A 60,948-nucleotide genomic window follows, 5' to 3' on the forward strand; every position below is an offset into this window, starting at 1 on the left:
TTAGACAAAACCATATTCTAGATACTGAAGATATAGAATGCTGAGCACACACTGAGCTGATTCAGCCATAGAACCCAACAGAGATTGCCTGTGCATTACAGACGCATGCACTCATTTAAAAATTCATACACACTTTAAAGTCACTTACTGCATGCTTCTGGGCTATTAAGACTCAGAGTGAAATAGTGCACTGAAAGGGCTTAAAAGCCCTCTCAAGTTTGCGGTTCCACTAAGGTTGGATTTCATGAAATCATGAGTCATGTCAAGTCCACATTAGCACGTTGTATAACCTTTATAATGTCTGAGCACTTAACTGGCATGTTGCATTTTTTATTTCATAGCGAACATGGTCATCTAATTCAAAGGGCATTTTCTTGTTTTGTTTGGAAGCCAACACATGTCTATACTCTATACTGTGGTTATTGTCCATCTGTTTGTTTTATAATCAATACAAATTATGGGTATGTAAAAGAATCAAAGGTTTGGCCACATTGTCTGCAGCAGCCACAGCCAATATCTCCTAAATCTGAGGTGGCAGGTGAAGTGAACAACATTATCTCATTACCTTGATATCTGTCAAGGGGTGGAATATCTTAGACAGTAATTGAAGAGACAGTTCTTGAAAGTGATGTGTTAGAAGGAAGAGATCTGGGCAAGTGTAAAGATGCGAGCGACTCTGACAAGGACCATATTGTGATAGATGGCCAGATGACTTGGTCAGTGCATCTCTAAAACTTGTGGAGTGTTCTTGCTATGCAGTGGTTATTATCTAAAAAGAAAAAAGATTCAAGGAAAGACATACAGTGAACTGGTAAAAGGGTCAGCAGGCCAAGGCTTATTGATGTGAAAGCTAACCCGTCTGGTCCAATCCCACAGAAGAGCTACTATAGCACAAATTCCTGAAAATGTTAATGCTGGGTATGACAGAATGATATTACATTACGCAGTTCATCATGGCATGGAGAGGCGTAGCTGCAGACCAGTCACATTGCTCATGCGGATCCCTGTTTACCACCAAAAGCTCCAACAATGGGCATATGAGTTCTGATACTGGACCATGGAGTAATAGAAGAAGGTGGCCTGGTCTGATGAATTTACTTTACATTATGTGAACAGACAGGTATTACTTATCTGGGAATAAGATGGCACCAGGATGCACTATGCAAAGAAAGCCAGCAAGCAAGTTTGACAACAAAGAGTGAGGAAAATATTGCCAGGACACCATACAAACCTTGAAGTAGATGAACTACAACAACAAAAGACCATGTCGCTTCTGTCAGCCAATAACAGAAAAATGAGAGCTAATCTGATGAATCTCAAGTCAAAGGAAACAGAAAAGCTATGGTTCTTATTGCAATTTGGTTTTATTCACAGTTTTGGTTGAGTTAGAATTTATTTACTTTTCTATCCTGATTTAATAACATTTAATACATACTGTAAATATATAGTATAGTATACAAAGACTTGAATTTATGTAAGTTGATGGTGCTAGCAGCTTGAGGGCGAAGTGTTTTCAGTAAATGTTTGTGACAAAAACAAAACACTTTAATAAAACTTTATATAACTTCCAAACAGTGTATCACATAATTAAAATTTTCTATGCATATTCATCATATTTTAATTTAAATTGTGTTTATTCACTGTTTGATAAATTGACTAGTAGTCCTAAAAAGTGTTAAAAATATTGATGTTCCTAAGGTGACAAAAATGATTGCATTCGTAAGTTCAGTTTAACTCAAAATTCCTATTTGCGAACTTATGGTAATCTCAATTATGTGTTAATACAAGTTCAGGAATTGATGTCAAATTAACCTGGCAGCACACAGTAAATAGAGCAATAATTAAACATTTAACATTGACAACATTGAAGGCTATCCAGATTTTAGCACTCTTAATATAGCCTGGCTTATTTTATTACTTTTTTGTTAGCTGATATATGACTACAGGTTTATTACTGCAGTTAAATTACATAAACGGTAGCAATAGGCAAGGTCAGTGGGAAGAGCAGAGTTAAAATACCAATAATCAAAATCCAGCAAAGATCAGAGGGCTAGGCAAGGAGCAAAGCTGAGAAGAGTCCATGTCAGACAGTGATGTACAGCATGTAGTGTACCAATGTGAACTTGTGTTTTAGTTTTAATTAATTCTAGCACTAATATTGTCTGTGCAGACAAATCTACAATATATAAATACACTAATAAAACTGTCTGACATGACTCATCTCTAATGTAAGCACTTGGAGAGAAGTGCTTGGCACAAACTCAGTATAGTAGGAGAATGATGTAAAGTGCTTGGAGAGGTGTACAAAAAATTTAGCATTTGTGTCGTCCTGTCTTCCCACTAGCTTTTCTAAGAATAGTGATTAGAGAGAGCAAATTCATAGTGCTGTTACAGCACTGGAAAAACAGACTTAAGGGGGTGTAAATAATACATTTTTACTAAGTAAACTAACTATGGTTTTGAATTTTGTACAATTTAAAACAAATGTTTCAGCTTTCTGCACTATTTTTATAGTACACCATGTATGTATATTAAGGCTCATATCTAGATAAATATATGAAGAAAAGGGAGGATTTTCACACAGTTTGTCATGATGTTAATAGTGAGTCACCTGGGTTCATCATACACAAAATAAATCTTGTAATTTTGTCAATACTGTGAATTATTTTGGTTGATCTGACCTCACAGATTTTGACACAGAATGCATTAAATGTTGTAGTTTAAGTACATACTCGTTTGGAAACTCGGTTTTGCACTTTTTCCATTATAAGGACTATGTAAAAATGTCCTTCTGTGATATCTGAGTATTTTGAAAGATTGACAACAAATGTGACTCGATATTTTTCTCTACATATAAATGTTATTATTACAAAGACTAATTCCGAAACATTAGATTTGTTATTTGGAGTTCTTTCTCCAGCTTAGATTCAGGCACTTAAAAATATTGGGTCCTTGCAAATAATCACAAAGAATTTAATCAAGAACTAATTTCTGACTTGTCTTTTGTGTGGGCTTTGCCAAAAGTCACACTAATGGTACATAGATGTTACTTGCGAGAAATGGAACACCACACATATCTAGTGGGCAGGCACAAATGAGGGTCTAACCATGACTTATCACTTATGAAGAGAGAATGCTTAAAAAAAACAAAAGAGAGATTTTTCAGTTAACTCTCTGCTTTTCCCTGTCATGGAGCTTACTAAACAAATACAATATCTCACCTTCCTGCTCTGCAGAGCTCACCAGATAACTCTCCTTACTTACTCAAACAGAATTGCAACTGGTTATCAGAACAATAAAAGCTAAGGACCAAGGAGCCATGGTAAGCTGTGTTTTTCTATAAAGAAGTGCTATTTGTCCCATTAACTTATCTTTTCATAACATTCACCCATGAACATACCTGCCACTGACAGGTATATAAGATGGAGTGAACAGGTCTGTTAAAGCATTTTTCAGCTCCTGGAGAAAGTGGTACTGTAGTGGTCCCCACTTATGAACAGGGAGTGTACAAAATGTTTAATTACAAAAGAGCATTTCTAAGCTAAACTGCTTTTTCTCTCTCTTCACATAGGGTATTCAAGAAGGCAAGTCCAAATGGAAAGGTACTTTAAAGCTTGTTATTCCTATTCCTTTACATGCAAAATCTCATACGAATAAATGAAACTTATAAAATAAGTGATTATATTGATTAGCTACTGTTATTTTGGTTGAAATAGGACTTGAAACATAATGGCATAATTAACCACATATAAATTAACTTACGTTTTATTTTCCATATTTCTTACAAAAAAGTCTAAAAAATTAAATAAGGGCAGTTTTGTATTTCTCTGTATGTTGTTAGTATTATGTTCAATATAATTTGAAATGGAATATTTTGTTGAACACCAATTTTATCTTTTTAAGCTAACTGTGTATCTTGGCAAGAGGGACTTTGTTGACCATGTGGACATTGTAGAGCCTGTTGGTATGTCTTTTATTTAATTCCATTTTTTTTTGGTTAATTGTAACCTTTTAATCAGTGTTGTGCATGTTATGGTAAATCTGGAATAATAACTTATAACTTATTTCCCGCCTTCATTTTATAGATGGTGTGGTTTTAATTGATCCAGAGTACTTAAAGGAGAGGAAAGGTAAGAAAATGGTCTTATGAAACCTTGTGGCTGATATTTTTTATCTCAGGATGTTCTATTACTGAATATGAGATTTATTCATTTTATGTTAGTGATTGAGCAGATTCAGTACTTAGTGTTTCTGATTCCTTGTCATTCATTTACAGTGTTTATAACACTGACATGTGCTTTCCGCTATGGGCGAGAGGACTTGGATGTTCTTGGGTTGACATTTCGAAAGGACCTCTTTGTGTCAAATGTACAGGCATTTCCTCCTGTGCCTGAGGAGAAGAAAAGCCTGACACGTCTACAGGAGCGGCTGATTAAAAAGCTGGGAGAGCATGCCTATCCCTTCACCTTTGAGGTTAATTCCTTGCTGCTGTGCCAATAACTAAAGATACTAATTATGATAGTATACATTTACAATGCTGAAGATTACTTTTGTAACCCACTATAGCACTATATTTTGAATAGATACCTCCCAATTTACCCTGCTCAGTCACACTGCAACCTGGACCAGAAGATACTGGCAAGGTATATTTTTTGCATCACAAACCAAAATTATAATCCAAAAGTTATAATAAATACAAAAGAATATAAATTTATTTTCTTCTGGTTCTCTCACCTCTGAAAAAGGCCTGTGGGGTTGACTTTGAAGTGAAGGCTTTCTGTGCTGAAAACGTTGAAGAGAAAATTCACAAAAGGTAGAGCAATTCTATTCAGTCCACACCATTAGCAAAAAATTAATCATGAATTTGTTTTAGCAGGCAATAGCTTGGTAAACATGTGACACTAAAATATATTCTGCCAAGTTATCATGAAAATAATCCCCATTTGGTATGGTATTCCACTTCTCATCAGGCCAAATCATACCAGCCTGGCTTGGATTATTTTTTTTTACAACCACACTATCACGTGTTATACAGTAGTGCATTTGATCTTTCTCATATTTTGAGCCATGCAGACAACAAAAAACATTTTTACGTATATTAAACCACTGTGTTACCTAACTAGTAATTTATTGTTATTGTTTTATTTCTCTAAACAGTATGGGATTATGTACTAAATACTCTTTTTTGGCCTAGGAACTCAGTGCGGCTTATCATTAGAAAAGTCCAGTATGCCCCAGAGAAGCCGGGTCCACAACCAATGGCAGAGACAACAAGACAGTTTCTCATGTCAGATAAACCCTTACACCTAGAGGCCTCGCTTGACAAAGAGGTCAGTAAGTTCTTTAAGAAGAGAACTACAAACAACAGTATTCCTAAAGTTGTAGATAAATCTGAGAGGGATACTCTTGCTTTTCAATGAAGGTTTTTTAGTTTAAGCAGAATATTTCAGATCTAGTAGCTGAAATAAAAAGGACAAACCAGCAATGTTTTTCTTCCCTGAACAAATAAAGTGACACTGTTACAAATTAAGTAGAGATAGGCAGAAACACAGGTTTTATGGCAGTAATTTCAGACCTACTCCTAGAGTTTTCTCTCCTGTGGTGCACCAGATTCAAAACCTTGGGATGTTCCATAAGGTGGGTACATCAGGGAAATCACAAATCTGTGAAGGAATGAGCAGTTCTCTAATTGGACTCTATGGCAAACAATCATGAATAGGAAAGTGGATTTTAGTTCTGCAGTGTATGAGCTCCATCTAGTGGTTAAAGTAGTGTGCTACAAAATACTACAGATATATGGACTGGTAGAGCACCCAAGTTAAACTTGCATTTCAGCAGCTTAGACCGTGTAGAAACGGGTTAGAATAGATTTATTTCAGTTTACTGAAATTAAGAAACATATTTACAGAAACATATCTTACATTACAATTAACGGTAATTAACTTATTTTTTCTTCTGGTTCTTCAGATCTACTACCATGGTGAACCAATTAGTGTAAATGTTCATGTCACAAACAACACAAACAAGACTGTGAAGAAAATGAAGATCTCAGGTTTTTATAAATATACCTTAGAATTTTATACACACTATTCATTAAAAAAAAACCTTGCATGTAATGACCCACCAGCTCTTCTTTTAAACTATTATAGTGCGTCAATATGCTGATATTTGCCTCTTCAACACTGCCCAGTACAAATGTCCAGTTGCAATGGAGGAATCAGAGTATGTATGCAGCACACATATGATGAAGCAATGCAACAACAGAAGTAGAGATCTATATAAATCTACATGTCTTTTTGTGTGTCTAATTTCATATTACTCTGTTTAGTGACATTGTGGCTCCAAGTGCAACATTCTGTAAGGTATATACTCTCACCCCCTTTCTTGCCAACAACCGAGAGAAGCGTGGCTTAGCTTTAGATGGAAAGCTCAAACATGAAGACACAAATTTAGCCTCAAGTACACTGTGAGTACTCTTAATATAAGCAGACAATATTTATAACAATAATATTCTAACTTTTTTTAGTAAGTGGCAACAGTTGCAATGCTATATTTTAATATCGGCTTTATTGTTTTATCCCAAAGGTTACGAGAAGGAGCCAGTAAAGAAATTCTGGGTATCATTGTGTCTTATAAAGTCAAAGTGAAATTGGTAGTGTCTCGTGGTGGGTAAGTTTGAATATTTTTTGTTTGATCATTCAGTTTAGTTATTGCTTGCGAGTGACTTAACTTTTCTTTTGATATGTCTTCTTATAATAATAAATGAATCCTAAAAATAAAAAAAAAGGTTTAATAGCCATATAATTAACATTTCTAAATTGTTTAATTTTCTAATTAGATTGGAATGAATCCAGCAAGTTTTACTTTAAAATGGAATAATTCAAATCAGTTACTAGTTTGTGAGCAATGTGAGCATATTTATACACTTTGTGGACATCTTTAAAGATAATACAAATTAACATGCAACAAAAATTAGAGTAACATTTGTGGCATCTGGATTTCAGGAAAAGGCTAAGTTTGTTTTATTCTTCACAGGCTCTTGGGAGATCTTGCCTCCAGGTAAAACAAACTTAATCCAACACACTTTTTCTCTGTGTTCTCTGAGGAGAGAGAGAGAGAGAGAGAGAGAGAGAGAGAGAGAGAGAGAGAGAGAGAGAGAGAGAGAGAAAATGCTCTTTGTGTATTTGTGGAAGTAAAGAAGCTACATTATAGTAGATGATAAATAGTAGGTTTTATTAAAAAACAATTTTATTCTTCAAATTATGATTTTATACTGGACATTAAATACATTTAATGCATTCATTTTATTATTTGATTCTGTAACCAAAGCTGAATATATAACTGTCATGACGCGGGGCAGGAAGCGGACCCAAACGCAGGATAGTAACACAAAACAGGGTTTAATAAAGGGGACCACGAGACAAGACAAAGACAACAGTAGATTCCGCGCTGCCATCGGCAACGCGGCTCACATTTATACACAAGACAATCAGATACAATTAGGAGCAGGCGTGGAAACAGGGCAGGGCAGACAAGGACAGGGCAAACACGTGACGAGGAACAATAACAAACATGCATGTGGCCAAAGTCCGGGCTGAATCATAACAATAACAGAGATATTTTAATTTTAACATGCAAAAAACAGCAAGTCTGCTGAAGCATCTGTACTTTCATAGATTATCTATCTTTTGCTGAACATCTTGTATTTTGTTTCTGTTTTTTTTCCCTCTAGTGATGTTGCAGTAGAGCTGCCCTTCACATTAATGCATCCTAAACCTGATGAGGAATCCATCTTCAAAGATGGTGCATGTTTAATCTAATTCTTTTAAATTAGCTGTCTAAAAAAGCTTGTTTATTGAAGTAATAAAGAAAGTGCTAGCTCAATAAATATACTTTAGTTTAGACCTTGATTATGTTTAAAACCATCATGTGAATTTTCATGTTGATATTCCTTAGTAATCAGAGGCTCTGGGAAACCCAAGAGGAAAGCATGTAGGGTAGAAGGACAAGAATGTACAGAGGGTACTTCTGTTTTTGTTTGTCAGTTCATTGTCAGTAATTGTTGGCTTTCTTGGTGTTTTAATTTTTGTAGCTATGCTTGAGAAGTACAACTGCCAAGTGAACCTGATTAACTTCATCTCAATAATCACTTTATTCTATATCAATTCCAAGTTTGTTTGTTTTTATTTTAACACCGGTATAATCCCCACAATTTTCAGGTAGTTTTGCTGTTTTCTGCTACTTTAAGTCATAATTAGTCTGATATGCAGTTAGAATGATCAAAACTTTGTCTTCATCTAGGGAATTTGTTCTCCTGGTGAAATATTAGTTAAACAGATTATTGTATGGATTATCACCTGCATTTTATTGCTTAAGATGCATATGTAGTGGGATGAGAAGACTCTCATATAATGCCTATGATACCATAAATTGCCTCTAACCAGGCCCAATCAATAATCTTTGTTTAATAGTTAATAGTTTATTAGTTAGCTGTTAAACAGATTAGTGGTTGCATGCTCTCCTGTTGTGCTTCACTTTGCCAAGCTGAAGTAATCTTATTTAATACAAATATTTACCTACTTGTACAATTCTGTAGTATTTGAAAATTTCCCTTCCATAAATGAACCCTTTGTTCTTTTTCTGTGTAAGCACTAGAAAACGATGCACCCATTGACACAAACCTGATCGAGTTTGACACAAAGTGAGTAATTTTTTGCCATTTTATTTGTTCACATTTTCTGATTGTCCAGTTATACAAATTGTACAGTTATTACACAAAACTCCAAAGTCTAAATTTATACTGCAGTTTTTAGTTATATTAAATCTTTCTTCATTGTGTATTCTATTTGTCCTTTTTATATCATTACAGTATTACACCATAGTTCTGGAAATGTTCTTTAGACAACACAAAATTATTTTTAGATAGATGTGCCATAACACATACTAACATAAGCACACAAACACAGCCTTTTCTTGTAATAAATAAAAGTGTGATACCAAGCAGATGAGTTCCATTAATAACCTGGTGACCTCTGAGAAAGTATACATGCTTGACTGGAGATCAAGTGAGAAACTGTTGGTTGGGGAATGAATGATGTAGTAAGCATCTTTGTGAGTTGTTGTATGACACCAATAACTGTGGAAATGACCTTTTAGTGAATGAATGCAGCACATCAAAGATGATCTGTCAACATTCTCCTAATTTCTCCATTTCTGACTAGTGATGATGATATCATTTTTGAAGATTTCGCAAGGCAGCGACTTATTGGAGCAAAGGATGAAAAAGAAGAGGAGGAGGAAGGTATAGACTCACCTAAGCTGAATGACAGATAGATGAAGTCAATAAATGGTTTACTTTATCACAACCTAAGGGAGCCACGGAAAAACCCTGTAGAGACAAACCAGAAGTTTGTAACACCCTTTAACACACATCACTGTGGTGCAGTTGTTGTGCTCCTGTTTGCGTATGTTTTCTCCATCTTGACTGGGTGTAAAAATTGTGTTGAAAAAGTGTTGAAAAATGTTACCTCCTTAGATAAGCATTTAGCAGATGAGAAGAATTCACTGGCTTTCTACAGGGTGTCTACGTGGTATTTATAGTAAGACACATTAAGGAATACCATTGGATTATGGTGAAAATGACTTTCAACTATAGCATGCCTTTGTTATCATTTTGCTTTCTTGTTCTTTTTTCTATTAAAAAATGAAAAATTAGAGACAGTAAATTTGTGATTAAACCTGTTTAATTTATTTCTGTCCAAAACACTCTGTAAAGGAGAGCAAATGTTATTACTATTACTACTGTCTGGTTGTTTTGTTTTAATGTCCTGCATTAATTAACAAACAAAGTCAACTATTAAACAAAGTCAAGTATAAAAATGTTAATGTAGGTTAAAAATGTTAAAAGATTTTAGTGTAAGTTGTCTTTATTGAGTAATGACACAATGGCACTTTTGCTATGGGAAGTCATCTTGTCTGATTTACAGGATACTTGTAGACACTAGGGATGTGTAACAAAAAAAATAATCACATGTTTTTGGGGGTTGGGGGGAAATTACTATTTTTTCAAAAGTTAATTTAATTACAACTATGGATATAAATAAACAAATTTAATAATGAACTAAATAACATTACTGTGCATCAGAAGCAGCCTTATAATTAAAAGCATTTTTAATTATTTAGTGTATAACGTAAGCCCAATTATGTGTGCTATGCTAAAAAACTAAATGAGAAAATGACAAACAAACAAACACAACAAAAATGCTACTGTAGAAATGACAATGCAGGAGCAACTAAAAAGGAATCCAAAACTAACAGTCACTAATTTTGAGATATGTAGAAATGGGATTTGCATCGATCTATATGCCTCAATCTCTATCATTTAATATGAATTTTTGTAAAATACTAAGAAAATATAAGTTTTCTAGCTGATACAGTATATAAGTGTATTGTGCAATATATACAGTGGATATAAAAATTCTACACACCCCTGTTTTAACCAGGCTTCCACATTTTGGTGAAGTTAGATCTTAAGTGTCTGAAAACACTTATGACTTCCCACCCTACCCCATACCTCAGACATGACATATTCCTTTAATGTTTCTTTAGGTCTCTCTCTCTTTTTTTTTTTTTAGCTTTTTCTTTTTTATAAATCTTGCCCTGTTTTTGGTGATGTCACTGTAGTACTCCATATACTATATTTCTTTATGACAGCCTTTATGGTGTTCCATAGTGAAATCCTTGCATGCTTTATAAGCTCTTTGTGGACCGTTGGATGAAACCAAGATGTGAAGAAAATTCATTAAAAAAAACAGCTGATCTTTATTTATGCCTAATCATAATCATTTCATTGTGGATAGCTTGATACCTTCAGAACGCAGCCATATTGCATCCATGTTATTGTAACTTTTTTTAATTACAATTTATAAATATTATAACATTTTTTCTGATGTTAGTGGGCACGGTGGCTTAGTGGTTAACACGTTCGCCTCACACCTCCAGGGTTGGGGTTCGATTCCCGCCTCCGCCTTGTGTGTGCGGAGTTTGCATGTTCTCCCCGTGCCTCGGGGGTTTCCTCCCCCCATACAAAGACATGCATGGTAGGTTGATTGGCATCTCTGGAAAATTGTCCGTAGTATGTGAGTGAATGACAGCGTGTGTGCCCTGCGATGGGTTGGCACTCCATCCAGGGTTCCTGCCTTGATGCCCGATGACGCCTGAGATACTGTAGGCACAGGCTCCCCGTGACCCAAGAAGTTCGGATAAGCGGTAGAAAATGAGTGAGTGAGAGTGTTTCTGATGTTCACCAGTTAAACAGGGGCATGTAGACCTTTTTATATTCAATGTATATAACTATTGAATTGAATGCTGCTTCATGCTTTGTGTTTATTCCCTTATATACTTATTTTCTAAAGAAAAAGTGTTTTTTTTTTTTTTTACAAAAAAATGAAAAAACCACTGCTCTACATATGCACATGAATAAAGAGTAAGCCCTATAGACATCCTTGCAAGTTGTACACTGTGAACTATATTTCAAGTTATTTGTATTCAATTAACCCTGATTTGGATCTCTCTCTTTTTCTTTGATTTTATATATATATATATATATATATATATATATATATATATATATATATATATATATATATATATATATATATATATATATATATATATACACTCTGTGGCAATGGTAATGGGAATATAAAAAACTTATTTTAGTGTCTGGGGAATGGTTTTGGAAATTAAAGCCAAAATGTTTCAAACTAACACATTATTAAGTTGGTTTTCCACATTTTGGTTATTTTATTTTATTTTTTAAATATTTTTGAGTGTTTTATTTGAATTCCATGTCCAATAAATTGATTCCACTTAAAATAGTTGTATTGTTAAAGGTTATTGCAGTTCTAATTAGAATATTATTACTGTACTACTATACATTCATTTTGTTTTAAAAGTTCAATAAAGAGAGGAGTTTAACTTTCTGATTCACAACATGGTTGGACTTAATGACAGCTATACTTCATTTTGGAGCTCTATAGTAGCAATGTCAAATACTGACCTACCTATTATAATAAATCTTGGGTAGTATCCTGGAAAATTTTACAACCTTACAAAAATGTTTCAAAACAAGCCCGGTTTTTAATAAATAGTGTTTAAATCTATTTAAAATCTTTTACATCAAAATCAAACTATTTAAGATCATATTATTTGCTTGAGATATACATGTGAAATTCTTTATAGATAATTTAATGAAAGACTATGCTTAATTGTCTGTTGGTAATCCAGAGCTCATGTGGAGTTAAGCATGTTTTGGTTTCCTCCCACTTCTCAAGCAGTTGTTTATATGATAAAAATGTTATGATAAATTGCCCATAGGTAAATGTGTAGACACGGTGCCCAGCACTGGATTGGCGTCCCATCCCAGGGTGTATGGGAGCCACAGACAGTTTTCCTGGGAAAGTTTTATCATGACTGTGACTAGGATCGATGATAACTGACAAACACATTGCATTTTTGCCAAACCTACATCTTATAATCCACTCATACTTACAGTTATGACATTGGACATGTGGCAGATGCCCATATCCATAGCAACTTATAGAAATGCTTTGAAGACTATTGAAGACTTTTAATAAATCAATACTGATAAAGTATTTTATGAAAGAAGAATAATATCAGTTTAAACACTCTGTTGGTAGGTAATATAGCAAGAAAATCACACAAACAACAAACGTTTTTACCTACATTTTTAAGCACTACTTTACTTCATAAAACGGTAAATCTTTAGATGCCTTAGGGGGACTGCTAGTAACAAACTTTTTAACATTTAGGGGAATGTCATTCCACCACCTGGGAAGTAGAACAAGGATAAACCTTAATGCATGCCTTTCTTGTATAATGAGAGATGGTGGACTACAAATTGGAAATGTCTGGTGCAGATCTGTGTGTGAAAAGTGCTTTAAGGTAGGTGGGTATTGGTCAGTTTTTACCTCTATAGGCAAGCTTTAGTATTTGTTATTGGATGTGGGCAGCTACAGGTCACCAGTGGAGGGGGCATAGAAATGGGGTGGTGTCACAGAACATGATTAAAAACAAGCCAAACAGCTATATTCTGGATTAGTTGGAGGTTAAATGGTGCTCAGAGGCAGAACTGCCACTGGGTGTCTGACTGACATGTAAAGCAACCAATCACTGTTCATTTTGTTCAGCATCATGTTTAAGGGTGTGAAAATGTAACGTCAGTGTCCCTGCAAAAGCAGACTGCCATGTAACTGTAGATCATTCATTTAAGAAACTTGTGTGAATGAACAAATATATACTGTGAACTTTGCATCATTTGGAAAATCTAGTGTTTATTGATCCTCATAAGTGTTTTGTTTCCAGGTGTAATATCAAAAAAGTGACACTCACATCTCCAGGTAATCCTGTAAAGTCCAACAAATCAAGTGACGATTTTGAAACAGTTTGAAGCCTTTCCAGTTCTTGGACATGATGTCTGAGGTCGAGGGTAAACTTGAGGAGATAGGAAGCAGGCATGAGACAACTCACATGTGGGGTCAATCCATTTATAGTAATTTTCAATCACTGTGGAGTAATACACACACTGCACTGTGCTGCTCGTCTCTCACTCTCTTTTGTGGCCCTTACCATACTCCCTACTCCACAACTATTATATTAATACTGTAGCAAGTTAGTATTTAATTGTTTCTTATTTGCAGAAAATACAATTACAGTGGTGTCTGTATTTGTCTGTAAAATAGTTTTGTCTGCATCTCACATGCAGTAGTTATAGAAGAATGCTGAAAAGTGGAAGAGAAACTTGCATGCTGGATAAGGCCTCGGTGAGGATCCCAGAGGGAGGTTCCCAATCATGGTGACAGCAGAGTCCCAGTGATGGCGCAGGGAGAGCTGTGGACCCAGGAGCTTGGCACAGGCTCAGCAGACATCAGCAAATTTTGTTATACAGAGGACTCTGAAAAAGAGGGATACAAAACATTAGCTCCTTCCCATAACCATGGTTACCTGCCGCTGGCTGCTGAGCATGGCTTTCCGCTGTGGTGTTCTGCTGGAGGGTGAGTGCCACATCTGTGCTCCTGATTAGTCCTCTCTCTATTGTCAGGTGTTTTTCTGACCCACCCAGCAGCTTTATTCAACGGTGCTGACTGTGATGCTGAAAAGAGTGTTGTCAGTGGTACTGTCCATGTTGCTGCACTGCCGCTGCTTTTGTTTAGCCGCCGATTTTCTGGGGCGAAGAGCGGTTTTTGGATCAGTCGTCACAGTAATTTCACAGTGCCTTTAACTAGGAAGGGATTCTGCACTGTTTTCCATTTTAAACCCTGCTATTGAAGACTGGCCTAACACAGTGACGTTCATGTTAAAATGGACACGACGTCGAGATGCAGGAGGCATAGATGGGGATGGGTGGCTGGCCTCTTCAAAGGGGCTCGACGTCTTGAAGGGGGTGGGCTCCTTAAAGGTGATGAGCCCCATATAGGGGATAGGCCTCTCATAGGTGGGGATGGGCTTCTGGCAGGGGAAGGTCTCCTCATATATATCACACTCATCACCTCCATCTTGGGCTGTCTCCTGTTGACCAGACCCACTGTCTTCATCCTCATAATCACTGAGCTCTGTGCTGTAGTAGAGCTCGCTCTGAAGAAAAAAATCAAATGAAGTTTGCTTCCTCCATCTCCCTGTGTCAATAGATAAGAACAGACAATGAGACATCTGCACGTCATAAAAGAAAGCTGAAACTTTTATTTTAATAGCACAACGTCTGTTTTATACAGCAGAAAATCCTCACTCTAAACATTACATTACACAAAAAAGTATTTTAGTTATATGAATGTATTTTTCCTTTAACACTGCATAATACTTCATCAGTATTTAGCTGCATTAGATAACACATAGGTTTATTTTATCCCAAAACACAGATTAAAATCATTTTCTATCAATCTGTGCCTCACACTAATAATCCACCACTTTCTCCTAAATAACACTACTTATAACTTTACTATAAATGAGTGCTATGAACAAAGAATTTAACCAAATAACAATATATTTTTTTTGCTTAGCTGCACTGTACATTGCCACACTAGCTTGCCACACACGATTTTCAAAATAATATCAAGCAGATTTCTTTTCCCTAAATTACCTACTGTAAACATATAGAACTATATTCCTGATTTGGTTTCTGCCTGTTTGAGGATATTTTGAAGGCTTTTTATTTACAAAAGCTCTTGTAACTTTATAAATAGCTTTTCCATCTCGGTAACTCACCGTCGGACAGTCCGCTCCATCCGGGCTCGGGGTCCACGAACAGCACCGCGTTTCCGTCACAGACGTTCATCATGGGAGGTAATGCAGAGTCGGTGAACGATAAAATCCAAGCATTGGAATGTAAAATCCAAATCTTGCGACGTTCACAACCGAAACAATTTTGTTTTTAAATTTTTAACTCTGGAGTGTTTGTGACGTTACAAGTTGATTCGACAGGATTCTGTTATTCGGTCATTCTGTAAACATTTATTGTCAGAGTGGTTGTTCTGTTCATATATATGGATATTTCAATAGTTTTTACGTGTTAATAAACTATATGATCTCTGCGACATTTTCCAATGTGCCTCTCTGGATTCGACAGGAATCTGTTATTCGGAAATATATTTTATATATTATACTGTTATTACACAGTCTCTATCTATCTATCTATCTATCTATCTATCTATCTATCTATCTATCTATCTATCTATCTATCTATCTATCTATCTATCTATCTATCTATCTATCTATCTATCTATCTATCTATCTATCTATCTATCTATCTATCTATCTACAGTAGTGAATCATGTAGTTGTAGTAGAGCTCCACCTACATGAGTCACTATAGACAATATTGAATCGAATCCAGAGAGACAGTGGTAAATAATCTCATTAGAAAGCACACAGAAAAATGACGCACATGGAGAGATCATATAGTTTATTAACAAGTGAAAACTATTGAAATACCCATATACGAACAGAACACCCACTCTGCCAATAAATGTTTACTGTGTGCAATCCTTTCTAACATTTGCCATGAGATTCACCCACAGCAGTTCTCTCTTGTTCTGTTGCAGATCATTCAACCCAGCATGTAGTAGTGCAACTGGCGCAGCCAATAGGAAGCGCATTCACATTAAGGATTTAACTTAAAGAACCCTCGAACTTTAATAGTTATCTCGTTACACACATATATACAGTATATATACATACAGTACACACACACACACACACACACACACACACACACACAGTAGGGCAAAAAAGTACTTAGTCAGCCACCAATTGTGCAAGTTCTCCCACTTAAAAAGATGAGCGAGGCCTGTAATTACAGTATACACTTCAACTATGAGAGACAAAATGAGAAAAAAATAAATAAAATCAGAAAATCACATTTTTTACACACTGTTGCTGGTAGTTTGGCCCATACCTTCAAGCAGATCTCCTCTAGAGTAGTGATGTTTTGGGGCTGTCACTGGGCAACACCGATTTTCAACCCCCTCCAAAGATTTTCTATGAGGTTGAGATCTGGAGACTGGCTAGGCCACTCCAGGACCTTGAAATGCTTCTTAAGAAACCATTCCTTCGTTGCCCGGGCGGTGTGTTTTGTATCATTGTCATGCTGAAAGACCCAGCTACATTTCATCTTCAATGCCCTTGCTGATGGAAGGAGGTTTTCACTCAAAATCTCATGATACATGGCCCCATTCATTCTTTCCTTTACACGGATCAGTCGTCCTGGTCCCTTTGCAGAAAAACAGCCCCAAAGCATGATGTTTCCACCCCCATGCTTCACAGTAGATATGGTGTTCTTTGGATGCAACTCAGCATTCTTTCTCCTCCAAACACGACAAGTTGAGTTTTTATTTATTTATTTAGTTAATTAATTATTGGTCGGTTACTCAGATGTACATAAACATAGCGATACAGTCTCAAGTATACAATAAAAAACAATTAAAAGTGGACGATCAGGTGAAAAAGATAGCACATTCAGGCAAATAACAAAATGTACACTAACACAGAGGATCAAGAGAGGTTGTTAATGTGGCACCAGAGAGGTGTCCATATCTGCCAAAAGTCATTAGACCTTTGTTGTATGTCATAAGTGAGCTTCTCAAGTGGAAGTAATATTGACATTTGAGATTTCACATTTTAACAGAAGGTGCCTGAGGAGAAGACCACAATAACAGTATACATTTCTTTGCCAGGTATACCAAATTTAAAAACAGTTGCCTTGTGTGGAAGTCAAACACAGTCTCAATTACACTATACAGCAGATACAATTCCAACGAGAAACAAAATTTCAACTTAAGGAGCCTTTGAAAAAAATGATGTACTTTTGATTTTGTCACAATACCAGAAGCAGTGAAGGAATGTTCCTTTGTGTTTCTTGCAATTAAACAGAGATCGGAGGAGTCTTTGTACAAGTTGAGTTTTTACCAAAAAATTTGGTTTCATCTGACCATATGACATTCTCCCAATCCTCATCTGGATCATCCAAATGCTCTCTAGAAAGCTTCAGACGGGCCTGGACATGTACTGGTTTAACCATGGGGACACGTCTGGCACTGCAGGAATTCACGGGTGGCGTAGTGTGTTACTGATGGTAGCCTTTGTTACTTTGGTCCCAGCTCTCTGTAGGTCATTCACTAGGTCCCCCTGTGTGGTGTTGGGATTTTTGCTCACAAAATGATGTGATCATTTTGACCCAACGGGGTGAGAACTTGTGTGGAGCCCCAGATTGAGGGAGATTATCAGTGGCCTTGTATGTCTTCCATTTTGTAATAATTGCTCACACAGGTTTCTTCACACCAAGCTGCTTACCTATTGCAGATTCAGTCTTCCCAGCCTGGTGGAGGTCTATATTTTTGTTTCTGGTGTCCTTTGACAGCTCTTTGGTCTTGGCCATAGTGGAGTTTGGAGTCTGACTGTAGGAGGCTGTGGACAGGTGTCTTTTATAATGATAACGAGTTCAAACAGGTGCCATTAATACAGGTAACGAGTGTAGGACAAAAGAGTCTCTTAAAGAAGAAGTTACAGGTCCGTGAGAGCCAGAAATCTTGCTTTTTGTAGGTGACCAAATACTTATTTTACAGATGAATTTACCAATTAATTCATTAAATATCAGACAATGTGATTTCCTGGATTCTTTCCCCCATTCTGTCTCTCATATTTGAAGTGTATCTATGATGAAAATTACAGGCCTCTCTCATCTTTTTCAAGTGGGAGAACTTGCACAATTGGTGGCTGACTAAATACTTTTTTGCCCCACTTTATATCATATCACATACCATACCTTACTATACCATACCATATATACCATTGTCTTGCAATGGTAATGGTCTTCAGAAATATTAGAATGATAGTACTGCTTAGGGAAATGCTGTCATGTCATGTTTTGCTGTCACAGAAGATGTCATGTGTGTGCATGTGCATGTGTGCATGTGTGTGTTGTACCAAGCCTTTGTTTATTATGCACACTCTTCTGGTTTATGGCATGCCTCTTTGAGAGAGATCACTAACCGTAATATATTATAATTCCTTTAACCTGACAAAAAAAATACAGCAGTCAGAGACAATTAGAATAAAACCTGTTACTGTTCTGAGTTATTCAGAGTATTGTCTTTGTGGACAAATGTTTTTCCTGGATTAAAAAATAGAAAATATACTGCATTTGGTTTACATGTATTAAATAAATTAAATTAATGTGCTACCTGAGAAACAAATGCACAGATGTTACTGGACACTACTATGTTCCCTTATTATTTGGTGACATTCTAATTATTAAAGTCATTTTGATTTCTGAATATTTGTTGCTTAATCAACAGGGCCAGGTCTGCTTTCAAAACTTTACAAGCAAACATAACATATTGCCCTCAGGTGGCACAGAACAGAACTGGAGTGGACTAAGGGCCACAGCCCAAATTACCTAGAGACCAATTATGCCACTGTCTACTTAGAGCAGTCAGTGTTGGCCAATTATCTTTACCGACTTATCTGTAAACAATAACAGAGCTAACATTAGCAACACCTCTCATTAAAATTGGGCTCTGATAGCACCTTTGTCCCAAATGCATTTGCTTTGGTCATTTAATGATGATATGAAAACATGTTCATGGATTACATTGTGCTAGCAATATTTTTATGGTGACCTGCAGTAAAGACATAGAAGACCTAAATATCTCTACATGCCAGGCCCAGTGCTGTAGGATATTGGTTGGCATTGATCTTATTCAGGTGGTTACTGGTCTTGTTTATAGTGAAGGACAATGTATTGCAGGCATTTATTAATTTAATAATTTTGTTTTAAAATGGCCAGAAACCAGTCACATAATGTATTCATCAGACTTCCAATGTGACTCACTACATGTAAACTACAAGAAAACACTCAATCCCTATCCATCCCTTTCTACAAATGTAATACATATGTAAGTTGTAAAAAGATATGCAAAAAAAAAGCAAAAAAACATTGATTCTGACATTTACAATTTGCTTTGGCCACTATCATGTAGTACTGAACTGTAGTAGTACTGTACATGTAGAAGTACTGACATGTATCCAATGTAATTTAATGTAATGTACAGTAAGTACCAGGACAAAATGATGGAACATATCAATGTCATATCATTTCACTGAGATTAGTAAGGAAATGGACATTTGGGGTGTTGTAAAAAATTAGAAGACACAAATTACACTTGTTCCATTCCATTTCTGAAAAGATCTCTTCAAAGAGATGTTTTAGAAGATATCCTAAAAGAAATGGTCCAAAGCAGCTATAAGACAACCTGGCTGCAGTGTCAAAATAAAGCTGCCCCTTTTACAGTAAGAATGAATGCATCATGTGACACACTAGTCATTTGAACATTTGGGTCAGTTAAGGAGCATATCTGTTCAGAAAAATCTCACATACAGTATGGGCTATGTTGAAATTGTGTAAAAAACCTAATACAACAATTGGATTTGGGCCTGGATTTTGCCTGCTGAATGAACAAAGCCTAAGTATCATCCTAGCATTCCAAGTGCTCTTATGAAACCTTTTGCACTAATCTCAGTTTTGCCTCTGATTTATTATATATTCTAAGTACCAAGGGTGCAATAGGCTCTATTGTTTCTTAGACTTTTTCTTTTTCTTCATCTTATATTCTTATATTTCTTCTTATATTTTTTCTACATTTTTGCTATTTTTAAGTGTTTGCCAAGCTTAAAACCTCACAAAACATGGCAGGTATATCAGAAAGTTTGGTCATCATGGTCTTCCAAAACCTCCACAACAGCACCCCTAAAATTTGTCAGGAACATGGTCTCCCCCCAAAAAAAGAACTAGAAATAGTTTTGGGGAAAACATTTTTTAGTTTGTGCATTTTGATGTGTACCAAATGTTTTAAATACTCCTAGGGGATTATTTGGATTAAAAAGAAGGTTAGAAGCATAATGTCCAGATATCCACAATATTATTATTAATTAATTGAATACATTTTTAAAAATTGTACTGAACAATTCAGTTATGATGCATAGTCTTACAGATGACAGTGATTTATTTTCATAGTGCTACCAACTGGCTAAACATAGAGAAATTATGTTTTATATTATAGAAGTGATTTATATAAAGCTGTGTACTTAATTAGTAAGCTAATGCTGAGAAAACTGGAGTCACAATTAAAAAAATAATACAAACAAAATGTAATGATTTAAAAAAAAATTAAGTAATGCATGTAACTTTCCACCATGTATTTTTACCATTGGTTATAGGACTAGCAGTGGTAAATGCAGTTTCCATAACAAAATAATCCATGCAAATAATTACTTATTAATTAGTGATTTAAGTAATTTCTTATTTATACTTATTATGAATTGATGAAATCATAGCTTGAAAAATGTAAATCATCAGAAGTAGGTGGCAAATCATAGTGACTCATGGGAAAACAACATGCTATATTTAGAGTTAGAGAGGCCTGAAAAGCACCTATTGCCTACACTACCTGTGTACAGTAACTGTAAGAATAATGAATGTATTCAGAATGATTATCCTACTGTAGAAGTGAATTTGTTTTTATTTCCTGTTTTGTACTCTGTTATACATATCTGTGTACATATGGAATTTTTAAGGCCAGAGCTACATATTCTAATTTTACATCTAATTCTAGCTACTTTTACATCTTCATGATGTAAAATAATCCATAATTAATAACATTTTGTGTTAACACCCAACATAGTAGTTTGGGTAAAATGACAAACTGAGAAAAATATCCAAACAAATATGCAAAGTAGTATTTTTGTATGAATTTGAAAGTAGAACAGAATGCAGGATCTCTTTGTACAAAACATTTCTGTAAAAAATTTCAAACTGAATTGTTTTCATGATTTGGAAGAATGGAGACCTATGCTATTCATCCCATATTTTCTGTTGTTTTTGTTGTCAGTTTGTGGAAACTCTGTTCTTGTGTATCTAATAATAACACAGAGGGCTTTGCACTCTCCTATGTTTGTACTAATTGGTCTTATGGCAGTTGTGGACTTGTGTTCACCAATGCTCTTTGTACCTCATATGTTGTTTAGCTTTTTATTTGACTGGAATGGTATTTCATTTGCTGGCTGTCTGATACAAATGTTTTGCATTCATTATTCAGGGACATTCCAGTCTACTTTATTGTTGGCAATGGCCCTGGATCGTTACTTTGCTATTTGCAGACCCCTTTTTTATCACAAGTATATGGAAATATGTAACTTTTTAAAGTTCATTGGCATTCCATTAATCAGAAATGGAATCTTAATTACCACAGTAGTTTGTCTGGCAGCAAGACTATCTTACTGTGCAAATAATGTGATAGACCATTGTTTTTGTGAACATATGGCATTGGTACAGTTGGCATGTGGAGATATTAAAATTAACAACTTAGTAGGACTTTTGACAGCCTTCTTTATACCTACCTTAGATTTTGTTTTCATTGCTGTGTCTTATATAATAATATTCATCACTGCTCTAAAATCTGGTAAGGCTCATTTAAAGGCTCTTAATACTTGTATTACTCATATAATTGTTATCACTTTTACACTATTTTTTGCCATGATTTCTTTTATGCTATATAGAGTAAGAAATGATTTCTCTCCAAGCAGCCGTGTATTTATGAGCACAATGTATTTACTTTTTCCAAGCTGTTTTAACCCTATAATTTATGGACTGAGAACAAAAGAAATAAGGCAACAGTTTCTGAAATTAATAGATTTCATACATTTTTGAAATTCACGCATGGCTATGATTTTGAAACTATTCAGTCCACTAATTGGGGCACAAAATGGATTAGGTGAATGACATGTACATTTAAACAATTGTTACTATAACAACTGTTAAATGTTTTTGAGACATGTACAGCTATATTTGCATATTATGCCTTATTGTGCAGTTCTGTTTGTTTTGCTCAGATCAATTTTCATGCCTCCAAAGTTTTTGTTTTAAAATTATGCATATCTGTTATCTATCAGTAAATCAACAGCACAATCATTTGTCTGAATGATATGCTATGGAGGTCAGCCAACAGCTCATCATGTAAATTGTGCAAGCTGTGCAAGTGCCTTTTATGATATAAAATATTTGGGCATTGGGCATTATTAGAGCTAGCAATGAACTGCATTTGCACAGCATGATGTAAACAAAATATACGAATTCTGATCTATGTCTTTTTATTACACTTGGATGTCCACATTTATAAAATGTCAATTTGTACCTTAATAAATCTTCAAAACCCACATTTGTGTCATGATTAGGAGAAAATTCTAATTGTAAAATTCTAATACAATTCTAATACAATTCTAATACAATTACAAAATCTAATATAATTACAATATATTTTTACTTGGAATTTTGACTTTTAGATGTTAATAGTTAATAGTGTACTTTTTAATGGGTTGGATTGTACAGGTGTAACTGTGTTAAATCTTATAACAAAAAAATGCTTTCACATTTAGAGCATGACGTGGACAGATTTTAAAGCTTTACATGCTTCGTTTTTTAACAGTTTTAAACAATTCTAACTGACCTAAGACCTAAAACTTTGGAAACATCATACTTAATGATGTGGGAGTTATGCAGAGGCACACATGAGGTGAGGTGAGGCATATATTGTTTTGGGGAAGTGCAAGTGTTAAATAATAATACACAAAAATGAAAAATCCAAAACCATATACAGTAATTCACAGAAGCCTATGTGCCTTCTATTTATTCTTACCACAGCTCACTGCAAGACAGACATTCATTAACCTAATTCTCTGCATGTGTGCAATCATCTCTACTTCTCTTGCTCTGCCTCCAACTCACAAACTGGCACTTGACCACACCCAAACTTCCAAAGATTCTTACACAGTATAGCAGACATTGTAACCACGGTATAGTTATCACTGAAGTGAAAGTATGTGAAATTGAAAAACAATTAGCAGAGTTTTGCTTATTTTACAAATGAAAGGTGTCAAACATCAATGTAATTACCCATTTCACTGCATTTCACATTCATTAGTGCACAGGACTCATGACATGCCAATGAAAAACGCATTCATAGTACACATAAATGACTTTGCCACCCAATCACAAGCACATGCTTAAGCACATACTATGAAATCCATCTTGTTGTTTTTTTTTATTCTAAGCAAGTAAACCTATTGCCAAATACTTTTTAGTTGTAGCCCCTTTGACTACTTTCACTATGTCTAAATAAGCAACAATATAATGTTTTTCAGGCCAAACCACTATAAGCATTATGACAACCAAACCTCCATTAAGGCATTTGGCAGACAGTCAAATCAAGTCACATACTAAGATCCCCAGTCAAAGGAAGGTAATGTATTATGACAACACACACTGCACTGCATCACTACCAGACACACTTGATCCACTACAGTTCGCGTACCACCAGAACCGCTCTACTGAGGATGCCATTGCTCATCTTCTTCACACTACGATGAGCCACCTGGACTGCAGAATAGGGAATTATGCAAAAATGCTGTTTGTGGACTACAGTTCAGCGTTCAACACCATAATTCCCTCCACGCTCACCTCTAAGTTGGAGGTCCTTTGTCCTACCGCTGTGTCAATGGATCTCCAACTTCCTGACAGACAGATCACAAGCCATATGGGTGGGCAAACACACCTCATCCACCCTCACCCTCAGCACTGGAGCTCCCTAGGGTTGTGTTCTGAGCCCCCTGCTGTACTCACATATAACTGTGTGGCCACTTACAACTCCACAACCATCATCAAGTTTACTGTCAACACTCTTGTGGTGGGCCTGATCTCCAACAAAGACGAGACGGCCTACCTACAGGAGACTAAAAACCTGGAGAGATGGTGCCAGGAGAACAATCTTCTCCTGAACGTCAGCAAGACTAAGGAGTTGATAGTGGACTTCAGCACAAAGCAGGAGTGGTCATACCAACCGCTAAACATCAACGAGACGAGTGGAGAGAGTGGACAGTTTCTGATATCTGGGTGTTCACAGCACACAGGACCTGTCTTGGTCCTGTCACATCAACACCCTTGTGAAGAAGGCCCGGCAGCATCTGTACCATCTGAGACGCTTAAGGGACTACAAACTACCCTCTCAGGTGCTAAAGACTTTCTACACCTGTATCATTGAGAGCGTCCTGACGGGTAGCATCACTTCCTGGTTCGGGAACAGCACCCTGCAGGACAGGCGAGCCCTCCAGAGGGCTGAACCTACCATCTACGCCGAGCTCCCTGACTCGCAGGACATCTACAGCACGCGGTGCCGGACCAGGGCCAGGAGGATTGTAAAGGATTTCAGCCATCCCAATAATGGACTCTTTTCTTTGTTGCGTTCAGGGAAAGGCTTCCGCTCCTTGAAAGCAAACAGGAGAAGAAGAAGAAGCTTCTTCCCCCAGGCCATTCGGAGTTTAAACCAGGAAACACCCAGAATCTGGATCTAGATCTGAATCTAGTACTGGACCTCTCCCCTTCACTGTTTTTTCTGCACACCTTTTTTGCACTATGACACTTTAACTCTGTGCTGTCACTTTAACTCTGAACTTGCACAGCACAGTGCCACTTTATACACCTTTATACACACTTATGAAAGTGACGTGACATACGGCTAAGTATGGTGACCCATACTCAGAATTCGTTCTCTGCATTTGACCCATCCAAAGTGCACACACACAGCAGTGAACACAGACACACCGTGAACACACACCCGGAGCAGTGGGCAGCCATTAATGCTGCGGCGCCCGGGGAGCAGTTGGGGTGTTCGGTGACTTGCTCAAGGGCACCTCAGTCGTGGCCGGGCCGAGACTCGAACCCACAACCTTAGGATTACGAGTCAGACTCTCTAACCATTAGGCCACGACTTGCCCCATTAGGCCACGACTTGCCATACTGCACGCGGACACTTTATATTTTATATAGTTTCTTTTTATATAGGTTATACTTTTTTAAAAAATTTATGCCAGAACACAGAAAAACCTTGATTCGTGTGTTTGTTTTCACTGACATTGCCACCCTCACTATCACTCTATGAAAAGTAAGAATATGTTTCAAGACACATATTATTGTTCCTGTTCTGAAGAAGGACAATACAACCTGCCTAACTGACTACAGCCCTGTGGCATGAACATCAGTTATGGAAATATTTTTCTGAAATTATTTGAAAAATTATTTTTCTCTCAACTCAAGTCTCAAATTCAAATGTTTACTAATTTTATTTCAAATCTAAATTTGGATATATACTTTGGATATATTTTCTGAGAGCATGCATAGAGTTGAGATGGTGAAATACAGTGTGAGTGCGGATGGGAGGGTACGCAGTGGATCAGCGGTGCTAATTCATCATTGTTTCCCCACAAGAAAAAAATAGACCCACATGGGAATAGAAGAATAGTATATAGTGGCAAACACTAAAATGGTTTTGGAGTATCCAGAAGCAACAGATTGACTAATTATAAGACAAGGTACTTGGAACAATCTATGCATAATAATATATGCCAGATTGTTTGGTTGCCTTTGCCCAGTTTTGAGATTGGAATTTTTGTTTGTGTTGTTATATCAATGTAAAAAGGTCCACTGACAACTGGTTCATCCTTAAGCAGTCCTAGTATTGTGTAATGGGCATGAAATTATTCTAAATGATTCTATTATTTTTCTTGGAATGCAATATTTTATTATATTGATTCATGATTTTCAAAAGGAACTGTGCAGCTTGCAAGTTATTTCTGATTACAAGACTATTACTTTCATATAAGGTGGTTGATCTGAAATCTTAGAAATCTTGAGATGATGTTAGCTACTGTACAAAATATTTCATTCGTAACATTCACACTTAATGGTTTTCATGATTTGGGAGAATGGCGTCCCATTCTAACTATTCCCTATCTTGCTATGTTTTTATTGTCTTCTTGTGCAAACCTTACAATCATATATTTGATTATATCTCAGAGGGTTCTTCATTCTCCTATGTGCATACTAATTGGTCTGATGGCAGTTGTGGACCTCTCTTTGCCAATATTTTGTGTACCGAATATGCTGCTAAGTTTCTTATTTGATTGGAAAGGAATTTCACTAGTGGGCTGTTTGGTGCAAATGTTTTTCATTCATTTTGTTGGTACATTTCATTCTACTATACTGCTGTGGATGGCTCTGGATCGTTTTTTTGCTATATGTAGACCTCTTTATTACCACAAATACATGGGAATAACAAATCTTCTGAAGTTCATAATTTTCCCAGTTATCAGAAATGTGTTCTTAATAACCACAATGGTTTCTTGGGCTGGAAAATTGAATTTTTGTGCAACACATGAGATAGATCACTGTTTTTGTGAACACATGGCATTAGTTCAGCTTGCATGTGGTGATATCAGCATTAATAATGCATTAGGGCTTTTAGCTATTTTTCTTACAATAACTGCTGATTTTATTTTAATTTCAATATCATATATAATAATACTTTCTTCTGTACTTAAATCTGGCAAATCCTGCTTAAAGGCTTTTAACACCTGCATTACTCATATAATAGTCATGACAGTTAGTCTGGCTTTTGCTTTAATTGCCTTTATGTCATACAGAATAAGAAACAACATCTCTCCCTCCATTCGTGTCTTCCTGAGTACAATGTACTTGCTTTTTCCAAGCTGTTTTAATCCAATTATTTATGGAGTACGAACCAAAGAAATAAGAGAACAGTTTCTGAAAATTATTAAGCATGTTAAGGTCTTTCCCAAGTAAACAAACAATGTATGTGGGATTGAATATTGATCAATCCTTTACAACAACCAAGTTGCTATATGATAAAAACAATATTATATATTTTTGTTTTCATATAATTCCATTGTGATTGTACAGTTATATGAAATGAAAATTAAACAAATAAACTACACTAAACTACTAACTACACTTAAGTTGATTGCTTGACTTTCAGTCAGAGAATTTAAACTGGTGTTGGAGCTCAAGATGTCCATGCCTTTGCAAGTGTACAGTATCTCCCCATTCATTACTGTAGCTAGTTCACCAATATTGCCTGTTATTTTGAATGATGGATTGTGATACATTCATCATGAACTCTGGGGGTTATTAATATGTTTTTTTCTGTTTGATGTCAGATGGTTGGTATACAAATGGTTTCTTTATTTTACTGTTTTTTATTTATTTTTTATTTTTTTAAGGGAACATACTTCAAAATGGCTTGCATTGTCCCACAAACAGCTCTATCTCATATTTGTTTTGGCAAAAAAAAAAAGGCAGTCAAAGCAGTCATGTGCTTTACATGTTTACATTTACATTAAGTGGAATAAAAATATGACTAGGTTCATGGAAGTAAAGGAGAATGATTTGTTCATTTAAAAGGTTTGTTTCATTTAAAGCCCTGATTCATTCACACATAAGTGATATGTCCTTTAGAATCACCTTTGACCAAACAAAACATGCTGCTAATCAAATAATCCTGCCAGACATCTCCCAAAACTACCCTTACCTAAGCTAGTTATATTTAAAAACCCAATATCTTAATGCTGAATAGCCACTTTCTGTGGCTTATCATCATTCAATGGATGACCATTTAGGTAAAAGACAAAACGACATATGTAACCCAGTTCCCTGAGAAGGGAACGAGATACTTCATTGTAGCCTTAAGGTGAAATCTCCTTGCAGAGGCAATGGCTGAAGCTTGGTGTGAAATCATGCCAAGCAATTGGTTATTAATCTATAGGTCATGTGACAAAGCAGAGCGAACTACTTGTCTGAAGGGAGAATGAGTGGATGCCCAGAGTGTGGCAAGTGACATAGCATCTTGTTTCCTTCTAAAGTTAAACTAGTGTCATTCTCTTTCGACTGCATTATGACTTGACGTTATGGGAATGCCAAGAACAACTACGTCAAAATCTGTGCAATGTCAGAACATGTGACTATAGAAGCAGAGCACTGACTAGCTCTGTGAGACGTGGGACACAGATTTTGGGTGAGGAACCAGGTTCAGACTATGAAGCCTGATAAAAGTGTGTGGAGAGATCCTCTGCCGCAACACAGATATCATGGAGGGCAACAACCCTAGTTACAGTACTGGATGAGGGATTAGCTCTAGTGGAGTGAACCCTAAAGCCTATGGGTTAAGGCATGCACTTTGTGCTGAATACCTGGTTGGCAGCCTCCACTACCCAATGTGTAAGGTGTTGCTTGGAGTGCAAGCAGTGAACATTGGCCTTTGCAATTAATCAAGATCAAGATCACAAGTATGAATGGTTCTGCAAGCCTCTGGGTACTCCTCATTCAAATGACTCTACAAGTCATAATGTGTCTAAGAGTTGAAAATAGAATTAAGCTCCAAATTACTCTCTATCTCTCAAGGGTTCTTTGAAATCATATGCTGAGTCATGGAAGTTGACTTCCACCAGGCTTAGAGGTCTGCTGAATTAATAGAATTTAAACACTTCAATTATAGCACCTCAGCCATGATACCAGTCAGCTTCTCCAAAGTACACCGGCCCTGTCAACACATCAGGGCCTTAATCAACAAAGGGAGGTCATTAGTTATCTTTCAAGCCAAATGTGTTTTTGAATTTTGATCATTTCATATGAATTTGTTTGAGTCTTACACTTTCATATCATTATAGAATATTAAAATTTTGAAGACAATCACTAGTGACAGCCGTAGTGTTCTGGGGTACAATAATCATTCACAGACTGTTATTGAAGATTGTGCCAGATCGTGTCAAGATAGTTCTTGTTTAGTTTTTACAAAATGTTTGGGAAACACAGTGTACTTTTTTTTTATTACTATTACTATTAAAATTACTATTATTATTAAAATTACTATTACTATTACTATAATACTGTTTTCATGGTACCTGGCACTGAATTGCAGAAAGTAGGGGAACTGCTTTAATATTAAATCAGTATTTCACCAAATATTTTAGCTTTGTTCCTCACTTCCTTACAGATTAGGAGTATTTAGGATTAGGAGCATTAATACATTGGACACCAATTTTGATATTGGGGTTTCTTTATTAATTTTAAAGTTCTATTTGCAAATACAAGATAACATTATTTTCACAAAATAATAAAACAAAAAAGATAACAAAACAACAAAATAAGTACAATCTTGAATTTTTGTTGATGGTGAAATATGCCAGATGTTGCAGGCATAGAATAGCTGTTTCATAGAATTCCAGCTGCATGACACTTAGTGAAGGCCTAATATTATGAGGAATTGTATTTTCATATGTACAATATTTTTTTGTGTGTGTGGTATTAAGACATCAGCTCATTTCCACCCTGTTCATTATTGCAGGTTAGATAACAGTGGAAAATTAAGCCTCCCTGTGCTAAAACATAGTTTTAATCTTATTGTATCGGACGGAGATAAACAAGACTTGCTTTTCCATGTCATTCAAGGACTGCTAACAAAAGCCTGTAGGATTAAGGCAGAGCCCCATGAGAACATAACAGGTATATAGAAACAGAGAATGATGTTTTGGTTTTACATGTGCCTGAAAGGCCACAAGGATAATTGTCAGATGTATCATGCATGGGATTTTGCAATTTCTATTCCTCAAAATCAATGTTTCTTATAATCCTTATACAATAGAGGATATGTGAATTTACTCACAACTCAGTTTTGTTGTAAACAAAATCACTTCAAAATTGTAAATCTGTTGAACTTTTCTTCCACACAGTATTGTATGTCTGTTGAAAAACACATGATTATGACATGTAAATTCAATGAAATTGTGTCTTCTTATGTTTATGAAAAGCAATAATCAGTAATTATCGTCTACATATAGAATTGATTTGTATTATCCTTAATATGCAACAGATAAAACTGGTGCTGTGCTAATATTATGCCCTAATACCTAAAATGTAAAAATTGCTAGTAATTCTGCCTTAATAGTGAAGTTCAGGAACAGCATGCAAGATTTCTCACCACCAAATATTTCATACACAACTTTTAAGCTAAATAGCTTTCTGGCCTTGGGAGGATGGAGACCTATATTATCAATACCATATTTCCTCATGTTTTTATTGTCTACTATATCAAACTCTATCATAATTTATTTAGTTGTATCTCAGAAGAGTTTACACGCTCCAATGTATGTTTTAATAGGTTTTATGAGTGTTGTAGACTTGTGCTGGCCAATAATTTTCGTGCCAAATTTGTTGCTTAACTTTTTATTTGACTGGAATGGATTTTCTCTAGTGAACTGTTTAATACAAATGTTTTGCATTCAGATTCTTGGTGGATTCCAGTCTACTACACTGGTGTGGATGGCACTAGATCGGTTCTTTGCAATATGCAGACCACTTTACTATCACAAATACATGGAACTACATAGCTTTCTGAAGTTTATTATTGTGCCACTTACCAGGAATTTTTTAATTATTATTATAATGATCTGTTATGCTGGAAAATTTAATTTCTGTTCAACAAATGAGATAGATCACTGTTTTTGTGAACATATGGGATTGGTTCAACTGGCATGTGGAGATACATCTATCAACAACCTAATTGGCCTTTTATCTGCTTTTCTTATACCAACTGCAGATGTTCTTTTTATTACTGCATCATATATAATAATCTTTGCTTCTGTCATGAAATCAGGAAAAGCCCACTTGAAGGCAATCAATACCTGTATTACACATATCATTGTCATGACAATCAATTTAGCATTTGCCTTGATTGCTTTTATGTCATACAGAATAAGAAATAATTTTGATCCCAATATCCGTGTCTTTCTGAGTACTATGTATATACTATTCCCAAGCTGTTTCAATCCAATTATTTATGGAATAAGAACAACTGAAATAAGAAAACAGTTTTTGAAATTGCTGAACAATCTGAAAGTCTTACCACAGTAATATACTGAAGTGGGACGGTGGAATTATTGCATGTTTGTTTTGCTGTGCATTTAATTGAAATACTTTTTATACAGTATATTTGATCAAATAACTGTCTGAAATGATTAAATGTCACACCATGTTCATAGGATTCTGAGCACTAATACTAAAAAAGATAGATAGATAGATAGATAGATAGATAGATAGATAGATAGATAGATAGATAGATAGATAGATAGATAGATAGATAGATAGATAGATAGATAGATAGAACTTTATTGTCACTGCATAGTACAGGAACACTGCAATGAAATTCAGTTTGGCATCTACCAGAAGTGCAAATAGTAGCAATTGTGCAAATAGACATGTGCAGATAAATATGTAGCATATGTACAGCATGTAATACATAGATATATATGCAAACATATGTACAGTGAATAAATATAAAGGCTATAAAATACACATAAATGAAATAGAGCAGTATGTGTAGAGGATGAGAAGTATAAAAAATACAATATGTGATATGTACATTGTATGTATAATTTTACAGAGGTCATATACAGTATTTTTACAGTGTTCTAACGGTTAGTGTAGAGTTCAGTAGTGTGATGGTGGATGGAAAAAAGCTGTCCCTGAACCTGCTGGTTCTGGTGCGCATGTTCTTGTATCTGTATATAGTATTAGGAATAGTAAATATGCAATTAAAATGTTATATACTAATGTTATAATAAAATAATAATAGTATATATGGCACTAAGTTCTGTCTATGCACAATAGATCGTCATGGTCTCTAACATAATTATTTTGAATGAAATCATTGAGACCATGACTATATTTAGTCCAAGTAGAGTGATTTTAAGAAAAAGTGATGAGATGGGCAATGGTTAGGTTCTGTGGCCCAGCTACCCCACTTTTTGTTTACTCAAAGAGTACACACAACCCACTTAAATATTATATATATACAGTTGCGCAGTTGCACATTCGATATTGGACATTATCACAAGACAGCTTAACAGATTTAATATTTTTAAAGTGAAGTGAAAGTGACGTGACATACGGCTAAGTATGGTGACCCATACTCAGAATTTGTTCTTTGCATTTGACCCATCCAAAGTGCACACACACAGCAGTAAACACACACACCGTGAGCACACACCCAGAGCAGTGGGCAGCCATTAATGCTGCGGCGCCCGGGGAGCAGTTGGGGTGTTCGGTGCCTTGCTCGAGGGCACCTCAGTCATGTGGCCGGCCCGAGACTCGAACCCACAACTTTAGGATTATGAGTCAGACTCTCTAACCATTAGGCCACGACTTGCCCCCAAACAAAACAGGGGAGAGCGCGAACGCAGTCCCCCACTATCAGAAATTATGCAGTCGAGATTCCCGCATTTTGGGAATTCGCAAAGGTCAGCACAGCCCGAGTGCAATGGCCGAGCCTCGCTTTGGGCAATCCACCTCCTTGATCATGGTATTGCCCCTGCCAGGTAAGTATAATTTTAATTAAACAATTTACTGAATCTGCAAGCCAGAGGCAATGATAGAAATTCAGTTTAAATGGAAGGCATGGTATGGGATAATGCTAATAATTTTGGGGATTTGATATGGTTTCAAGGGGGCACAGTGGCTTAGTGGTAGCACATTTGCCTCACACCTCCAGGGTTGGGGGTTTGATTCCCGCCTCCGCCTTGTGTGTGTGCGCAGTTTGCCTGTTCTCCCTGTGCATCGGGGGTTTCCTCCGGGTACTCTGGTTTTCTCCCCCGGTCCAAAGACATGCAGGGTAGGTTGATTGGCATCTTTGGAAAATTGTCCATAGTGTGTGAGTGAATGAGAGTATGTGTGTGCTCTGCGATGGGTTGACACTACGTCCAGGGTGTATCCTGCCTTGATGCCTGATGATGCCTGAGATTGGCACAGGCTCCCTGTAGTTCGGATAAGCGGTAGAAAATGAATGAATAAATGATATGGTTTCACATTTGGTAATATATTTGTATTCCTTCAGGAAACAGAATGGTTTATGCATGTTTATTATACAATTGATTATTAAAGTTGATTTTGCTGGTTTAAAAGCATTACTGTGTGTTTTATACAGTATTTTACAGAATATAATAAAAAAGTATTTTGCTTCATTTTGATGCCAAAAATTACAAATAGCGAATAATACGAAGCCTCTGGGTACTATTCATTCGGATGACTCTACAAGTCTTAATGTGTCTAAGAGTTGAAAATAGAATTAAGCTCCAAATTACTCTCTATCTCTCAAGGGTTCTTTGAAATCATATGCTGAGTCATGGAAGTTGACTTCCACCAGGCTTAGAGGTCTGCTGAATTAATAGAATTTAAACACTTCAATTATAGCACCTCAGTCATGATACCAGTGGCTTTGCAATGGTAGGTCCCAAGAGAGAATGTCTGGGACCAGAGGTATCATATAAATGCTTTCAATCCACCAATCTTTCCACCTTCTGTCTAATAAACCTGTGTAAGCAAAAGCAAGCTGACTATGTTTCAAAACACCTGTGTCTCCAAATCAAGAAAGTTATCTAGACTACAACTGACAAAAAAATGTAATTAAATTCTCCCATGAAATAGCTATGAGCTTCTCCAAAGTACAACGGCCCTGTCAACACATCAGGGCCTTTATCAACAAAGGGAGGTCATTAGTTATCTTTCAAGCCAAATGTGTTTTTGAATTTTGATCATTTCATATGAATTTGTTTGAGTCTTACACTTTCATATCATTATAGAATATTAAAATTTTGAAGACAATCACTAGTGACAGCCCTAGTGTTCTGGGGTACGATTTTACTATTACGATTACGATTACGATTACGATTACTATTACTATTACTATTACTATAATACTGTTTTCATGGTACCTGGCACTGAATTGCAGAAAGTAGGGGAACTGCTTTAATGTTAAATCAGTATTTCACCAAATATTTCAGCTTCTTTCCTCACTTCCTTACAGATTAGGAGTATTTAGGATTAGGAGCATTAATACATTGGACACCAATTTTGATATTGGGGTTTCTTTATTAGTTTTAAAATTCTATTTGCAAATACAAGATAACATTATTTTCACAAAATAATAAAACAAAAAAGATAACAAAACAACAAAATAAGTACAATCTTGAATTTTGTTGATTGTGAAATTAAGCCTCCCTGTGCTAAAACATAGTTTTAATCTTATCTGAAGGAGATAAACAAGACTTGCTTTTCCATGTCATTCAAGGACTGCTAACTAAAGCCTGTAGGAATAAAGCAGAGCCTCATGAGAACATAACAGGTATATAGAGACAGAGAATGATGTTTTGGTTTTACATGTGCCTGAAAGGCCACGAGGATAATTGTCAGATGTATCATGCATGGGATTTTGTAATTTCTATTCCTCAAAATCAATGTTTCTTATACTGTAATCCTTATACAATAGAGGATATGTGAATTTACTCACAACTCAGTTTTGTTGTAAACAAACTCACTTAATTGTAAACAAAATTGTAAATCTGTTGAATTTTTTCTTCCACACAGTACTGTTGAAAAACACATGATTATGACATGTAAATGTTCTTATGTTTATGAAAAGCAATAATCAGTAATTATTGTCTACATATAGAATGGACTTGTACTGTATTATCCTTAATATGCAACAGATAAAACTGGTGCTGTGCTAATATTATGCCCTAATACCTGAAATGTAAAAATTGCTAGTAATTCTGCCTTAATAGTGAAGTTCAGGAACAGCATGCAAGATTTCTCACCACCAAATATTTCATACACAACTTTTAAGCTAAATAGCTTTCTGGCCTTGGGAGGATGGAGACCTATATTATCAATACCATATTTCCTCATGTTTTTATTGTCTACTATATCAAACTCTATCATAATTTATTTAGTTGTATCTCAGAAGAGTTTACACGCTCCAATGTATGTTTTAATAGGTTTTATGAGTGTTGTAGACTTGTGCTGGCCAATATTTTTTGTGCCAAATTTGTTGCTTAACTTTTTATTTGACTGGAATGGAATTTCTCTAGTGAACTGTTTAATACAAATGTTTTGCATTCAGATTCTTGGTGGATTCCAGTCTACTACACTGGTGTGGATGGCACTAGATCGGTTCTTTGCAATATGCAGACCACTTTACTATCACAAATACATGGAACTACATAGCTTTCTGAAGTTTATTATTGTGCCACTTACCAGGAATTTTTTTTTAAACATTATAATGATCTCTTTGGCTGGAAAATTGAATTTCTGTTCAACAAATGAGATAGATCACTGTTTTTGTGAACATATGGGATTGGTTCAACTGGCATGTGGAGATACATCTATCAACAACCTAATTGGCCTTTTATCTGCTTTTCTTATACCAACTGCAGATTTTCTTTTTATTACTGCATCATATATAATAATCTTTGCTTCTGTCATGAAATCAGGAAAAGCCCACTTGAAGGCAATCAATACCTGTATTACACATATTATTGTCATGACAGTCAATCTAGCATTTGCCTTGATTGCTTTTATGTCATACAGAATAAGAAATAATTTTGATCCCAATATCCGTGTCTTTCTGAGTACTATGTATATACTATTCCCAAGCTGTTTCAATCCAATTATTTATGGAATAAGAACAACTGAAATAAGAAAACAGTTTTTGAAATTGCTGAACAATCTGAAAGTCTTACCACAGTAATATACTGAAGTGGGACGGTGGAATTATTGCATGTTTGTTTTGCTGTGCATTTAATTGAAATACTTTGTATAACTGTCGGAAATGATTAAATGTCACACAACGTGCATAGGATTCTGAGCACTATTAATAAAAATATATTGTATTAGGTGTGTAAATTAGGATTATTAAATTAGGTGTATTAGGAATAGTAAATATGCAATTAAAATATTACATACTAATGTTATTATAAAAAAGTATATACAGTATGGTACTAAGCTCTGTCTATGCACAATAGATCAGTCCAGCTACCCCAACTTTTGTTTCTCAAAGAGTATACTCTTCTACATTCGATATTGGACATTATCGCAAGGCAGGTTAACAGATTTCATATTTTAATTAAACAATTTACTGAATCTGCAAGCCAGAGGCAATGATAGAAATTCAGTTTAAATGGAAGGCATGGTATGGGATAATGCTAATAATTTTGGGGATTTGATATTTCACATTTGGTGATATATTTGTATTCCTTCAGTAAACAGAATGGTTTATGCATGTTTATTATACAATTGATTATTAAAGTTTATTTTGCCATTTTAAAAGCATTACTGTGTGTTTTATACAGTATTTTACAGAATATAATAAAAAAGTATTTTGCTTGATGCCAAAAATTACAAATAGCGAATATTACAAAAATGTGATACGTCCTATAAGTTGTAGATAGGGAATTCCATAGAAATTATAACCTTACCATGGAAAAAGTTGTGAGCACCAAAAACTACATTTAATATGTTTATACTTGTCATGTCTTAGCATCTAGAGATCATGACCTATGGAAAGATGCCATACGTGTAATCACCTAGCTACCAAATCTGCACCAACCAACTGTGGGCATCAGTGAGTTTACACATGCAGAATAAGGCAGATAAGGCTTTCGTGTGATGTTGCTCTCTGACACTGCACAAACATTAGTTTAAAAAGACAACGGACAATGGCTTCATGTATTTTGGAAAAAGCATATGTTTGCTCCACCCTCTTTGGGTGGTAGTTGCGTTTTCGGGGAGGGTTATCAAGTGTCAAAATGCGGTACAATAACAAACACATATAAAAAATAAAATAAATAAATAAATAATAAATACATAATTAAAATAATATTTTTTTCATGGAGGAATTCCTAAAAACAGAAATCTATACTTTGTGTTCATTTAAGTCTCTTTTAATGTTATCTGTGTGTATGATGCATTTGTTTTTAAGGGATTGTTATCAAGTGTCAAAATGGGGTACAAAAACAAACTCTTATATTTATAAATAAATAAATAAATAAATAAATAAATAAATAAATAAATTACATGAGCAAATTATAAACAAGAAATCTATACTTTGTGTTCATTTACGTCTCTTTTAATGGTATCTGTGTGTATGATGCATTTACAAATGTCTTTAAATTTCTGTTCTAAAAATATTTCTCAAAAATGTATAAAAATAATATCTAGAAAAATTTGCTCCTAAAAAAAGTTTGTGTTTGTGAGATCGACATCACATTAGGCTGATTGATAAAATGCTATGTATGTATTTGAAACATGCATTTAGCACCAAAATAGTTAATTTGGAGCTATTAACCTTGATCTTTTTTCTTGATAATGACTAATAATTATTTATTTTAGAATCATGCCCAAAATTTTCTATTCTCAGTGAGCCATATGCCAATCTCTATGAACAAGGGTGATGTGCAGAGTTGTAGCAACTACACATTTATAAAGTTGATGAGCCACACTATGAAGCTATGGGAAAGAATAGTGGAGGATGAGTTTTGAGAAGAGTTTTAGATATTTTTTATATAAATATATATTATATGACTACATAGTAAGCCAAAAGTTATGGTATTATTTAGAATGGCAAAAGTGGACACCAAAATTTTATGCATGATGTAATAATGCCAGTCTTGAATCAAATCAATTCATGTATGTGTGCATTCTCTACAAACAGTGTGTCCAATGAATGCAGTCAATTAATTTTTAATTAATTAAAAAAATATTCACAAGACAAATTACCAAATTAATAAATGTTATTTTTATTTAGTATTGAATGGATTATTTGCATTAATATTTTGTTTGTGCTGTCAACTCCAGTAATAAGAATAGTGAAATTTCACTACTTCTGGTTGCCGTCTTTGCGGTTTTCCACCCAATTTGGTTATAGATAAATAGCTCTGACTGACGTGCACGATGCGCGTTTCTGTGCTTCTCCAAAAAAAAAAACAGACAGCTTCATAAAGCAGACAGCTGATGTCACACTTTTAAAAGACTACAACGCACGCGCTTAAAAGCAAAGTGGGAAAAAATCGCTCTTGGATCTGATAAATAATTTTCTTTCCCATCGACGACATGTCCTGCATTTTAACGTAATTTTTATTGTTTATTTATGAAAGTAAAAATTATACTTTTATTTTAAGGGTGGCTGAGATCACAGACAGGGGGGCTGGAGCCACCCTAAAAAAGGCCTAGAACCGAGCTGCACTGCGTCGTTGTGGATTTAGCTATGGTACTGTATGAGGACGTCAGGATTGGCGGACAAGTACATCAGAGTAGTTCAGGATATGTACGAGAGGAGTATGACAGCAGTGAAATGTGCTGTAGGTCAGACAGAGGAGTTGAAGGTGAGTGTGGGGCTACATCAAGGATAGGCTTTGAATACCTTCTTGTTTGCTATGGTGATAGACAGGTTGACAGATAAAGTGAGTGTGTATGAATGTGTATGAATGAGAGTGAGGTTACAGGAGGCTGAGGTCAAGAAGGTGAAGGAGTTTAAGTATTTGGGGTCAAACATTCAGTGCAATGGGGAGTCTGGAAAAGAGGTGAAGAGGCAAGTACAGTCAGGTTGGAGTGGGTGGAGAAAAGTGTCAGGAGTGTTCTGTTGTGTGACAGAAGAGTGTCAGCAAGAATCAAAGTAAAGCTGTACAATACAGTAGTGAGAGCTGCTCCATGGGTTAGAGACTGTAGCAGTGAAGAAAAGACATGAGGCAGAGATGGAGGTAGCAGAGATGAGGATGTTGAGGTTCTCTTTAGGAGTGACAAGGATGGACAGGATTAGGAATGAGCACATCAGAGGGACAGCTCAGGTTGGCTGTTTTGGGGACAAGGTCAGAGATGCAAGATTGAGATGGTTTGGAAATGTACAGAGGAGAGAGATGGTTATATTGGTAGAAAGATGGAGCTGATATGGAGCTGCCAGGTAAGAGGTCAAGAGGAAGGCCAAAGAGGAGATATATGGATGTGGTGAAAGAGGACATGAAGGTAATTGATGTGAGAGTAGACAATGGTGAGGATAGAGTTGGAAACAGATGATTCGCTGTGGTGACCCTTAATGGGAAAAGCCAAAGTAGAAGAAGAATGAGGGATACCCTGTTCTTCATTATATCAGTTGGGGTCACAATTTTTTCCACTTCTGGATGATTTCTTTTTTATCCATGGTACATCTAATGTTTCTGGAACTTTTCTACTGCTCTTCCAATCAATACATTTTGACAATGGGAACCCAAAAATTATTTGTAAAATATTTGCAGACCATGTATTTAGTAGTAAGCTGGTCTTTATTTGAAGTTAATCATTCATTCATTCATTCATTTTCTACCTCTTATCCGACTACTACCTCGGGTCACGGGGAGCCTGTGCCTATCTCAGGCGTCATCGGGCATCAAGGCAGGATACACCCTGGACGGAGTGCCAACCCATCGCAGGGCACACACACACTTTCATTCACTCATGCAATCACACACTATGGACAATTTTCCAGAGATGCTAATCAACCTACCCTGGAGTTAATCAGAATAATTTAATTAATAAACATTACATTATATTATAATATTATGTTATAACTGATGATACATACATCAGAACAATTAGTTAATTTGGAGCACAGGCATAAGCGGCATTATACTAGGGGATGTAAACTTGCAATCAGATTATTGTTTGAGTTAAGATTATTAATTATAATTTTTTTATTTTTTACTAAAATGCTATGCTGTGATGATATGCTGTGATGTGCCTTCCTCTGCCTTTGACACGGAATAGGAGTAAGTGCAGTTTTTGGGTTTTTTTTAAGTGGGAGTGTGTGATTAGAGTTTTTAATGTGTTTATGTAGCAAACAATAGATTATTATGCATTTTAATACTAATTTGTCTGAAATATAATCAATTGCCAGCCAACTAATATTAAGAGCGAGAAAATTGTGATATTTGTTTTATTTGTTTATTTGTTTTGAATACTAGATATTCAAGTATTTTTCTCACTGCCCCTAATGATTAAGGTGCATGAATCAGAACCACAAGGGAACACAGGGTCTATATAGAGATAGAGTTAAGCATTAAGCTTTAATTACCTATCAGTAAGCAAAGGAGGATACATGATAAGCATTTGTAAAACAGAGAGAGTTCTGACAGGAAGTATATATGACATGTTTTGTAGATCTTGAACATTTCAAGTACAGTATGTTTTTTTATTTTGCTAAAGTTCTTTTTCTGGCTCACTAGGCATTTATAATAGAACATTATGCAACATTTGAAAGATTTGTAACAAACAAAAGCAACGACAGTGGGTTTCGTTGTGTGAATGAACAGTGAATGAACTCCTATGCAACTACGCTTAACCTTATCATGTTGGTTACAACAAAAAATATTTCATTTACAACTTTTACATTCAATGGATTTCTTGATTTGGGAGAATGGCGGCCCTTTCTTTCCATTCCTTATCTCCTTATGTTTTTATTGTCTACAATTTCAAACTCTATTCTTATATATTTAATTATTTCTCAGAGGGCTTTGCATTCTCCTATGTGTATACTAATTGGTCTTATGGCAGTTGTAGACCTGTGTTTACCAATATTTTTTGTTCCAAATATGTTGCTTAATTTCTTATTCAACTGGAATGGAATTTCCCTTTTGGGCTGTTTAGTGCAAATGTTTTTCATTCATGTTGTTGGCACATTTCAGTCTACTATACTGCTCTGGATGGCTCTGGATCGTTTCTTTGCTATATGCCGACCTCTTTATTACAACACATACATGTCAATGAACAACTGTCTGAAGTTTATTCTTTTTCCAGTTATCAGAAATGTACTCTTAATTATGATAATAGTATCTTGGGCTGGAAAATTATCTTACTGTGTGACAAATGAGATAGATCACTGTTTTTGTGAACACATGGCATTAGTTCAATTGGCTTGTGGAGATATTTCCATTAACAACATATTGGGGCTTTCATGCATTTTCCTCGTAACAACATCTGATTTCTTTTTAATCGTAGTATCGTATTTAATAATACTGTGCTATGTTATAAAAACTGGCAAAGGTAGTGTAAAGGCTATTAACACTTGTATAACACATATAATTGTTATGACAGTTACTGCTACCTTTGCCTTAATTGCATTTATGTCATACAGAATCCGAAATAACTTTTCTCCCTCCAACCGTGTGTTTCTGAGCACAATGTACTTGCTTTTTCCAAGTTGTTTCAACCCAATTATATATGGAGTACGAAACAAAGAAATAAGAGAACAATTTTTGAAATTCATGTACCAACTTGTATCTTAATAAAGTATAATCATATGCATTTTATGGCAGTTGTTTGAGTATAGTTTTAAAGCATACTTGTTTAATACCTTCTGAAAAGACCAAGTTGCTATAATGATATATTTTTATTTGTTTGTTTTTTAACTTTACCTACAAATAATAAGCATTAAAAATGTTGTGTATTGAATTAAAAGCACCAGACGCAGGGTCAGATGCATACACTCACACTAGCACGTCTATACCTATATATAATAATATATAATTATTGAATGTGCTGTATTTTATTCAAGAACACTGGTAGTGACGTAGGGCTGGGACATGCAAGGCACGAAGCTTGGGGCAACTAGTGTAGGACTCAAACATGCATCAGTACATATCAAATTTAATTATGCAGCTGAGAAAAATATAGCATGTTTTATACAAAGTTAAAGATAAGAGTATTTAGTGTACTTTAGCCACACTTTAGAGAATGGCCCCAAAATTATTTTGCAGCATACCTAAATGCACACATAATTCTGCACTTGAGGCTTTACTCAATTCCCACAGAGCGATGTCAACACTGAAAAAAACCCCAGTAATTACACATAGAGCAGTTCAGCATAAATACTCCTATCACAATAAATTAAACATGACAATAAGATGTTACAGTAATCATAAGGTCCATAGATGCGAAGTGAATAGATATTTAACTGTCAATATTGCCCCGTAAAAGATCCTGAGAATGGGTATGGGTATGTTTACCTTTTTTCAGATGCTGGAAGAAATGTAAGAGGTACTTATTGAGCTGTTCAACAGGAAGAGGACAAACATTTTAAGATTTAAAGAGGCAGCATGTACTGTATATTAATGTATTCAGCATTTCAAAAAGCCTGACTACTTTAAACATGGGGCTATTTGAATGGACAGTTTATATATGAAAAGTCTGGTGAAAAGTTAGATCAATGAATAGCTTTGTGACTGATTTTCACCTTATATGAAAAAAAAGAATGCATTAGTATTCCTTTATTTTAGGATTTCCTTTTTTTTTGTATTTCGTTATATTTTGTTATAAATAAATGTATTACGCTGTTGATAAACAAAATAAACACCTTCACTCATTTTTTTAAGTTCAGTCTAAATTCATTTTCTATTCTACTCTTGTCAGGTGTTGCATAAGATGCTGAAATTGTGTAAATGAATTAAATTCATTGTTGTTCTGGCTTGGTTATTTGCTATGGTGGAAAAATGTGGGATCCCCATACCAACTGGGACATATAGTCTCTCCAAGTGAGTCCTGGACCTGTAGTATCCAAAACTCAAAAATGGCCCTATTCCATTGGTATTTTAAAGCCTTAACCTGTGAGCCAGTACTTTTCCATAGTCTATTGCAACTCTATCAAGAGCTAACTGAGTGGAATAAATGTACAGTGTCCAAATGAGCTAATTTTTCTGATTGGTCCCTGTGAAAGGGATTGGTCCCTCTGTAAAGCTGCTTTGAGACATTGTCTATTGTAAAAAGCGCTATACAAATAAACTTGAATTGAATTGAATTGAAAGACCCTTAATAATGCTAAGGAATATGCATTTGGTTTATATCATTGCTCCTCCTGAATCCTCAGTTCAATATCTGAAGGAGTCTTCCATGTAGATTTATTGTTGATCTATCCATGTGGTCTATTCTTTAAATTCAGGGACCAACATCCCTGAAGAGCCATGTTTACCATAAAAACCCTATCCTAGGCAAGCCTTGCCTTGCTCAGAATATCTTTAGTCTCTAGTATCTTTGTCACAAAAGCTGTCTTACTTTTACCTTTAAACTGATCCAGGAGAGGAAGTACTTTGTTTGCACCTTGATTGCTTGTCTTACCAATGTGTCCGTCAGCACATCCTAGGGATTACAAAGTCTAAGGTATTACAAATCCAGTTTAACACCAAGCAGTAATTAGCTGACACTTCCGCAGCCACATTAATTTTTTTCAAAGCATATAGCCTCAAGTCTTATCAAGCCCATTCCTCTTCACATTCTCAAGTTGTTACCAGGAGTATGTCACCCACCCAGATAGAAAATTCACTTTAATTAAAACTTGAATGTGAGACAAGCAGTGAAATGTTTGCTCTTTTTTATTTATTTGTTTGTTTGTTTGTTTATTTGTTTATTTTTAAGTTTATGGGAAGCACACAAAAAAGCACTCTACAAATATTAACTGAAGTCATTTACCTATAAGAAAATGCTCTTTTCATGTGGATCATCTTAATCTTATGGATGGAAATCAAGGACAGCATAAAACACTTGACTATCCCATGACACATTTTTATAGGCCAGGCATTTGAGGTACTTACACAGGTTGTGTGCAGCATATCATGAATGTTGGTTGGTAAATCCTCTGGCCACTCCAAAAGTGCAATAACATGCTTTAATGTACTCACGGTCGCTTTTGGGAGAATTGGCATAGACAAGAGTATCACTTTGTGTTAGTCCTGGTGGATTATGCTCTGACTAATTTCACTGAATGATGATCAACTTGCGTTCTATTATGTGGGCAATGACAATAACAGCAACAATAAATATATAGGCCCTTAGTAAGAGCTAAGTTTTTTTGCTATATAAAGAATCACAAAACACGTGTCTTTATAATGCAGTACATAGAACCTTGCCACTTAATAAGGGCCATCGCCATTACAGGCATTATTTAACTATGCACACTGTTAAGGATCAGAGCTCATTAGTAAAATAAACCAAAGTTTTTAATGATTAATTAGTGAACTTGTATGTGGAGCCTGGTTGGAACAAATTCAGTATCCGGGCACATGGTATCATGGGACAATGTCAATTTGAACAAGGCACTTTAGCGTACCTGTTTAACAATGATAATTTATGAAAATATCATTGTTACATTAATGAAATGAATGAAATTCATGGACAGAACACCAAAAAATAGACAATAGTTTCACAGCATCGTTTTAAAATCATCATCTCTAAAATACGCTGTCATCTGTATATAAAAACATTTTTGTTAGTAAAAACACAATTAATCAGATAATGCTATTACTCGCAAAGCAAACTAAAATATCCAAATAGTTATGATGAAATTGCTGTCAAATAAGGAAAGAGCCAGTTGAAATGTTATCGAATCTTTTTTTAATTATTGGGTTTTTCAATCCCAAGGGATAAAAAGGTCAACAGAGTATATATATATTAACATGGTTTTGTGTAGGAGTTCATTTGGTCGTCAGTGTTCTCTGTATGAATGACCAAGCCAAAGAAGAAGCCAAAGCATCAGAAAACCAGAGGCAGGTACCTGTATTTTATAACTAATTACAATGATAACTGTAACTAAAATAAAGCTATTTAATTGTTTTAGATTAAATAAAGTTTCTTATTACTTGCACTATTAATTAAGACTTGGAAATGGTATTATTTAGGTGTTGTCTTATTATCTAGAGTTATCTAGAAAGCAAAATAATGACTGCATTTTGTCTGAAATTTCATCTTATTTACAGTGCCATGACTGAGAATTTCCAAGGAGCAAACTTTACACACACAAACTTTATTTTTGTTGGATTCCCAGAGACTTTTAAATACAGACACGTGCTTTTCCTGCCATTTCTTCTCAGTTACCTTTTAGTTCTTGTTGGAAATACGTTAATACTTTTTGTAATCAAAAACACAAATACACTTCACAGTCCAATGTATTTACTTGTGTCTGCCTTAGCAGTGGTTGACATCATTGTACCTACTGCCATTGTTCCTGTAATGCTTTTGAGCTTTCTCTTTGACCTAAATGAAATAACTTTGGTTGGATGTTTAACACAAATGTTTTTCATTCATTTCTTTTCCTCAGTAGAGTCTACTATACTTCTAGCAATGGCTCTGGATCGTTATGTAGCAATCTGTAATCCACTTCGTTACACAACAATTATGAACTCCTCTATGTTTGTAAAACTGCTTATTTTTACTTTAATCAGGAGTGGAACAATGATGTGCACGTTGATTGGTTTGGCTGCATCTTTGTCTTTTTGTGGGTCAAATATTATCCACCATTGTTACTGTGACCACATGGCTCTTGTCAGCCTAGCCTGTAGTTCTACTGCCAGAAATGCTGCAGTTGGGATTGCTGTGATTGTTTGTTTTGTTGGAATTGATATATCTGTGATTTTTGTCTCTTATGTGAAAATCCTGTTTGTAGTGCTAAGGGCTGCTGCAGGAGAGCAAAGATCAAAAGCAATTCATACTTGTAGTAATCACTTAATTGTCATGATGTGTTTTTATTTCATAGGAAGTGTTACTTTTCTCTCAAGAAATCTTCAAATTCCAATTCCAGTTGATGTTAATACCTTTCTGGGAGTCACATATATTCTGTTTCCTGCTTGTATAAATCCAATTATCTATGGTGTCCGAACCAAAGAGATAAAGATTGCACTGATCAAAATATTCAAATTGCATGTAAATAGAATTTTCACTGTAAAGGTTTCAACTGTCAAGTTATGATACCGTTTTAGTAACATTAATGATTCAATCAAATGGATTCAGTGTGTTTTTCCTGCAAGTATACAGTCAAAATATCTGTGTGTGTTATGCCACATTTGCTTTCAAATTAATTTATTGTATTTTTTTTATATTCCCTTTCATAATTTTTCATGTTTGTTTATGAAAATGTGTAATATATTTCAAATAATAAGAAATTTTAAATAAAAAAGGAAACATCCATACTGTACATTTGAAATGTACTGTATGTCACAGAAGTGAGCTAGGATTCTTCTGTAGCCATGTGACAATTTGGAAGAGTGTGTAATGTGAAAAATAAATATTCTCTTTCTGTAGCACAGAGTACTAATCCCTGAGCTCTCAGAAATGCACTTAAACAAAATTGGTGTTCTCGTGCTCAGACAAAGAATTCAAAAAGTTTAAATTAAAAATGCTCATTCGACACTGCAAAAAACTAGTGATTGCATTGGTTTGTATTAAAACATTTTATAATAAACTAAAAATAAAATGTTTGACAGCTGTTTCTCTTTATTTGTTATTTTGTTAAATTGCAGATGCTTTTTAAAAAAAAATTGTTTGATATTAAACTGTTCTTTCTTTAAGTCTTTTATACCTGCATTCTAACTGTCAACTACTGTGATAAGTGAATTTCCGCACTGTGGGATCATTGAAGTTTATCTTATCTTATGCTATGACCTGCAGTGATAACCACAGAAGGTAGAACCAAAGCTACATTATTAAAATAATGTAAAATGTTTCATCTTTCAACAGCATCATTTGCTCAATCATGTAATCTGATCAGTAAATAGTCTGCAGTGAATTTAATAAAAGTGTGGCAATATAGAGATTATTGTAAAGAAGGTTTTGGCAAAGTAAGAGCATCATTACGCCACTATAAACTATGTTTATTCTGATACAACTGTTTATTAAAGTAAATCATGTATAATGGACATAGTCTAGGCAGCACAACTATTAGAAAATACCTTTTTAGAATGGGTAAAAATGAAGTGCCTACACTGATTTCAATCCAAAAGATTTGTGCTATTTAAAAAACTGCTGTTGATCCCACGTTCCCTTCAATAACATAAAGTTTTATACAGTAAATAACAGAACATGAAATTGCCAGACCATCAGAGATAACATATGTTTTCACATTAAACGTTATTGTGTAAAAATAATGAAATATTAATAAGCATTTTGTTTTTACTGTATTTCTAATTGTTAGCATTTGGTCATACAAAGCAGTAAAGCAGTAAATTAGCTGTGTGTACACCCGAGACCTAAAGTACCTAAAGATCTGTAGGGAAAACTAATAAGCCAAAATCCAATTAAAGCATATAATTCATGTTTTATAAGATTTTTATATATGTGATTTTTAATTATGGTGATCTTGATGTTGAATTAATTAATGCATTTCAAATTTAGTTTAAATGAGCAAATTTAAGCAAGAAATTTATATATAGGACACAGTGTTCCATAAGCACAAACAGAAAGACTACTAGAAAGCTACAGGTAGTACTATTGGGCCCTTGATTAGGCACTTATGATGATCTATACGAGACTAATCCGAAAGCAAAGTCAAAAGGCAGACACATAAGAAATACTGCAAATACTGATTATTACACTGGTGCAACCATAAAGGCCCTCCAGTCCCTTTATTTGTTGTATATGTTAAAATTAACTTTTACGCCATCTCAGCTTTTTAGAAAGCTGGGTTCAGAGCACAGAGTAGAAGCAGAACTGATCCTTTGGAGCCCAGAGGGAGCTACAGTAAATCTTCTGTAAACCAATTACTAATTAATGAAACTTCGCATCCATTTCTAAATTACTCCATATGAATTTTGAAATATATGCTTCATATATTCACATTCCTTGAAATATTTTGTTTCAACATCTACTGTATCATAAAAAAATCTTGTTTTACTGTGTGTGTATATGAGTGTTAAGTCTTTCATAATAACCTGCCTCAACATTCATGTGACTGTGAGCTTATATACGGCATATAATGATTTTCCCTGGCTTTATCCCAATTAAAAATTGTAAAGCTAAAACAATGTACACTGAGTTGATATGTCAAAGTTTTTGCTGTAAACTCTGCTGTTATTACATGACCTGTTTGTTGATAAGGTTCAGTAAATGTCAGTATGTGTTCTTGATAATGTTTTAACATAACATAACATACTTCATCATCTAGTGATTCTATTCCTTGTTTTTCCTCAAATATCTTCTCATTACTGTGGATATATTTTAGCCATGTCCCTTTATTATCTGTAACTGACATTTTTTATTATTACATATCATTTTTATTTCATGTATCATTACAGAATATTATCATTATTATCTGATTTTATTATTTTTTTATACATTAAAACTGTGAGAACTGTGTGTTTATTTTAAATATACTGTTTGTATTTGTCTTAACTCAAAGTTCTAAACTTAATTGTATTAGTGACTGAAAACCTATACAGAAGTAGTTATTACTTAAAATTGCTTAATACACTGAAGTTAATAGAAACAAATATTGATCACCTCAATCACATCAAACAGTAACACAATGATTATATGTTATTAATAAAAAAGTTAAACTGAAGGTTTAGGAGCAGCTCTCTGGCAGCTCTCTGGATTGGCAAGCTGGATTTTTCTCAACAACAAAGGAAGGAGACATTGGGTCTGTTCTGTTTAACCTCACTCCTATACTTTGTAAGGTACTTTTAGCATTTAGCTTGTCATTTTTCAATCCTTTTGTTTGTTTTGATGACCCATACCTCTCTCTAACTAAGAGGCCAAGGAGATTATCCATTTGATAATGTATTATACAGCCTGGACCCTGCAAATATCTCTTACAGTATCTATCATATCTATATTTATCTCATGTTTGTTACAGTTTGCCTTCATTTCATTTTGAATTTTTCGCAGTCTATAACACTTAATGCCTTGTCTAGTTTATGCTGTTGACTAGTTCTTCTGATTTTGATCTTGATTCTGATCCTTGCTTTTGACACTTTTGAATATGTCTGCCTTCGAAGTACTTAGTGATAATGACTATTGTGGAAGTACTTAGTGGTAATGATTATTTGTCACGTTGTTTTGTGTCTAATAAACCTCAGACAAGGATCCTTCCTGTGTTCTTGTTACAGATCTAAAATCATTAGCTGTATTTTTTATTGAAAATTGATTTTATATAATGCAAATAAAAAGCATCAATTATTTGTATTATAGTTTATGTAAATTATTGTGTGCTTCAAAATACATTATTAATTGACATTTGAAAGGTGTACAAAATCATTAGTTGTACTTTATTGTACATCACTTTATTGTACATGATTTTACATCACATAATTAATAAAATTAAAACTTAAATTATTTTGTTCTGTAAAAGAATTTAAAAATTGAATAAAAATAATTTTAAATGTGTCTTTATTCAATTTATAAATTCTTTTATTTTATTTTGTTATTTTCAGTTATTTCTATCACAAACTGACTATTTGACTAAAGCACTATGACTATGCATGTAAATGTTTTAATCTAGAATAAACAAACAACATATTTTTGTGTGTATACAGGAATTTTGTAAACTAACTTTTTTTAATAAGTAACATAAACAGATATTGCATCCTTGTGGTGCATACAGTGGGTTTTCATTAATCCTTGTAAATGTTCTTACACATGAACTAGATTATTATTATTGTTATACCTATTCCTTTCAAAAATAGCTTTCATTTCCACAATATAAACTGTGTAAATGAGCTGTGAGTCCACCCGAGAGCAAACTCAGATTCCTTGTGGGAACAATTATCATAATCATTCCAGAACTAATTAAATGACTTGCTAATTAAAAAAAAATCTGATTATAATTATTAAACTGCTGATGCTGATTAAAGGATTTAATCAGTTTGTTAACATTTTATTGTAATACATATTTTATACAAAAATATGACCAATACCAAATCTTTATTAAATAAGAAGCTTCTCTTTAGATCTGCCTTTAGATTTTTAATGGGTTGATTCATGTAGCAAAAAAACAACAACAATATTTTACTGTCAATGTGAAAAACAAATCCTAGTAAAAATCAACACATTCAATTATTATATTAATTATTTTCTCTCTATCTATATACAGAAAGATAATTTTAGTACAAGATATGTGGCAGCTAAAAATGTTACATGGGGAAAAAAAGTGGCTAGTCAATGATCAATTAATTTTTGTGTTATGGTAAAATGTAATTTGAATATAATCTCCTGTAAAGTCTATTTGTCACAGGTAATTAGCCCACATATTGTATGTATAGCATAGTCAGTCTTTTGTCATTGTCACTATTCACTTGTGTCATGTTCATGTTGCCGTCTGGCTTTGCTTTTTCCTAGCAGGTTCACTGAAAGTAAATGTTTACCCACACCTTTACATCCTTCTCTACCATTCCTGACATGATGCAAATGACAGTGAATGCATGTGCTCAACACCTAAACAAATAGGCAATTTGTAACTAAGATTTGAGAGCATTAGACAAACAAATGTCAAGATGTACTAATTTTGGTCATTTTTAGTAATTTCATTAGGTTTACCCTAATTTCTTTTGTCCGTAAACCATAGATAAGTGGGTTTAAACAAGCTGGAAGAAGAAGATATAACAAACTAGACAGGATACGTACATCTCGTGGAACTGTACTCACCCTATACCCAACAAATGTTGTAAGAGCACTGAAGTAAGCAACTGCTATACTCATTAAGTGAGAGCTGCATGTCTGAATAGCTTTTTGGCGAGACTCACTGGAAGGAGAGCGAAATATGACCAAAAATATAGCAATATAGGAAGACAGTATAACAACACAATCAATACTTGGAATACTAAAACCCATTACCCCAGCTAAGTAATTTCTAGAGATATCTCCACAGGCCATATTAACAACTGATGTATGCTCACAATAGCAGTGGTAAATTAGGTTTGACTTACAAAATGGCAGTGGTATGGCAAGACTAAGTATTCCAAATCCGTATAAAAAATTACGTATTACCAAAATTGAGCAAAACATTAATGAATTGGAGATATTTACAAACTTTTGGTATCGCAATGGGTAAATAATAGCAAAAAACCTGTCAACAGCCATCCAAAGTAAAATGCTTGACTGAAAGCAACCAGCTACACCAATAACAAACATTTGAATGAAACATTCACTTTTAGTAATTACATTTGTGCCATGCAAAAAACTATTTAACATCCTGGGGAGAATAAATATTGGCACAGCACACCCAAGAGCAGCAATTAATGCAATCAGAATATACATGGGAGCATGCAAAGACCTCTGCTTCATAATCACCAATAACAGAACAGAATTAGCCATCAATGTGTATACTAGAATGACAAAAAAAGGGATAAAGAGAAGGGGTCGGTATCCTTGGAGATCTGTAAATCCAATTAAATGGAAGTCATAATGTGAGACATTGTAGACTTGTTGGAAATCCATTCCTTGAATTTGGCTGTAAAGAGAAACAGTTGTCATACAGTTCTCACAGCATGCAATTCAATTCAATTCAGTTGGTTTGTATAGTGCTTTTAACAATTCATATTGTCTTAGTTAGCATTCATAACTTATTTAAGAACAAAACAATAATAAAACAAAAATAAAATCTGTTAATCCCTTCACAGAATGTTATTACAGTTTAATAAACACAAATGATCCATACCTGAGTAGGAGGGGTGTATTTGTATTCGCATGTAGTGCTTTGTCCTTGTCTCTGTGTGTGGTTCCCTTTTAAGCTGCACCCACCTGCAAAACTTTGTCATCATTTTTTTTTTTTTTTTTTTTTTAAATTACTGTTTCTACCTTAACCTGAATTCTAGAAGGTTTTCTAAGAGGACATCTTACTTATAGATTTTATAGTTAATTTTAAATAGCAAATGCTATGTAAAATTAGATAAAAGAGATGTACTGTTGATGTACATGTTACTAAATGTTGAAACAAGATATTTAGTTTACATGGATATTCTGATACTGATACCATTACTGATAGTATATTGATAGTTTAGTGACTGTCTCAATGGTATAAAATAAAAATAAAAAGCCCTTACTACCACTATTCCACTAATATATTGTTGAAAAATTGCTGATGGACTGTAAATTGTTTACAAATTACTTAAACTGGAACCCAAAAAAATTAAACATTACAAAACATTCTTCTCATTTAATAAATCAATTTATGGATGTAAAATCATTTCCTATTCTGCTGGAAAATAGCTGCTCATTTTATTTGGTTTCAAATATTTGATCAGATCAGGCCAAAACCCATAAACAAACAAACAAACAAACAAACAAACAAACAAATAAATAAATAAATAAATAAATAAATAAGTTTAAATCAGGGGGAAAAGGTGAAACATTTTCACACAGGGCCAAATGGGTTTGGATTTTGTTTTCCCTTAATGATAAAAACCTGCATTTAAAATCTGCATGTTGTGTTTACTTGTGTTATCTTTGACTAATATTTAAGAGTGACAAACATGCAAACAAATAAAAAATCAGGAGGATGTGTGTTATGTGAACACTTTTTCACACAACTGTATGTTAAAATCATTGTGTGCTGTAAAATACATTATGAATTGAATAAAGAGGTATACAATGTATATAGTAATATATGTTAATATATTTCACATAGCTGGTTTCCTTTGTAGAATTCATGTTTAATTTCAAATTGAACTCAAGTAATATTTTAGTAAAGTTTTTTATTATTCCTAGAAGATAAAATGATTATTTAATATACATTTTTATTTAGTTATTTTCAGTGTTCCAACTGAATATTGTATACCAACTTGTATTTAGATATAAATTTATTATATATTAATCTGTGTATACAAAAAGTTTGTAAAATATTCTTTTTTTTAAAAAATATTGCATTAATAACTAATTATAAATTATACTATACCTACAAGTGAATAATAAAATTATATATTTGAATAATAAATATAGTATGCAATTTGAAACAGTGTCAGTGAATGGCCCATTTTAATACATTTAATAAAAAATAATAAAATAGATATTGCATCCTTGTGGTGCATACTGTACAGTGTGTTTACGTTAATCCTTGTAAAAGTTTTCACTAATGAACTAGCCTGTCATCAGTGTTATACTTATGTCTTAAAATGAGTAAATAAGCTGTGAGTCCACCTGAGAGCAAACGATCATAGATTCCTTGAGGGAACAATTATCATAATCATTACAGAACTAATTAAATCACTTGCTAATTAAAAAAAAAATCTGACTACTGTAAAATGACTACAGTTACTGCTGCTGATTTAGATATTTAAACATTATATATATTTTTTTAATTAACAAAAGAATATAAAAGAAAGCTTCTATTTAGTTCTGCATTTGAATTTTTAATGGGTTGATTCATGTATCAAAAAACAATATTTTACCATAAATTGAAAAACATAAAACATTTTTTAAAACATATACAATAACTGAAAACATTCAATTATTACATACATATCTACAAAAAACATCTTAAATTAACATGACATAACTATCAAAAACTTATTTTTTATATTATAAATTTTTCAGTATTTAGTATTTAGTAATGAGTATATTTTAAACATATCTTAAACTGTGGGAAAAGGAAAGTACCTTACAAGGCACTATGGGAGTTAAGCTAAACTGGAGGATGAGTGGACACTTACAGGTATGTCTCCTTCCCTTGTGTCCGACAGAAGCCCAGCTTGACACAGCAACAGAGAGCTGCCAGAGAGCTGCTTCTAAACCTTCAGTTTAACATTTTTTGTAATAACATGTAATGATTGTATTACAATTATGGAAAGTGATACATATTTGTTTCCATTTATTTTAGTGTTTAAAGATTTAGATTGGCTTCTACCACCAATCTAGATCAAACTGAAGAAGATTTGAATACATTTGAGAGCACTGGACAAAAAAAGCAAATGTCAAGATGTACTAATTTTGTTCATTTTTAGCAATTTTATTAAGTTTACTCTAATTTCTTTTGTTCGTAAACCATAGATAAGTGGGTTTAAACAAGCAGGAAATAGAATATATAACAAAGTAGACAGGACACGCACATCTCGTGGAACTGTACTCACCCTATACCCGACAAATGCAGTAAGAACACTGAAGTAAGCAACTGCTATACTCATTAAGTGAGAGCTGCATGTCTGAATAGCTTTTTGGCGAGACTCACTGGAAGGGGAGCGAAATATGACCAAAAATATAGCAATATAGGAAGACAGTATAACAACACAATCAATACTTGGAATACTAAAACCTATTACCCCAGCTAAGTAATTTTTAGAGACATCTCCACAGGCCATATTAACAACTGATGTATGCTCACATACACAGTGGTAAATAAGGTTTGACTTACAAAATGGCAGTGGCACGACAAGAACAACCATTCCAATAACATATACAAAATTACGGATGACCAAAATAGAGCAGAAAAGCAAAGAATTTTTGAGGTTTACAAAGTTATGATAACGCAATGGGTAAATAATGGCAAAAAACCTGTCAACAGCCATCCAGAGTAAAATACTTGACTGAAAACAACCTGCAACATGAAGAACAAACATTTGGATGAGGCATTCACTTTTAGTTATTCCATTTATATCACGCAAAAAACTATGCAGCATCCTGGGTATAACAAATATTGGCACAGCACACCCAAGAGCAGCAATTAATGCAATCAGAATGTACATGGGAGCATGCAAAGAACTCTGCTTTATAATCACCAATATCAGTACAGAGTTAGCAGTTAAAGCGTGGACAAATATGAGTAAAAAGGGAATAAAAAGGAGGGGTCTGTATCCCTGGAGGTCTGTAAATCCAATTAAATGGAATTCATAATGTGAAATGTTGTAGAATGTTTGGTAATCCATCCCTTCAACTGAAAAATAAAATCAGAATTGACAAATTTAATAAATTGTACAATTTTCATAAAAGATAAAGCAAATTCTGTACATGTTTACCATATAACAGTATATTATTTATAATAAAATAATCATTTTAAAATCTTAACACTTCTACATTATCTAAACAGCAAAACATAATTATGTATACATTTCTTAACTGGTATTGATATTTGTACATCAAGCACAGTTGTACAATCTTGTCCTTGGTCTATGTAACTGACCTGACTTCAAGTTGTTCTTAAATATTAATTCTATCCCCCTTGACACTCTCCAGGACCTAAGATAGAGCCAATACAAAAGACAATTAGACCCACAGGTCAAATTAGAATATCATTAGTCCTTTTGTATACTGGCTACATATTATAACTAAAGATTGTGGAACAGTGTGTAATAAAGAAAAAAAGGTACACATGTAGAATGACTAACATGAGACACATGGCTAAAAATAGTAGATAACTGAGTTGGAATTTATTACTTTTGCAGAGTTCATATTTACCTAATTAGATGCAGGGTAGTTAAGTTTGTTATTACACAGATGTACCTACTAGTACTACTACTACTACTACTACTACTACTACTACTACTACTACTACTACTAATAATAATAATAATAATAATGAAGATATAGTCAACATATCAACATACATAAACGGTAGGTTTATATACAAGGAAGTGGATCCAGTTGCCCCCTGTAACCTCAGGGTACCCTCTTATAATTATGCTTTAGAAAAGACATTTGCATTTGGGAATAAATCAATTAAAATTTTTGCACCTTTTGTGGATGAACAGACTATACAGAAATAACAGATTTAATTACTCTTAATTACTGTTAATTGAAAAAGAGCACCCTATCAGCTGGGAAAATGGTTACAGTAGAGAAATTACAGAAAACATTTTCTTTTATAAAGACAGGAGAAACAGGAGATGTCTGGTTGGGGGTGGATGACAAAAACTTTATAAAATGGCATGGGGAATTTTATATTATTTAATTTTACTTGTAAATAATTTTGCAAACTACATAGATTATATATAGATTAATATTGTGATATAAAATCATGGTACTACAAAATATGGGATGGGTACTATGGGATGGGATGGGTATTAATACTATATAATCACTACAAAAACACTATAAATATCAAATTTTTTAAATTTAAGCTGCTGATTTATTGCTGTAATGTGAAGAGTTTATTTTTCCACTGATTTTCTATTATATCAATTAGTGGGGGATGTGGTGCCCTAGTGGTTAAGGTGTTGGACTTCAGAAGGTTTTGAGTTTGAATCTCATTTCCACCAGGCTGCCCCTGAGCAAGGCCCTTAACCCTCAATTGCTCAGTTGTATAAAAAGAGATAAAATGTAAGTCGCTTTGGATAAGGGCATCTGCTAAATGCTGGAAATGTAAATGTAAATGTAGTCTCAGCCACCATAATAGTCATATGTCTTACTTCTTACCAAAAGCTATGATCGATTGTTTATTATCTCCATGTACTTATATTTAAGCACCTTTCAAGGCAATAGATTAACTCAAGTGCTTTCAGAAGCATCTGCTGTCTTCATCACTGCTTATTTAGCACCATCTAGTGTCAGCTTGCACAGGTGTCTGGTGATAATTCAGTCCCTGGTTGTAGGAAGGATGAAACAAACACACACACACACACACACACACACACACACACACACACACACACACACACACACACACACACACACACACACACACACACACACACACACACACACACACACACACACACACGCACACGCACACACACACACACATGCTATATATATATATATTTGTGTGTGTGTGTGTGTGTGTGTGTGTGTGTGTGTGTGTGTGTGTGTGTGTATGTGTGTGTGTGTGTGTGTGTGTGTGTGCTCAACTTCTCATTTCAGAGTGAATACAAAGTTTCTGGCCCTGATGGCATTCCAGGCTATTCACTCAAGGCTTGTACATGAGCATGTTTGGCCTGTCCTTAGCCCAAGCAAATGTGTGTGTGTGTGTGTGTGTGTGTGTGTGTGTGTGTGTGTGTGTGTGTGTGTGTGTGTGTGTGTGTGTGTGTGTGTGTGTGTGTGTGTGTGTGTGTGTGTGTGCTCAACTTCTCATTTCAGAGTGAATACAAAGTTTCTGGCCCTGATGGCATTCCAGGCTATTCACTCAAGGCTTGTACATGAGCATGTTTGGCCTGTCCTTAGCCCAAGCAGTATTTGACAGCCCAAGACAGCCTCTGAGAGTACTGAAAATAAAAGTATAACTTATGGTAATTTATGTAAATATCAATGTTAACAAAATTTAACTTCATATGATCCTTAAGAGATATTCCATACATTTTCTGTACTGCATATACTACACCAAGCTGCGGGAAACCTATCCCAGGGGACTCTACGCACTAGGCAGAACAAACCCTGGACTGGGTGTACAATGTGTAGCATAGTTTCACTCACACTAATTTAGAAATGCCAATCAGCCTATAATGCATGTTTTTGGATTGTGGAGGAAACCAGACTAACTGGAGGAAAATCCCCCTTGTTTCACCTGTTATAATGCTGATACACAGTTTTTACATGGGAGAAAAGTGGGGAGCAGAAAAGTCTCTCAGAACACACTACATATATCAAAGCTTGAGATAGATGGGCTATAACAGCCTAACATTGGATTCCACTCCTACCAAGCAAGAACATTAATCTGAGGCCAGTCCCATTCCGGACAGTGGAAGATTACAGAACATGACCTGGCTTAGATTCAGTGAGCTGTGCTGACTGTAAAGAGATTAATGTTCTTGGCTGACAGAACTGGAACCTAAAGTGATCTCTAGATGTGGTCTTTCATTGTTGTAGCGCATCCTGTTTGCAATCTGTAATATGCAAATTCTAAATTTTATAAAGGTCTACAATACAAGATAAGAGAAGACTAACAATCTAAAATATTATTTAGCCAACGCCTAAACAAAAGGAGTTATGATTGTTTAATTGCTTTTTGTTTCTATTCATATGATAAAATAACAACTTCAAATAATTCATAGCATAAGAATAAATTCTTATTTCTTCTTTCAGTGAGAAATTTCTGGACCTTTTTACAGTAAGCAAATGTCTGCTTTTTATATTCATCCACCCTACTATATCTTTGACCCTAAAATGACTTGTGCAATACTTTTTAATTAATGCCAGGGGGGAAACTGTTGCTCAGTCTTCCATAGAGAAATTTCTGACACATAAAGGCAAGCTATATAAACTTGTTTCTGGTGAACAGTTCAGAAACCTGTCAAGCTTGTGACAGCAAGGTCTTAACTAAGTCAAGGTATGGCCTGTAATAAAATAATAATACTAATATAAATAATATATAATAATAATAATAATTATATATATATATATATTTAAAAGTAATATATTTAATGAAATGTTTTTACAATGCCTGTAATGTCTGTAATATCTACTCTGCCTTTTGTTGTTGTTTTTTACAGAATCATCAAAAATGCTCAATTTGAACATAACTTTATTGTTTTTGGCTTATGGACCTACTGGGCCTCTTACCTATGCAGTTTTCTTTGTCAGTTTGTTGACATATCTTACGACACTTTTTGCTAATTTATTGTTGATGCTGGTGATCTACCTTGACACAAGTCTTCACAAACCTATGTACATATTTTTGTTCAATCTGGCATTGAATGGACTTATTGGAAGCTCAGCAGTCCTGCCTACCATCATGAACAACCTTCTTGATAATATGAAAGTAATTTTCTTTGACAGCTGTTTGTTTCAAGTGTTCTGTGTCAATATTTATGGAGCATGTGCATATTTAATATTAATGCTTATGGCATATGATAGGTATGTTGCTATTTGTAAACCACTGCAGTATCACACCATAATGACAGCAACCAAAGTTAGGTTGCTTTTAGGCTTAGTCTATATTTTTCCAATTTGCTTTGTAGGTACACAAGTATACCTTACTTCAAAGATGCCTTTGTGTAGGTACACTATAAGCAAGCTGTTTTGTGATAACTTGGCAGTTGTCAGCCTCTCCTGTGTCAAGAATGTATTTGGGGACCTGTTTGGCTTGGCTTTGGTAGTTATGTTTGTTGTTTTTCCTTTGTTATTTGTGATAATATCATATGTAAAAATATTACTTGTTAGTATGAAAGCATCAGCAAATGCCAAAAAGAAGGCTTTAAAAACCTGCCTCCCACATTTAATCACATTTATTAATTTCTCATCAGCCACTCTTTTTTCTGTAATATATAATCGATTAAATGATTATCTTCAAAAAGAGCTTAATGTTTTTATATCTGTACATTTTATTCTGATTCCACCACTCCTGCATCCAATTATATATGGAATCAAAACTGAAAAGATTAGTCAAAGTTTCATAAAACTTATGCATAAAAGGGTTTTTGCACTTGATATACATTTTCAATCCGTAAAGACCATTTAAAGGCCCACTTTTGTTCTTTTTAATATTATTTGATATTTAATTTTGTCACAGTGCTCATCAAGCTAGTGTAATTCTGACTATACATTTTGCTTGACTTCATGATATGGAGAAATATATTTTTAAACTGTTTTTGGTGCTTTTTTGCGAGGGGTCAGTATTACAGTAATTGTGTGTTTGTAGTGTGACTGAGGGGCTATAAAGAGTACGCTGTAAAGCTTGGATGTCATCTATTTCTAGCCATCTTACATAAATGATGTTAACATATTTGCCTTGAAATGAATTATGTACAGTTACAGCTTTCTGCTTTATGTTAGACAACACTATATAAATGACTACAAAATGAAACATGTAAGATATCTAAATCTTTGTATAATGACACTTAGTAAGTGTACATGAATGCAAATATATTTTATGCTGAAGAATGAATCACAACAAATGTCTTCTGTAAACTGGAACTATAAACTGCTTATAGCTAAAACTTTCCAAAGAATATCTGTGCATATAAACTTTTCAGAAATGTTCTGATGTAAATATTTAAAAGCTCATCATCAAATAATCATGTTTTGTACGTGTTTTCCCGACAAATAAATTAAATGTGAGTTCATTGATTAATGGTATTCTTCTGAGTGCAGATTGTTGTGCACTGTAAACCAGAATAAGTATTACAGTACTCAAACGAATTGAGGCAATCAGTTGTTTTATAATGAGTAATTTAATTAAAAAATAATCAAACATTGCATTTCACATTAACCGCAAGTATTTGAGTTGGTAAAATGAGTAGTTTGATTAAGTTTTAATCATAAAGCCCAATTTCTACAAACTCCAGATTCTTAAACTTTGAGGATTTTGACTTTTTGACTTTATGAACTCAAAAAAAAAAATGAGGCAATCAGTTGTTCTTTCAGAATGTAATTTTTGATTACATTTAAATTGAAAACTCAAAACTCAAATATTTTCAGTAAATGCAACGTAAAATATTCATTCACTTTACTGACTGCAATAATTTAACAGAACTAAAAACTGAAAGTATTTTAGAACTGAAAACCAACTGAAAACCAAGCATTTTGTGTTTAATAAACTCAAACGATTATTTATTTCTCTTTTACTACTTTTAATTGCCCAGAACTCAAATCACACAAGATTTCCTTCAAAACGTAAGATATGTACAATGACTACAACTCAAAAATCATCTTTTTCTGCTCTTGCTTTTCCTGTAACCACCAATCATTAAAAGAAAAAGTGAATTATCTCCAAGATCTGGTTCATCCACAGCATTGCGATTCCATGCGAGTGGACAGGACAAGATGACAGACACTTATAACATCCATAATGAAAAAGGCAAAAATGTCTAAAAGGCCACTGATGTTTGTGCCTTTCCTGTACTGAGAAGATGGAATGACTTGGTCGATGGCAGATCAAGTTAATAAAACTTATTATAGCACCAGGGGTCACAACTAAATTTAAAAAATTTCATCTATAGTCTACAGCTGAAAATGTGTTACCAGCCAACATAGAGACATTTATAGAAATGTTGCTTTATGTAT

The 60,948-nt window shown here is 34.5% G+C and overlaps 10 protein-coding genes and 1 non-coding gene across 13 annotated transcripts in view; 8 read left to right on the forward strand and 3 right to left on the reverse strand.

The window, feature by feature from the left end:
- arrb1 (arrestin, beta 1) overlaps positions 1–11,035 on the forward strand; it is a 16,633-nt gene extending 5,598 nt beyond the window's left edge. Inside the window, exons 2-17 of one of the 3 annotated variants that reach the window (XM_027145771.2) lie at positions 3,572–3,602; positions 3,904–3,964; positions 4,086–4,130; positions 4,277–4,473; positions 4,584–4,643; positions 4,746–4,813; positions 5,195–5,330; positions 5,968–6,052; positions 6,150–6,222; positions 6,329–6,466; positions 6,586–6,669; positions 7,036–7,059; positions 7,733–7,803; positions 7,957–8,022; positions 8,650–8,701; positions 9,222–11,035. In XM_027145771.2, coding sequence (XP_027001572.1) covers positions 3,572–3,602; positions 3,904–3,964; positions 4,086–4,130; positions 4,277–4,473; positions 4,584–4,643; positions 4,746–4,813; positions 5,195–5,330; positions 5,968–6,052; positions 6,150–6,222; positions 6,329–6,466; positions 6,586–6,669; positions 7,036–7,059; positions 7,733–7,803; positions 7,957–8,022; positions 8,650–8,701; positions 9,222–9,333 — 1,303 coding nt within the window. In that variant the 3' untranslated portion in view covers positions 9,334–11,035. The remainder of the gene's footprint in view (positions 1–3,571; positions 3,603–3,903; positions 3,965–4,085; positions 4,131–4,276; positions 4,474–4,583; positions 4,644–4,745; positions 4,814–5,194; positions 5,331–5,967; positions 6,053–6,149; positions 6,223–6,328; positions 6,467–6,585; positions 6,670–7,035; positions 7,060–7,732; positions 7,804–7,956; positions 8,023–8,649; positions 8,702–9,221) is intronic. The other 2 variants (XM_047821022.1, XM_027145777.2) reach the window with 2 other exon arrangements.
- Positions 11,036–18,372: 7,337 nt separating this feature from the next.
- LOC113643455 (olfactory receptor 52K1-like) lies at positions 18,373–22,278 on the forward strand. The gene is made up of 2 exons (XM_027147735.2): positions 18,373–18,381; positions 21,334–22,278. The coding sequence occupies exons 1-2, from the start codon at positions 18,373–18,375 to the stop codon at positions 22,276–22,278; spliced, it is 954 nt and encodes a 317-aa protein (XP_027003536.2).
- Positions 22,279–26,270: 3,992 nt separating this feature from the next.
- On the forward strand, positions 26,271–27,261 carry LOC113643456 (olfactory receptor 52K1-like). Its single transcript, XM_047820808.1, has one exon. It carries the CDS (start codon positions 26,314–26,316, stop codon positions 27,259–27,261), a length of 948 nt encoding a protein of 315 aa, XP_047676764.1. The 5' UTR covers positions 26,271–26,313.
- Positions 27,262–30,435: 3,174 nt separating this feature from the next.
- On the forward strand, positions 30,436–31,383 carry LOC113643737 (olfactory receptor 52K1-like). The gene has a single exon (XM_027148159.2). The coding sequence runs from the start codon at positions 30,436–30,438 to the stop codon at positions 31,381–31,383; it is 948 nt and encodes a 315-aa protein (XP_027003960.2).
- A 1,307-nt stretch (positions 31,384–32,690) lies between these two features.
- LOC113643773 lies at positions 32,691–32,854 on the reverse strand. Its single transcript, XR_003440863.1, has one exon. It is a non-coding gene; the product is annotated as a U1 spliceosomal RNA (small nuclear RNA).
- A 2,250-nt stretch (positions 32,855–35,104) lies between these two features.
- LOC113641869 (olfactory receptor 52K1-like) lies at positions 35,105–36,052 on the forward strand. Its single transcript, XM_027144954.2, has one exon. It carries the CDS (start codon positions 35,105–35,107, stop codon positions 36,050–36,052), a length of 948 nt encoding a protein of 315 aa, XP_027000755.2.
- A 4,621-nt stretch (positions 36,053–40,673) lies between these two features.
- Positions 40,674–41,615, forward strand: LOC113643457 (olfactory receptor 52K1-like). The gene has a single exon (XM_027147737.1). It carries the CDS (start codon positions 40,680–40,682, stop codon positions 41,613–41,615), a length of 936 nt encoding a protein of 311 aa, XP_027003538.1. The 5' UTR covers positions 40,674–40,679.
- Positions 41,616–45,057: 3,442 nt separating this feature from the next.
- On the forward strand, positions 45,058–46,062 carry or55e1 (odorant receptor, family 55, subfamily E, member 1). Its single transcript, XM_027147738.2, has one exon. It carries the CDS (start codon positions 45,079–45,081, stop codon positions 46,060–46,062), a length of 984 nt encoding a protein of 327 aa, XP_027003539.1. The 5' UTR covers positions 45,058–45,078.
- A 4,512-nt stretch (positions 46,063–50,574) lies between these two features.
- On the reverse strand, positions 50,575–51,522 carry LOC113643459 (olfactory receptor 52E8-like). Its single transcript, XM_027147740.2, has one exon. The coding sequence runs from the start codon at positions 51,520–51,522 to the stop codon at positions 50,575–50,577; it is 948 nt and encodes a 315-aa protein (XP_027003541.1).
- Positions 51,523–53,993: 2,471 nt separating this feature from the next.
- Positions 53,994–54,941, reverse strand: LOC113643460 (olfactory receptor 52E4-like). Its single transcript, XM_027147741.2, has one exon. The coding sequence runs from the start codon at positions 54,939–54,941 to the stop codon at positions 53,994–53,996; it is 948 nt and encodes a 315-aa protein (XP_027003542.2).
- Positions 54,942–58,447: 3,506 nt separating this feature from the next.
- Positions 58,448–59,404, forward strand: LOC113643461 (olfactory receptor 52K1). The gene has a single exon (XM_027147742.1). It carries the CDS (start codon positions 58,448–58,450, stop codon positions 59,402–59,404), a length of 957 nt encoding a protein of 318 aa, XP_027003543.1.
- The last annotated feature ends 1,544 nt before the right edge of the window (positions 59,405–60,948 follow it).

This window comes from Tachysurus fulvidraco, chromosome 11 (genome assembly GCF_022655615.1).
Source record: "Tachysurus fulvidraco isolate hzauxx_2018 chromosome 11, HZAU_PFXX_2.0, whole genome shotgun sequence".
NCBI lineage: Eukaryota > Metazoa > Chordata > Actinopteri > Siluriformes > Bagridae > Tachysurus > Tachysurus fulvidraco.

Coding starts and splice junctions, on each gene's coding strand:
- LOC113643456 (XM_047820808.1), top strand. CDS start 26,314: ATGATGTTAGCTACTGTACAAAATATTTCATTCGTAACATTCACACTT.
- LOC113643737 (XM_027148159.2), top strand. CDS start 30,436: ATGCAAGATTTCTCACCACCAAATATTTCATACACAACTTTTAAGCTA.
- LOC113641869 (XM_027144954.2), top strand. CDS start 35,105: ATGCAAGATTTCTCACCACCAAATATTTCATACACAACTTTTAAGCTA.
- LOC113643457 (XM_027147737.1), top strand. CDS start 40,680: ATGTTGGTTACAACAAAAAATATTTCATTTACAACTTTTACATTCAAT.
- or55e1 (XM_027147738.2), top strand. CDS start 45,079: ATGACTGAGAATTTCCAAGGAGCAAACTTTACACACACAAACTTTATT.
- LOC113643459 (XM_027147740.2), bottom strand. CDS start 51,522: ATGGATTTCCAACAAGTCTACAATGTCTCACATTATGACTTCCATTTA.
- LOC113643460 (XM_027147741.2), bottom strand. CDS start 54,941: ATGGATTACCAAACATTCTACAACATTTCACATTATGAATTCCATTTA.
- LOC113643461 (XM_027147742.1), top strand. CDS start 58,448: ATGCTCAATTTGAACATAACTTTATTGTTTTTGGCTTATGGACCTACT.